General features: G+C 40.9%; 2 protein-coding genes across 5 annotated transcripts; both read left to right on the forward strand.

Annotated features, from left to right (window-relative positions):
* Positions 1 to 918: 918 nt before the first annotated feature.
* mical1 (microtubule associated monooxygenase, calponin and LIM domain containing 1) lies at positions 919 to 31,571 on the forward strand. Of its 4 annotated transcripts, none has more exons than XM_084068454.1 (25): positions 919 to 1,068; positions 1,917 to 2,039; positions 5,411 to 5,690; positions 6,448 to 6,655; positions 7,574 to 7,681; positions 8,624 to 8,719; positions 9,691 to 9,846; positions 11,294 to 11,394; positions 11,604 to 11,855; positions 13,461 to 13,576; positions 15,406 to 15,532; positions 16,538 to 16,607; positions 17,140 to 17,287; positions 18,159 to 18,355; positions 19,434 to 19,537; positions 19,866 to 19,928; positions 20,359 to 20,593; positions 22,716 to 22,798; positions 23,567 to 24,368; positions 24,572 to 24,696; positions 24,778 to 24,891; positions 25,604 to 25,697; positions 25,937 to 26,030; positions 26,778 to 26,851; positions 29,966 to 31,571. In XM_084068454.1, the coding sequence occupies exons 3-25, from the start codon at positions 5,433 to 5,435 to the stop codon at positions 30,166 to 30,168; spliced, it is 3,828 nt and encodes a 1,275-aa protein (XP_083924580.1). In that variant the 5' UTR covers positions 919 to 1,068; positions 1,917 to 2,039; positions 5,411 to 5,432; the 3' UTR covers positions 30,169 to 31,571. The 4 variants fall into 4 exon arrangements, with proteins under 4 accessions (XP_083924580.1, XP_083924579.1, XP_083924578.1 ...); XM_084068453.1 differs by having other exon boundaries at positions 1,951 to 2,039; XM_084068452.1 differs by having other exon boundaries at positions 1,951 to 2,038; positions 5,389 to 5,690.
* A 5,991-nt stretch (positions 31,572 to 37,562) lies between these two features.
* Positions 37,563 to 50,877, forward strand: LOC311053316 (calcium/calmodulin-dependent protein kinase type 1D-like). Its single transcript, XM_084068776.1, has 13 exons — positions 37,563 to 37,630; positions 39,533 to 39,635; positions 43,612 to 43,737; positions 44,036 to 44,110; positions 44,737 to 44,875; positions 45,072 to 45,204; positions 46,227 to 46,302; positions 46,554 to 46,666; positions 46,764 to 46,842; positions 46,980 to 47,067; positions 47,364 to 47,647; positions 47,748 to 47,836; positions 50,110 to 50,877. The coding sequence occupies exons 2-12, from the start codon at positions 39,553 to 39,555 to the stop codon at positions 47,794 to 47,796; spliced, it is 1,245 nt and encodes a 414-aa protein (XP_083924902.1). The 5' UTR covers positions 37,563 to 37,630; positions 39,533 to 39,552; the 3' UTR covers positions 47,797 to 47,836; positions 50,110 to 50,877.
* The last annotated feature ends 4,062 nt before the right edge of the window (positions 50,878 to 54,939 follow it).

Below are 54,939 nucleotides of genomic sequence, written 5' to 3' on the forward strand. Positions count from 1 at the left end.
ATGTACTGGTTTTGTAGCAATTTGTAGCAATTTTAGAAATATTATAATAGGCCTTAATTGTCGAATGTTTAAGCATGTTATACTCGTGTATATTTTACTTTAAAACATTTTCCAAATATTTTATTTTTCAACAATTTGGAAAAATGCTCTTCCTTGGTGCCCACCTATCCCGTTTTGATTGATTGATTGAATACTTTATTTAGAAGTTTAGCAGAAAAAAAAATAGTCATACTCAATTCATAGTGTTACCAAATATACATAGCCTACCCTTAAATAAACAGTTCACCCTATTCCAGGATGTGAAGTAATTTCCTCTTCAACGTTTTCAGGCCAAGGACCCCCTAGCTGAGAAAGAGATGAAGAAGGGACCCCCTCTATATTGTATAAAATTGTGTTTCAGATTTAACTTTTTTTTGTTTAGGTGGTCTGCTCTTTTTTCCCTCTACACCTATACCTCTTTGCCAAAAATATAGCAGATCTACAAGCTATACCTCCTATACCTCTTTGCCCAAAATATAGCAGATCTACAAACTCACAACGCCTCGCGGAGCTTGTAGATCTGCTATTTTTGGCAATTTTTTGGCGCATTTTTGGATAAAGTTCTCATCAGAAAAGGGATGCTAGGGTTGAAGTGGAAAAAGAAGATAAAAAAAAAAAAAAAAAAAATCATATCACACAAAGATTTGGCGGACCCCCTGTAGTAACTCTGAGGACCCCCTAGGGGTCCCGCACCCCCTGTTGAAGAACCCTGCTCTAAATGCTGTATCTTTCGCCCTCTGAGTCTATCTATGGTCTCATGGCTCATCACGTTAAGTGCTGTGTGGCTTCATCATCAACCTGCTGCTGCTCATCATCACGTGTGTTGTTGTTGGGCTGCTACCAGAAACCCCCGGAAGGGTTGTGCAGTGTGCATATGCCCTGTCTATGAGCCATGTCTATGAGCCATATGGACGCAGGTGAGGGAGCGTTCATTCTCACAGGGAAACTCCCCTCAGCCCGGTAAACAAAGAATGGAAATGGACACAGCGCAGATCGACCAATGTCACGTTCATCCTCACTTTAAAAAAGGTAACACATCAAATCTTTACAAACGATATAAGTACCCAAATGTAGATTATTATTGTTTTTACATCGCAGTGAATAAGTGCTCATGTTTGCAAATACGGACGGGTTACTGTAGGCTACTGTACTGTGCTGTAGTTTATCTTTAGCCATTAATATTGGAAAATTGTCGCTCAGGCTGTCAGCCAACAATCACTCCTTCGAAAGATAGAACCGCAAATGAGTTTACCTCTTATGTTCAGTGGTGTAAAGTAACTAAGTACATTTACTCAAGTACTGTACTTAAGTAAATGTTGAGGTATTTTTACTTTACTGGAGTATTTCCAGTTTTCTGTACTTTTACTTCTACTCCACTACATCTCAAAGCTCACAATGTGTCGCAAAAGATTTGTATACATTTGAAAAAATGTGAAATGGGACATTCTGCATAATGAGTACTTTCAGCTTTTGGTACTTGAAGTACATTTTGATACCAATACTTTTGTACTTTTACACAAGTACATTTTGAATTCTGGACTTTTACTTGTAACAGAGTATTTCTACATTGCAGTATTGATACTTTTACTTAAGTAAAAAAAATGGAGTACTTTTTCCATCACTGCTTATGTTGATGTAATGTAACCCTTGTAATAGACTGTAGTAGCCTTCTGACAACACTGCTGCTGTGTTGCATGGGTGTTAAAATTAAACTTTTCCTGTTTGTTCATTTATCTACTTCCTGTCATTGTAAGCGTCTATAGACTTAAATGTCTTTGCTGGTGGATTATTAGATGCCATAAATATCTGCTGGAGTGTGATAAAGTTATATTGCATGTTCTTTGCTCACTTTAATTTTTCTCATTATTTGCTCTCAGCCTTTGGTTAACCCACGCCCCCTTCATCTACCAGCCCACATGTCATTGTCAAGGTGATCCTGTATCCTGATACACACAGCTTTTCCAGGACCATTGTTATCAACTTCAGACACACACAACAAGGTAAGTGAATTTATTCACATGGTAAAGATACGTTTATGTATTTACAGACTTATTGGTTCATTCTAAAACACACAACACAAAACGGGTGCACACAAATCTAATCATTAAAGCCATTTGTACAATGTCTCCACAGGGATGACTGGTGTTGCACAATACTAAAACTACAGTTCGTACAGCAGCATAATAATAGTATTAGTGAGAATCAGTCCAGTCCTGCTCTTGGAGCAGGACTGGACCTGTTCTAAGGAATCCTGCTGATTCTTGTATGATATGAATTCTTTCATAACATTTTGCCAGTCAGATGATAGCTACGGTGTGTGTTTATCTCCTTCTTAGACGATGCATGTATTCTGAATTACTTTACTGACTTCCAATTATGATTAGCAAAGTCATATTTGAAGACATGTGAGACTACTTTCAGGCTTTCCACTTAGTCAAACTGTGAGTGTAATCTTAAAACTAAATTAGGTTAACAGTTTAAAGTCTCTTAGCTTGTTTCTTTTTGAGAAGAGTGGCTCCGCTTTCAGCATGGTATTGGACTTTCACCTTTCATACAAGCCTGATATGACTGGGCTAATCATTTTAGATAAATCTGGCATGTACTTTGGAGGTAATGGTGCACTGCTGGCTGTAGTATTGGTGATAATAATAAATTAGCTTGTGAGATTATTATCAGTAAGGCTGTGTGACCTGAACCCTTACCCTTCTTACTGTTGCTTGCTTGGAGTGATAGTGATGTGGTTGAAGCTCATTCTACTGCTTATTCTGCACTTGCAAAAGAAAATAGAGCCATGAACCTGGTAACCTTCCTTCAGGGTGTTTCCTGAAACGCTAACCTAAATGTCAGTGATGTGCAGGAATATGAATGCTGTCGGATAGGATCCTGTTGGTCATGTGACAGACAATAAATGAGCAGAACTCCTGACACCTTCATGCCAGATCACGTCTGGAGATTCTTATGTAAGTCAGTCCTGGGGATATTATATTTGTTACGATCCAAAAGGGAGAATGGCAAACAGTTCTTGAACTAGGTAGAAGAGCCTAAGGGCCCTATCTTGCGTGCCGCCTTACTCCTTTTCCCTAAACGTATTATCCGTATTCAACTATTTTTAAAAACATTTTAAAATAGTTCAACTAGCTGATCTACATCGACACGTTGTGAGCTTGTAGACTGGCTGTTTGAACTATTTTAAAATGTTTTTCAAAATAGTAAAAATGGCAAAGAAGTTTAGGGATAAGGGGTAAGACACGCAAGATACAGTAGGGCCCTTCCTGTAGTCGACATTTCCCCCAGGCCTCACTTTAAAAAGTCTCAGACACAGACACACACACGCATAAAAACGCATACACACACACACACACACACACACACACACACACACACGCACACACGCACATGCACAGGGCATTTTATTGTGTTAATTGTAGGGTCTGTGTCTCAGGTGCTGAGGGCAGAGGATGCAGAATAAGTCATAGCAGCAGGGAGTTTGGTGTGAGTTACATTTTAGCATCAGGAAGGAACGTGTGGCCATAAGTTATAGGAAATGCGGCGTTGCACACTTTAGAGTTTAGAATATAACAGTCACTTTGACAGACTCACGCACACTAAAGCCTGTGAGTTGTTGCTGATGTGGTTTCAGAATGTGTCAGAACGTGTCAGAAACTGCAGCGCGATGGTTTAGTAGCTGTATGGGTGGAATATTGTTTTGCTGATGAAGTTTGAATAAAATACACAACTGCTGGGTATGATATTTGCATAAGTAACGTTTTCTCAGCAATGCTTTTGAACTTTTTATTTTTGCACACAGCACAGCAGAACATCCACCAGTTTAGGATATCGCCTGAGTGTTCACCAATGCTTAATTAATTATAGGCAGATCTGGAAATAGCAGATACAGTATACAAGCTTGTAGATTTGCTATTTTTGTCGTGCAACATTGTCGTACAATGAAATCAGGCAGTGCACAGGAGACTTTGTTTTCTAAACTGACCCCACCTATTGCAAATGTGTTATTGCTAGCCCTTTGTATGCTAAATAATATTGCAAATATATGGTCTTAAATACGTTCTCATCAACAACTACCTTTTCCCCCTTCTCCGATACCATATCGACCATATTCAATATATCATACTTTCACAAGAAGCCAAAGTACTTTCTATCTTCACTGCCTCAGTGGGTGAAGTTTTGCTTGTTTGCTTTCGTTTGTATTTTCAGTGTGTGGCCGTGCAGCACAGCCATAATTTAAAATGGTTCATCTTGCACAATGTATAGTTTCAGCATTGACATCGCAATGTGCGATAATAAGGTCTGAGAAAGAGCCTGGTGGCTCCAAACATTACCTGAAAAGAAACTTGCAAGCGGGAGTGTATTGATGCACAGATTTCATTTATTTTGTTTACATGTTGAAGTTGCTAAGGCAAATTGGGTCAGTCAGTCACTATGTGCTAAAACAGTTTTACTTCTTGAAAGAAAACCAAAACTTGCAACTGCAAGGTTTGTATATTTCATGAATAATCTGGAAGAAAAACAGTAAAGTTAATCTGATAAATAACATAATGGTTTAATGACTTCATGGTAACTGGTCTTGCACGCACATTCTGCGTTCACAGAGGTGTCATGCTGAGTCAGACAGTATTGAGCAACTGCCTTATTTCACCCTCTTCTTTCCAAATGGAGCTACTGAACTTTAGATACCGTATATGCAGATCTGCATGTGTCTGATTAAATTATGTAACTCTTGATTTTATTATATTGCAATTCCCCCCCCCCCCCATGTGTGCTTTCAAGGAAACTTGAAAGCACACATGAAACACTGGTGTTTCATGTGTGCTTTCAAGTTTCCTTTACACATGCTCTACCACCTACTGCAAATAATGACAGACAAGTCCTGAGGCACAGCGTGAGTATGACACATAATCTGTAGGCGTGGTGTTGAGTGGTGATAAAGTAAAGATATATAGAAGGCCACAGGAACAACTGGGGAAGTTAGTGGTGACTCAAGGCAACCTGCAGGTACAGTAATGAGGAAGTTTTCCACTTTTAAAGCTCTGTGCTATAATTACGAGGGGCAGAATTTCCCCGCACTCCCTATTATCTAGTGCTTCGTCAGACTTGTGGACATCCCCCCCAGATAAAATGACACTCCAGTGACATACATTGAAGAGTCAGTTTGTGATTATCTAACCATCTAAACCTACTTTATCTACGTCTATCCAGGTTTTCTAAGGCTTTACCATACATACCAGTAGTAAAATCCTCCGTTAATTCATCCATTTTTAAAAGTATACAAATGTAACTACATGTGTATACTTTCAGAGATAACTTAACAGTGTATCCCCTTCCTCTGCCGTCAACCCTCCAAACCGAGCAGGCTCAGGTCGCCATTCTGCATCATGGCAAGCCATGACCCTACCAACCCATCCCATGCTGTCTTTGACCTCTTCGTCCAAGCTGCAACCTGTAAGGATGTTCAACGCCACTTTTCTGAGCTCTGCAAGCAACTGGATGTGGATGCCAAAGACTACAGGAACTTCTACACCAAGCTAAAAGAAAGGCTGAACTACTGGAAGGCCAAAGCACTGTTGGACAAGTTGGATAAGAGGGCATCCCACCAAGATTACAAGCAAGGAAAAGCTTGTGCCAAAAACAAGGTAGAAACATTTTTTTTTTAAACAAAGAGAAATAACAGAGTCTGTGATGAAAATCCACACCTGGTCTATTTCCTGTGGATATACTGAAAGTATTTCTTGTTCTCTGTTTGAGGGAAATCGAACAGGCTTTTATTTTTGATTTCTCTAGTTTTGAGAGCATTGCTAGAGAATAGAAGAACAAATCTGATTAGATATGGCTAGCGTTAGCGTGTGTTATAAAGCATCACATTGAATATGTTGTATTGTGTCTGTTATTTGAGTCATTAATAAAACGAAGTAATTTATTGGCACAACACCAGTGACATTTCGAGCAAATGCTCTGAGTCTTCACCAGACAAAAATAAACAAACAGTAGAGATACACCATCTTAAATACATATACATATGATACACTAGTAGCTGGTTCCTGCCGGACAGCAGAGATATACAGTACATGTGAAATGCAGGCCCGGCTTAATGCACAGGCTTTAGGGGCTGCAGCCCAGGGCACCAAGCTTAGGGGGTACCAAACACCAAAGAAAGACAGACAGGACTATTACACTATTATGCTGTCAAAATACTTTCTATTCCTGGGGCAGCTGAAATAGTGCTAAATTGGTGCACTTCTTTAAAAAAATATATATATTACTTTTATGTTTTATTACTGTCTTTTTTTGTGTATGTTTTGCACCTGCTTTAAAAGTTGTTTGAATGTGCACAACTACGTTGTATTGTTTAACAGTTCAGTCATTACCCTCATTCTTTGTCCTCCCCGTCAGTGTCTTGTGTTGGGTGCTGGACCATGTGGATTGAGGACAGCTATAGAACTGTCCCTGCTGGGTGCTCAGGTGGTGGTATTGGAGAAGAGGGAGACATTCTCCAGGAATAACGTCCTCCACCTCTGGCCCTACACCATATACGACCTCCGCGGGCTCGGGGCCAAAAAGTTCTATGGCAAATTCTGTACCGGAACTCTGGATCACATCTGTGAGTCATTAGTGTGATTTAGATAGATAGATAGATGTGTGTACTATATACAGTGTAGGTATATAGAGTTTATGTGTATAAGTCATAAGTCACTGGAAGCATATAGTATTTATGACAATGTTTCTTAAAGGGACACTTCACCCAAAAAAAAACTTTTTTCAATTGATTATTCACCCCATGGAGACTTGAATTCATGGATATTTTTTTAGTTTTTTGTCTCATTTCTAAGACAATAATTTGATGACCGGCAGCGGTTCCGGTAGGAGACACAACGAGTCTCCGCTGTGTCTCCTACCGGAACCGCTGCCTACCGGTCCGCTGGTCATCAAATTATTGTCTTAGGAATGAGACAAAAACTAAAAAATATCCATGAATTCAAGTTCAAGAAAATCAGGTCTAAAGTTCGTCAAAAACCATCCGCTTGCGTTGAGATAAATTCTTTCTGACACCAGCAGGGGTAAAACAGCTAAACTACAGGCCATTCATATGAACTGTCACTTGAACTCTCTTCCTTATTCAAGTCAATTTCAAAGCAGGAAGCTGGGCCCTTGGTATAAGTGCAGTATATATGAATGTTCATGTCAGTCTTGATCAGGTAGTTGTGGTGGTGCCACCGCAATGCTCCCACTTCCTGTGTGCAACGTCTTGCATCTTACAGATGATCTCGCACATTCACACGTGTTGTGCAATACCAGAGCTTGCCTTTGCAGCATATGTGTACTGAAATCACATAGTTCAACCTTGATATAGTCTAGGTTAGCGATTCCCAACCTGTGGTAGGCTGTGAGGATAATGCTATATCACTTTTTTAGGAGAATAGTGCATAAATAATATACATGTAAAAACAGCAAGAACAGTATAGTGTTCACTGTTCAACTATGAATGAATGAATGAATGAATAGTTTCTATTGTTTCCAGGCATTCGTCAGCTGCAGTTGATGCTACTGAAAGTATCTCTTCTCCTTGGAGTGGAGGTGCACACCGGACTGGAGTTCCAGGGCTTGATTGAACCATCTGAAAACAAAGGTGCTTGCCATATATTTTGTCACCAGCGATGATCGATCATTATTGATCACAATCACATGGCAGCCATTTTGCTCTTATGTCATACCCATGTATTTGAATGTTCACCTATTGTTGTGATTTAGTTTTAACAGTGGTGTAAGTGTATACATTTTTGTTTATTTGTGTAGCACATTTCAACACAAGGCAATTCAAAGGGCTTCGTACAAAACATCAAGAGCCTTAAGACATCAAGCCAGCAAAATTAAAACAGTAAAATAATCACATTATGAAAGGACATTTGAGTATAATAGAAGAAATAAAAGTATAACAACACTCTGACCCAACAACAGAATAATGAGAGAGTAAAATCACAGTGCTGAAGAATAATAAAAAAAATATCAATAATAGGATGCGGCAAACAAATGTTTTTTTGCTTTGATTTAAAAGAACTAAGACTTGTAGCGGACCTGTCCCAGGTCTGCATAGTTCATGATATAGCAAAAGATCAGAAATGCGTTTTGGCTGTAAACCATCCATTGCTTTAGAAACCAACAGTAGTATTTTCAAATCAATTCTTTGACAGACAGGGAGCCAAAAAGTCTATAATCCAAAGTGTTAGTAAACATATAAAAATATATTTTCAGGTCGAAATACCAATTTTATCCAATCAGCTTAAATTGTGTTCCAGTTCAATTTTGTCTGCTAATTTGTTTATTTCGTCACTTCCAGTTTCACTTATTTATCCTGTATTTATATACAGGATGATTGGATAAAATTGGAATCCTGACCTGAAAATGAATTTTCTGTTTACTAAAGAGCTGGAGAGAACAAGCACTCAACGCAATAATTGCAATATGAATATAGAGCCATTTAACAAATAAATCTAGCTTACTCCACCTTTTAAAATTGTGTGAACCATTGTTTTCAGTACTGGTTTTATATATCTGCGCTTTCCATTGCCAGGTTGGACAGCCAAGCTGCACCCTCCGTCTCATCCCGCAGCCTCCTTCCAGTTTGATGTCTTCATCTCTGCTGGAGGAGGGAAGTTTGTCCCTGATGGTGAGAAACACACGCAAGCGTGCAAATCTTTGTATGTGTGATCTGAAAACAAAACAACTTATTCAAGTATTCAACTTTATTAACAGTTAGCAAATAGTACAGCGGTACGATTATAGAATGGTGCTAAAAGGATAACACAAAAAGCCCTATGGGCTTATTTCCATTGTGGTCCTGTGTATTCAATTCATCGATTTGAATACAACAATAATATACAAGACATCATCAGCACTTGTAGCAATAAAACGTATACTGTATACAGTAAACGGTTGGAGGGACGGGGGGGGTCATTCCTGGTGTTAAGCTTAGGCTTTACTAATAGAACCATGTGAATGCTTGGATATCAGGTTTATAAGTACATTATTTTTGTTCATGGATTTTGTTTCTCTGATTATGGGTGAATCTGTCATCAAAAATATTTGTTTCTAAACTAAATGTAAGGTAAAGTGATTTTCTTTTGGCTTTTTGTATGCCTTTATTGATAGGATAGTACTGTAGGTTGACAGAAAATGGGGAGAGAGATGGGGAGTGACATGCAGCAAAGGCAGTCGGGATGGGGACTCACACCCGTGACCCACTGTCAGGCTGTCGGACTGCTACGCCAGCGCTCCGGCCATTGCAAGAGTTATATGCATATTTTGAAGATCATTGGCCATTTATTTGTATGTCTAATTTGAACGCTGTTTGCCTTGTAGGCTCTGTCTGCTCGTTGCATTCAAGTACGTCAGTTGCACAACATGCATGCAACAACTCAGTGGTGCAGTTGGTGTATCCAAGGCCCATGATGTGCACTGCGATGTTGTAATGCAACATCTATAAAAAATAATGCTACGGTTAACCACAGAGGACCAACAACATAACCAAGTGTATACTCGTTTACAAAAAAAGGTCCAAATGCGCATCCCTAATGTGGCGCGTGAATGATTTCCTGTCACTTCTCCTCTCTTTTTAACGTCTTCCCTCTTCTTTTCCAGGCTTCAAGCACAAGGAGATGAGAGGCAAGCTGGCTATCGGGATCACGGCCAACTTCATCAACAAAAACACGGCCGCCGAGGCCCGGGTGCCTGAGATCAGTGGTGTGGCTCGTATCTACAACCAGAAGTTCTTCCAGAGCCTACTGACTGAGACAGGTAGAGGTCCACATATCGTCCCCACACTGTAAAATCCCCAGCTGGATCAGATAGAGAGATAATGCCTCGATATCCTACTATAAATTCACAAAATCTGTCTGTGTGTGTGTCTCTAGTTCACGTATCTCAAGAACCGTCAGACTGATCAACTTCAAACTTGGCATGCATCGCATAGACGGGTACAACGGGTAACTGACATTGGGTACAACGGGTATTGCATAACCGGGTGGGGCATGCATTTAGAATTTGCATCGTTCTCAACTTGCAGTGTTCCCGAGTGGGCCCGGTGACCAACGGGCAACAGTCTAGTTTAGAGAAATGGAGGTAGTTGCCTATTTGGGCTTCAGTTTTGTCTCAGGCAGAAGACGCTCAAAACTGAAAAAGAATGCTCCCATTTTACCCCAGCCGCTCATTAACATTATTCAAGCAAAGGCACTGAACCAGGATATTTTTATATACCACAGATGTTTTCATACTCAGTAAAATCCTCAGTGTTAATTTATCCATTTGTATACTCTCAGAGTTAAATTAACACTTTTCGATTTTACAGTGTACCTCTGTTGCGCCTCATCGAGGCCAACCTCCAGGGTGTGAAATGAGTGTTCGCAAGCCTCAGCTGGGGACAGTTACAGTGTGAAAACAAATGAGGAACACAGACGTTTGTGGTCATGTCAATAAATACTCCTTGTCATTCAAAGCAAGTTTCTTGTAAATGGTGCAATTATATAGCACGTTTCTCCAAAGCGCTTTACAATGTGCATTACATTCACCCATTCACACACATTCACACAACGATGGAAGAGGCAACCATGCAAGGCAACAAGGGGTTCAGTGTCGCTCAAGGACACTTCGACAATAATCCAGGGGGAGCCTGGGATTTAACCCGAAAACTTCTGATTCCCAAGCGGCCGCTCTACCTCCTGAACATTGTCATAAATACTATATGCTTCCAGTCGCTAGTTTAAAGTCTCCTTTCAATCATCTTGATAATGGATGGTCCCATTTATTTTAAAATTGACGATAAAGTAGGCTATGCTCTAGGAGGGGCGGAATGATTTGATTGACAAGCTACACAACCAATAGCATTCTTTAGGGATTGATTTCCGGTTCCTATTCCCGGTCGCTTTTTGGCATATATTAAAGATGGTGGATTTCAAATTCCTGAACAATCGGCTTCATTTTCGGTCTGTAGAAACCAGAGGTGTGGCTTAGTCCATTCTTTTTATACAGTCTATGACAATAGCATTGGAGACACAGCATTACAGGATATATGTGAATCTAGCCCCTAATTTATATGTTCCAAACAATCCCACAACAGATTTATCCATTTAGCATTTTCATTTAATATTCACAAATATGTTTACTCCTTAATTTGAACCTCTTTGAACCATCTCACGCAGCTCTCTCTCAGCACCCATCATGCTCTTGTCTCTTTCTCCCGATGCAGGTATTGATCTGGAGAACATTGTCTACTACAAAGATGACACCCACTATTTTGTCATGACTGCTAAAAAGAAGAGCCTGCTGAACAAGGGGGTCATCAAACAGGTGAGCGATCTTTTTCCGGAGACAGCTGGGAAGACTTCAGCTGAGATGGCCTATGATTGGCTGAGACGAGGAGAGGGGAGCGGTGGTTTTGCTTCACCTAATAACCTGTTCCGTCCACCACGGCTTGCCAAACTCAGACTTGCTTTTCTGCAAGCAGGTGAGATTTCCGTTGGCTCACCCTCCCTTCTGCTTTTTCTGGGTCTTGCCAGGACTGCAGTGACGCAGCGGAGCTTCTGGCTGCAGCCAATGTGGATCAAGACGCCCTGCGCTGTTACGCCCAAGACGCCGCCCGCTTCTCCACGACGCTGCCCCACCTGGAGTTTGCTCAGAACTATAAGGGACAGCCAGACGTGGCGATGTTTGACTTCACCTGCATGTACCGTGCTGAGAACGCCTCGCTGGTGAGGGAGCGGAAGGGCAAGAAACTGTTGATGGGCCTCGTTGGAGACTGCCTGGTGGAGGTAGGTGACCTACCGTAAACACTTAAGCCCTATCCTATGTTACAATTACCTTGTGGGTGGACGGGACGCTGGTTTGACGTTGGATGGACGTTGGATTGACGGACATCACAAATTTCATGTCATGAAAGGTGCTATACAAATATAGTTAAAAACTAGAAAATGTGCTCCTCGGAGCACAGGTCTCCGCCAGTACTGTTCCTGATTAATCCTGTCTTACCTCACGTCAAAAGATGTAAATCATCTTTTGACGTGACACACCTATTTATAGGATTTTATTTCGTCATGTGTCTCGCTAGCCAATCAAAAGTATTGGTGACAACATATTGTCACGTGAAGCTTGACCAATGTTAGCTTGGCTAGGGGGGGGGGACACACAGCGTGACGGGAACGAAAACATACTCTCCACCTCTGGCGGAGACAAAAATAATAATAATACAAATTATTATTATTTTTGGGGCGGTGTAGCCGCCCCCTATAAGTGATTTTTGGACACCGACCAAAACATTTGTGTACCCCCTAACCCTTCCATTGTTAATGCAAATCGATACTTTTTTCATATCAGCCAATCACATTACAGCTAGTGTCATCACCACTAACTGTAATGTGATTGGCTGACTTTGCAAATTCAGGACTGTGATTGGCTAGCGAAACACATGACACATGTGCAGCCCTATGAATAGCAGTATGGACTTTAAAAAAAGTCATTTATCCTTTTTTTAAAGTGAGTCATGTTGTGATGACCACACACCGCCCACTTCACACTGGGTGTGATTTTTTATTATTACACAAACATAACATGCACTGATGTCAGACGCAACAGAAACCGAATGCAGATTTGTGCATGTGGCCCCTTGGGGACCCTGATGCCCCTATATGGGCATATTGATTCAGATCGGCACTATGACTAGATCAGTCTAGTTTTCTAATTTTTTTGCCAGACCCAAGGGGTCGGGCTTACATGAGGCTTTGTACCTGTTTCGTCCATACATGGGCATGGTCACTTTGTCCTCCGGCCTCAGACAAAAAAAAGTCTGTCACTTTGTCCTCCGGCCCCAGCCAAAAAAAGTCTGTCCCCAAAAAAAGTCTGTCCATACATGGGCATAGAAGGGACACATGTCATGCGAAGCCCGGCCATTCAGATTTCAACCACTAGGGGTCTGGCAGTACCAGGTCTCCTGGTTCCCTTGTTTTAAAATAGCAATCTACAACAATGTGGGATATGTTTTAGTCCTGCTTTTAGTCAGACTGAATGAAATGCATGTATTTTCTTTTGGAACTGTCTGATATGTTTGATATTTATTTTTGATATCACAATTTAATAAATAATTTACTGTATGTTAACCACATTAACACTGGCATCCCTATTTTCAGCAGATTTTTCAAGTTATTTAAAAAAAATATATAGAATGGCTGATCTAAAAGGTCACGTGTTGCATTGCGATGCGTTTTGAGCTTGTAGATTGACTATTTTCGCTATTTGTTGTACAACAAAGTATATGTAGGGCTTACGTGGTTAAGAAAATCCACCCCTCTTATTTGTATTTTATTTTACAAACCAAGCCCTGCTTGTTTTAATGCTGCCATTCATTTGCTTTTTGTTTGCAGCCTTTCTGGCCTCTTGGGACCGGTATCGCCCGTGGGTTCCTTGCCTGTTTCGATGTGGCATGGATGGTGAGGAGCTGGGGCATGGGGGATCCACATCTCAAGGTCCTGGCTGAAAGGTGAGCCAGGTCGATATTGGAAGCATACAGAGATTATTTGAGTCATTGGACCTGTACTTTCCCTAATTTGACAAAACCGACCAGTACAGGTTTCATAAGACTCGCCATTTCATTCACTTCCCCTGATAAATAGATGTCATGTTCTTTTTACTTTGAATATAACAGGTAGTGATATTAACATCATTATACTTCTGTATCGTCATCTGCCATTTTAGTTTATCTCCCTGTTAGCTGTTCTGTGACTATGCTTGAATTCCTCTGATTCATTACAGAGTACATGGTTGGTTAAATGTGCATAAGTAAAATTGGTCTGATCATAGGCCTTTGACACCGTTAATTACCCAATTATGATCGATAAGCTCAAAGCAATAGGTTTTGATGATACTTCGGTGAGCTGGATGAGATCCTACCTGGAAGGGAGGGAGCAAGTGGTGGAAGCAAACGGCACCCAGTCCCCTCCCCTCCCAGTGACTTGTGGTGTTTCGCAAGGAAGTATACTTGGACCTTTACTGTTCCTGATATATGTGAACGATATGTCTTCAGCTTGCGACTGCAAACTGTTCCTGTTCGCAGATGACTCTGCTCTGCTGGTCTAGGACAGGAACAGGCTGCAGGTTGAGAAAACTCTCAGCTCTGAACTCAACAAGATCTGCATCTGGCTCTCCGACAACAAACTTTCATTACACCTGGGTAAAACTGAATCCATCCTCTTTGGGTCCAGTCCTAACCTTAGCAAGGCTGAGAGCTTCACGATCAAAGTGGGTGATGATATTATCACAAGAAAGGAGGAAATTACCTACCTGGGTTCCATCTTGGAGGCAAACCTCTCCGGTAACAAAAACGTTGAAAGAGTGATCAAAAAGGTTAACCAAAGAACACGCTTTTTGAATAGGATTGGACATCTAGTCAGTAAGAATACTCTGAAGATTCTTGCAGGGCCCCTCATACAAGGTTATTATGATTATGCATGCACTTCATGGTATCACAACACCTCCAAGGCCTTAAAAACAAGGCTCCAAACATCCCAAAACAAACTAGTAAGGCTACTTCTTGGCCTCAATCACAAAACCCATCTAACCCCTGCTCATTTTGCTAGGATTGGATGGCTTAGGGTTGAGGACAGAGTACAGCAACTTGCTATGGGCCTGGTCTTCAAGATACACCACAACATTGGGATCCCCCTGTATTTGTCTAAATACTTCCTAAATGTTAATGAAGGCCACGATCATAACACCAGAGGCAGCTCCACAAATCATGTGCAACCCAGATTTGGCTCAACAAAGGGAATGAACTCGTTCTCATGCTATTCATCAAAAATGTGGAATGCCCTACGTAAAGGAGTGTAAAACCCTACTCACTTTCAAAACTGCCCTAAAGATACACCTTCAGGAGGCTGCAATTCGAAAATGGCCCCTGTCTAAGTCTTAACCTACCCCCCCCATTTCTTTTTCTTCTCCTGTACATTTTTTTCACTCTTCATACCAGTAACCTGTAAGCTGATTGTATGACATTCTGTATAGTAGTGTGTATATCTGTCTGTCTCTTATATGTCATCATGATTTGTGTGCATGGGGATCTCATCTTAAACAAGCTCAGTGCTTAATGAGTCTCCCAGTTTAGTAGACCTTGTATTGTGAATTTGTACTTCCATGTACTGATGTGCTCATGTCTTACTAAATACAGTACATCAATCAATCAATCATCATGTTTCCACTACCGAGCTTGAAGCACAGACATGAATCATTTCGATCTGGTTGCATCTCCTTGCTAAAGTTCCTATTGGACTTGTCTTTCCTCTCTGTGTCTCATTTTATGAATGCAATGGACAGAGAGAGTTTATACCAGCTACTGTCTCAGACCACCCCAGAAAACACCAGCAAGAACTACACCAACTACAGCATTGACCCCTCAACCCGCTATCGGCACGTCAACCTCTCGTCCATAAAGACCAGCCAGGTTGGGATAGTTTTTCTTTTGTATTATTATTATTATTATTATTACTACTACTACTAAGGCGATGTCCGTTGATGACCTCCCACTCGGCACTGCACTCTACTCGGGTCAACCCATTAAAACCTGAGGCCGATTCCACAAATGCCTTCTAAATCAGTAGCTCTCAAACTTTTTTTGTAATTTAAAATTATTTGACATTTTTCAAACACTTTCAAGATTCAAATGTTCAAAAATAGCAGATGTAAAAGGTCGCTTGAAGATATACTTGCTGAGCTTGTATCCAGATGCTTGTACACAGGTTCTTTCCCGGTTTTAATGGGTTAAATACCCAGAAGGTTAATTGTTCCACAAAAGTGACTTTAATGTACTGTAATTGTACTAATTTAAAATATATATAACTTGTTCTCTACTTAAAACTTAGCATTTTGCATGAGATTGATATCAGCAAGAAGAGGCTTAAATTGTATCACTTTTGGAGATATTTTAGGTATTTGCTGTCTATCATGGATGTCCTATTGTTGTTTGTTTTGTAGTGTATGTTTGGCAAAGACGTGTCATTTTATTCTGCCTCTTGGCCAGTTCACACTTAAAAAAGAGACTTTGTCTCGATGTGTTTTTTACTGGTTAAATAAAGGTTAAATAAAGTAAAATAACTACATTTGCCATGGGTGAAAATTATACCAAATTCCTCCAGCGCCCCATGGATCATTCCAGCAGTACAGTATTTCACATAGTGTGGATATGTTGCCAGGAAACTGCAATGTAAGGTCTATTGAGTTGGCAGGGCAGAGGGACTGGCTTTAATATAGGAGAGCTTATTGATTATTGGTCTTTAGAGAGTTTTCACAAAATACCACCTAAATTGCACTGCATAAAGACGTATTGGAATTACAACACAGTGTTGTGTTGTGTTCTGTTCTGTTTTATTCCTGTTTTATTCCAGTTCATACAAGGATAATGCACGACTACAGTTTGTGAATGTAACTTTTCTCTTCATCTCTCATACAGGTGCAGAACCTATATGATGCTGAGAAGTCTAATACGTCCAGCAAGAAGCAGAAGAACTGGATGCGCCAAGGTCAGCTGTTCCTTCATATCAGTTTGGTGGTCACTACTGTAGTTGTTCTTAACACATATTAGCGACAGCTGAAGCCTAGAAGCCAAATATCTCCTCTGGCCAGTGTGAGCAGTAGATGTTTAGTTTCCCATGCGGGAGACACCGGTTCAAATCCAGAAGGTTACTTATCAAAAATAGCAGATCTTCAAGGCAAGCTCGAACTTGTAAATCTGCTACTTTTGCAATTTTAAAGAAATGTTTGAAAGTGATTTGATTATTTTTTTTAATTTTGATTAAGTCTGTCTGTGGGTTTCATAAATATTGAACAAATGCAAAGTATTAGCAAGAGCTTGTGACTAAATACTGTAATAACTACATTGGTTCCTTTGGACACAGCTTCTGTTTTTCCATTTTCTGAAAAGAAACCGTCTTGGACATACAAGGTTTCCACTCGACAGCGACGATATGCAACATACAAAGGAGATAATTCACACACAAGATCACATCCACTAATATAACCACTGAAAATCGTCATTGACGTTTTCCTCCACAGATTCGTCTGGAGGTTTTGAGGAGTTGTTGAGGTGGTGTCAGCACAACACTGCAGGCTATGAGAGTCTAAAGGTCCTCGACCTCACCCAGTCCTGGAGGTCCGGTCTGGCTCTGTGTGCCCTCATCCACCGCTTCAGACCGCAGCTCATGTGAGTCCGCCTGTTGGCTTGCTCTCTGTTGACCTTTCATCTACCATAAACCAGTGATTCTCTTTCATTTCAAGGACCCCCAGTTTGACCCCCATTTGAAACTATTTTTTTATCTCTGTCACCCTAATTTACACTGTAAAATCCTCAGTGTTAACTTTGAGAGGAACCAAATTGACCTTTACATTTTGGTTCCATTTGTACACTCAGAGTTACAGACCCATTTAGGTCCGTGGACTAAGGGTGAGGGTCCTAACTATCATCATTTACCCTGATGGATGGTAAATGGACCCCACGTTGAGAACCAGTGCCATGAACAGCACAGATAATGAGTTGTTTTGGCCCACTTCTTGACAGCAATTTACATCCGATGTTTTCTGTTTTCCTCTTAAGGGATTTTAACCCATTAAAACCGGTAAAGCATCTGTGTCGTTTTAGATTGTAGCTATATATATGAGTGTGTGTGTCACGATAAAAAATAAATGCGTCACTGCTTTGAATATATATTTTACATTTTAACTTAAATCTTTGCTTCTGGAAGTCCCTGGGACACAATATTTTGAGATGGGGGGTCCGCGGCCAAATACATATAGGCTAATTTTGGGGATCCTTAACATGAAAAGGTTTGAGCACCACTGATATAGCAACATAGTTTTTTTCAGAAAACTGTAAGGATTTAGAAGACATTTGTAGAAACGGCCTCAGGTCTTAATGGGTTAATAGGGGCCAAGCAGTGGAAATGCACAGAGCTACCCAATGGACACAAAAAATCAATCTGTGAACGATGCAAATGATTTGTATTCTATGAATAGGCCTCCTGCATCCGGTTACTACAGTATGGCCGTGAATCCCTGCTCTCATTCTGCCTCCACAGTGACATGTCCTCGTTGGATGAGTCCAATGGCATCCACAACAACCAACTGGCATTCGGCATCCTGCAGAGGGAGTTTGGGATCTCACCCATCATGTCTGCCAACGATATGGCCAACAGTGGTCAAATAGACAAGCTGTCCATGTTCCTGTACCTCACACAGGTCCATGATGCCTTCAATGTGCCTAGCAGTAGCAAAGGTAACCTACTTCAAACATGACCCACAATCTTGTTACTGCAGTGTGAACCTCAACTTAAAGTATCCATATACAACGTGATTGAGATGGACCACGTTTTGTGCTTTGATGTAATAGTTGCGTTGTCTTTGAAATAATTGCCATCGCCTACAGTAAAACTTGTTCCTAAAAATGCTTCTTTGGAGACAACGCTATAAATACTGTTACATAAGTGGCTCGCTGAGACACTGACTGCACCGTGCTCTAATCACCTATTTCTAAAAGAGTGAGGCTGGTTTGTCCTCACACTGAAATGTGTTTGGTGATGATAAGCCATCACACTGCCTCTGTCCCTTTAAGAGCATGTTACCCAGAATTCCTCAGGTTTGAGTGGCTAGGGCTGTGCTCAAAGCCAGATCTCCTGCACTACTAAGCCACGGCAGACAGAGCAAACAGCAAGGGGTGAGGACATGTCTTATCAGGGCTTGGGTGGGACTAGCCTCGCTTAAAAGAGATCAACTATTCCTGTTCCCGAAGGAGGAGCTGTTGTTTTTTTAACATAAGATATTTGGGCATTCTTGTGGATCTGTGGAGCGAGGGGAATTCTTGCAGCGTAGATGCGAGTGCAGTGTTTGGAGGTACTGTACTACAGTCTGTGCTGAAGTGGGTGTGACATACACTCTGCTGGTCTGTGATGCTGTGCTGCTCTGCTAGGAATACGCTGACAGATGCGCAGCAGACTGGGGGGAGCTGTCAGTCTCCAGTTACCTTATCTGACTGGTGACAGTGGGACAGCTGGAGTATAGGAGTTTGTTTTTAGATTGACTAATTCGGCTCAATTGCAGATGCGGGGCAGATATGAGACAAATAGGATTGCTAACATTTCAGCAGCAGAGTAAATGCAGTAATTGGCTGGGAATCACTTTATTAGTTTGAAAATCTGTATTTAAAACCTTCGAAATGTTCTATGTTAGAGGGAAACTGAAGTGTGTGTGTGTGTGTGTGTGTGTGTGTGTGTGTGTGTGTGTGTGTGTGTGTGTGTGTGTGTGTGTGTGTGTGTGTGTGTGTGTGTGTGTGTGTGTGTGTGTTTGTGTTTCTGAAGAACCTACAGACCTATTGGCACCATCCAGGCCCTTAACTCTTTCCCGGCAGTCAGCTGTCTTTTTCATCAGCAAGCTGAAGCACAACTCTCTGCAGAGACGCAAGGTGAGCCCATAGAAATCAGTGCTCTGACTGGACTCCATTGTTGACACAGCACAGTAGATTCCTTGATAAAGACATTTTCAAATAACACTGAATGTTTGGCTGGAGTTGGCATTACCCACACCAAGTTCATTTTTCAAGCCACTACGCTGTTCTGTTGCATTTCATTTCTCAGAGGCACTTGTACTGTAGCTAATGTAATGTTTTCTTTATCTGTTGATCATATTTTAAGCAATAAAGATATACAAAAGCAGTTTTTTTGTTGTACCAAATCCACTCATGAGTGACCGTTTACATAATTGGATAACATAATTTGTTTCTGTTTGTGCAGGATAAAATAGCAGCTGAAAAACAAGCTAAAGAAACAGCGACCAGGATGGGTGACGAGGACAATGTGAGTTCAGTTTGACTTCAATGAAATCCACTTAAACACTGAAGCCCTATTTATTATTTTTTTAATAGTGAAAATAGCTGATCTATATGCTCACAACGCATCGCATTTAGCTTTTGTTATGTTTAATCTTTTGGATAAATTACAAGCCCAAAATAGGGATTCCAGTTTAGAACCTTCCAAACCTTTTTTTTAAGTGTACAACCATGTGTGAAGTTGTTGTTAGCTGATATTGTGTGTGTGTGTGTGTGTGTGTGTGTGTGTGTGTGTGTGTGTGTGTGTGTGTGTGTGTGTTCAATGATAATTTCTTAATGCGAGTCTAGTCTATATTACTGTAGCTCACACCATCACACAAATCTGCATCATGCATGTATCAACTGTCAAACTAAGTCAATTTAATTTATGTTTGCCCCCATCTCTCCTCCTCCCGTAGCCGGTTGCCCCCCTTGTGGCCCTGCCAGTAGCCCCTGAGGAACCCCACCCACAATCTGACTGTGGCATGGGGATGCCTGCAAGCAGTAGTACAGAGTGCTACTTCTGTAGCCAGAGGGTGTACGTGCTGGAACGCATCAGTGCTGAGGGCAAGTTCTTCCACAGGAGTTGCTTCACCTGCCATCACTGTAGTATCACACTCAGACTGGGTGGATACACCTTTCACCAGAGTACAGGTGGGTTCCACGTCTAGCACTTTAAAGCCTGATATATACTTTGAGTGTCATGCAACGAAAATAGCCGTTCTACGTTGTGAGCATGTACTGTAGATCAGCTATTTGGGGTTTACAACTGTAGCAAGCATAGAGCAAGTGTTTTGAGCCGTCGTTTCTCATCTTGTTTGAAACACTGACAATAAGGAAAGTATTTTCTATTATTATAGTCCATTTTAAGATAAATGTCCCCCCACTCTGGTGGTGCAGCAGAGAATCTCCTGTCTGCCTTTTCTGTTTAACAACTCTCTTACCAGTCAAATGTATTCTGTAGCACTAAGCCAGTTACTGTAGAACCAAAGGGGAACATGAGTTTTGGAATTGCTACATCAACTCATTTCATCCATACAAGACAAGAAAGGAGAGCACACATTAGCCTAGCTGAAATAACCAAACATTGATATCTCATGGTTGTGTTAACGTCAGGTCATAAATGATTTGATGTGCTCATCTCCAAAAGCTGAACTATTTTCTACCTGAAGCGCCAATGGGGCTCTGCCAAAAACTCTGGACGCCGAGAGCGCTGTAACGCGAAGCACGGTGCTGGAAAGTGGAGCACTCCAATGCGTCTTTAACATAGAAATGTTTGGCAGCTCAGAAAACACTTTCTGTGTACACCGCCTCTTACACTCCTGCTCCAGTCATAGGTTAGCCCCTGCAAAGGCAATACAGAAGTCATTTGAGCCATCCAAAATTGCATAGAAGGAACCGCATCAGTGTACATTACCATAAAGTTGCATTTCTGCATTTCTTCGGCAATAATGTAAACGTATCCATTTTTCCTTGAGATGGACTTGAATTAGCATTAGGAAAAATCATGTAAACTTATAACAGAAATTTCTGAATATTAAATATACACAGTAAAATCCTCTGTGTTCATTTATCCCTCAGACATTTTAATATGATGTAAAGGAATTAGACAAATCTTATAGATCAAATCTGGGGGAAATTGAGGAAGGACTGACTTCCTTACAATTTTGCTTAGGATTGAAGCTGAGAATCCTGTAGGTCTGGGATGTTATTTCAATAAAAGGTTGGAAATTAAAAGTGTATTTGTATTGTTACTTACAGTCATCTTGTTTGAATCACTCCCAATAATTAATATATATATATATATATATATATATATATATATATATATATATATATATATATATATATATATATTTTTTAGTGGCTCTAGCCGGTCTATACCTTTAGGTATAGAGCGGATCCTGCTCTATACCTGACTTCGTCCGTGTTCACCATCAACGCTCTGATTGGTCAGACCCGTCAACGTTCTGATTGGTCAGACCCGTCAACGTTCTGATTGGTCAGACCCGTCAACAAAGTGATTGGTCAGACCCGTCAACAAAGTGATTGGTCAAGCTTCACGTGACACATGCTATAAACACATTATAAACACATATCGATGACATAATGTATCAAAGGCGCCGCTACCTTCACACAGGGTGTGATTTTTTTTTTGTGTCGAGGTTGCTCAGTCGGTAGAGTTCTCGCCTTTGGACCACAAGGTCATGTGTTCGACCACGGCCATACGATGCTACTCAGCATATGAGTAGCATGGCTTGGGTGCGGCAAGTCGTGCGATAAGTATTGGGAGCTGATAGTAGGTGTTGCGCTCCATCTGAGCTATTCATCTCCCAGTGGTTTAGCACATTGAAACAGGGATAGACTCCTGCGTTCTTGGCTGATGCCAACAATAAGACACTCCGACCTACTTAATTACTTATTTATTTTTATTATTAGATAAAGCCTCTGGTGCAGTAGTAGAATAGCTGCCTGCATTTATGTTCCAACAGCTGTCATACCTGTAGTCTAATGTAAAGAAGACACAACATGATTTCTCCTAGGATAAATAGAGCAACGCTTGATTTATTCATCCGTATTATGAATAATTTGTGGCAAGGCCTTTTTTAAAGGGGTTTGTAGTTCAGCCAGGAAAAAAGAAAGAAAAAGAAAACATTGAAGAAGGAGAAAAAATACTTTGTTGTTGTTGACTGTTATTTTCTTCGCATCACAACATTATGCTTGTCTAAGACCATGAACTGCTTTTCATTGTTCCCTCTGTGATGTTTCCCCCCAGGGAGATTCTACTGTGAGCTCCACTCTGAGGATGTGGGAACAGGGAACGGGACGGGAACATCCTCCAGTCAGGTGCGATTCACTGTGCACACAAGCCTGAAACCTCACACCCTTCTGGTGTCTGCTGACGGTGACTCAGGGCCCATCTTTGCTCTGTGTCTCTGCGGCCCAGTGTTACGCAACCTTCTGTCACATGATGCAATATTTTTCTGGTGTCTGGTCCAATTGGCAGCCTTGTGAGGCATGTATCGCTCACGCCAGATGAGGACAACTGCAGAAAACATTTGGCTCTCTGCTTATTTTATTTATATTTATAATTAGTTTTTCACTTGGAAAATATTTAAAAGTTATGGAAGCCAATTTCCACCTCTGAATAAAAATAAAAGAGCCAGAATTTTTTTCTCACAATTCCAAGTTCATAAATGTATTAGTTTTTTCTTCACAATTGGGAGCAAGAACAGAATATACAATAATAATAATTGTTTCCCCTTTAGTTGTTGTTGGGGTATTTGCCAAGTACATTTGCACATACCTAAGCTTCATCCTTTGCATTTACCCATTCTAACTACTTAGCAGCAGTGGGTGCAAATAATACAGCGCCCTGTCCGTGGTTGGGATCAGGGAAACTTAAACACTACGCCTGGTGGGATCGAACTTCCGATTAACCTGGCTGTATCTACTGAGCTACATGCCGTCCAAAGAGAGATATAAAGTTGCAATTGTGAGAAAATTCCCTTAGAATTTTGGGAGAAAGTCACAATTGTGAGAAACGAATCGCACCTTTTAATTTTATTCAGTGGCTTCCATAGTCCATGCAGTCACTTACAGTACATGCCTTTTCTCTCTGTTCAGGATGGCACAAGAAAGCATAAAGAGAACGACCCCACTCCGTCTCCCTCAGATGATGATGATGATGATGATGAGTACACTCTGGACTGTGGTCCCTGTAAACATACTCAGCCACATCAACCTGAGGGCAAGCAATACCACAACAGACTTGACTCTAAGGACGAGCCCCTTGAGCCACCGCCAACAAAGCCCCTCGCAGACCCTCCACCTAAAGGTGGGCTAGCGGCTCCCGCTAATGAGGAGCCAGAGGAAAACCCACCCTCCATGCCTACCCCAGTCCCAAGGCCCCGCCTCTCGAGGCAGAACACACCCACACTCTCTCCCCCTGTACCCAAACCTCGCACCGTCCACCTAGTGAATCCCTCTCCCCCTGAAAAGCGCTCCTCACCGCCGGTCCCCCAGCGGGACAACGGGCCCGACTCGCGGCCCAAGCAGTCGCTGCGGAAGCTCCAGCTAAGCGACGCAGAGAAGAGCCAGTTAGTCAACCTCCAGAGCTTCAGCCTAGACTCTGACTCGGAGACCCCAGGCGGGTCTTCCTCTTGCTCCTCTTCCTCAGCCACGGCGGGCAGGTCGAGCCCTCCCAAGCCGGCGGGCACAGACGGGCAGGAAGAGGAGGGCTACTGGAGTGGCAGCACCACGGTACATGTCCGGGACAAGAAGAACCGACGCTGCTTCAGGAGGAAAGAGGAGCCCGGCGGGCAGCAAACCAAGGTCCGATCAAAGTTCTCCCCCTGGAACCTCTCGTCCCCCAGGCTCAGCAGAGAACACCGGCTCAGTGTTCTTAATAACCACCCAGGCACAGTCGGTAAGGAAATGCCTTAAGCTCTGCCTTAAAAAATGAAATGCCATCTTCTTATCTTTGAAGAAATGTCGAATGGTGAGCTTAGCCTAGTTTAGCTCAAAACTGGCAACATTTAACACTAGGCTAATGAGTACAAAGACTGAAACCCTCAGCTTTGGAGGAGGATTTTAAACATTAAGTTGACCGTTTCTCTTCTTTTACCACAGAAACATCTTTCAGTCATGGCCACAGCACGTCCGAAGATGGTATTGATGGAGACGACGACGATGATGATGACGATGACGACGAGGAGATGTTTGGAAGAGACGACAGTGATTTATTCGATGAGAAGGTAAGGATCCATTAGGTCTTTATAAAGACTGTTCCTGTCAGGTTTTACCAGCCATTCACAAACACATGCTTGGGCCATCAGTTTCAGACGATGCCCTCTGACCCTGTGGAGGCCGAGAAGATGGAGCTGATGAAGATGAGGACGTTGGAGCGGCGAGCCAAGATGAGCGAAATGCAGCGTTTCCATAAAGCCCAGGTCAGTACAATTTCACGGTACTTTTACTTCGCTGGAGTATTTCAACTTCTTGATATTTTTTGCTTCTACTCCATTACATTTCAGAATAAATGTTGTAGTTTTAACTCCACTACATTTATTTGACAGCTTTAGTTACTAGTAACTTTGCAAATTTAAGTTATTAATAATGAATAACTAAATTATTCATTAAAACAACAATTAATAGCAGATCTACCTTGCGACGCCTTGTGTGTAGATCGGCTATTGTATCGAATAGCCTAAGTATAGTGCTTCATGATCGATAATTATAGTCCAACATGACAGGATATGTATGATTCTGAAATGGACATTTTTACTTTTGCTACTTTAATTAAATTCTGATGCCAATACCTTTGTACTTTTACTAGTGTCTACATTGTGGTATTGCTACTTTTACTTAAGTAAATAATTCAGAGTACTCTCCTTCCACCACTGCTTTCTCCCATTGCCACAGAGCTCATCCAGGTGTGTTCTTCTTCGTCGACATGTCCGATTTCACCCAAAAGTCACTGTTGTAGCATAGAAGAAGAATATGAAGAAACTTTAAGTTTCTGAATGTGGATGATCTACAAGCTCACAACGCATCGCATGCAATGCATTGTGAGCTTGTAGATATGCTATTTTTAGTTTATAGTCGGGCATTACTTTCCCAACTTGTAACTTAAACACCAGCGCTTCTCTCTGTGATCCACAGTCCATCCAGAGGCGACTGGAGGAGATAGAAGTCGATTTCAAGGAGCTGGAAGACAAAGGGGTGGTGCTGGAGAGGGCTCTCCGACAGGAAACCGGTAAGAACATAGAACGGCTATTAGGTCTGTGGTTCATGATGATTAATACATTACATAAAATTACACCATCTGAGCAAACAATTTAATTGGCTTAATGGCTTTGCAAAAATGAATATTGAAAAAAAAACAAAGTTTTGTAAGTGGGTTGAATGTCCGATGAGGTTTCAGTATCTCATAGGACACACATACACAAGACCACACAAGTTCAAGTCAACCCCCCTGTTCTTGTCCTATCCCAGGCAATGGAGGTTCCCCTGTAATGATAGACCAGTGGATCGAGCTGGTCCACCAGAAAAACGACTTGGTGTCAGAGGAATCAGACCTCATGGTGGCGTAAGTATAGTACTGTACTGTATGCACCTATGGAGTCTCGCATGCTTCCATATTCCAAATGTGCGTCGCTGTCAGGCGGAAACCTTGTACATCCAAAACCATTACTTTTCAGAAAATGTAAATAAGAACATGTGTACTGTACCAATGGATCCAATGTAGTTATTAGTCACAAGCTCTTGTTTATTGATATTTTGGGCAAGATTTTCAAAAGTGCTTGTATATCAGCTATTTTCACTGCTTTTGTGCAAAGCTTTCATATGACAAAGTATTAAAAAGGGGCAATAGTTTAAAAAATCACACCTGTGTGAAGGTAGCGGCGCCTTTGATACATTTTGTCATCAATAAGAGTTTATAATGTGTTTATAGCCACGTGTCACGTGAAGCTTGACCAATCACTTTGTTGACGTGTCTGACCAATCAGAACGTTGACGCAAAAGCCAGGTATAGAGGGCTAGTAATCCGCTCTATACCTAAAGGTATAGAGCGGATAGCGCCGCTAAAAAAAACGACAGCAACGATAAACAGTATTAACACAGCACTTAGCTGTGTAGTCACACACAACACAGATTCTGTTCTGAGAGAAAATGACACAAAGGACACAGGAGGGCCAGAGCAGCAGACCCCCCACCCATAACACTGTGGTTACTGTTCCTGCTCACTGAGTGAGGTAGCCAGTGACCTTCTCCACATTCAAGGTGGGTTAGTGCTGGTGTGATTCACACTGATTCTGTTTGTCAAATCTCTCAGGTCTCGCCAGCTTGAGCTTGAAGACAAGCAGAGCATGCTGGAGTTGGAGCTCAGGAAATACATGGAACTGAGTGGTGTGTATATAACGTACTTTGTGTTTGTGTGAAGACGGATAGATAGGTTGGATGGATGGATAGATAGATAGATGACACTCTGGGTAACTTCACATTGAAAGGACTCTGGAGCATAGAGATCTTCTTTTAAAATATTCAATATAATCAGCAAACATGACCGTAAAGTTACTCTGGGTGTATTTGTTGTTCTGTCCATTACTGAGAGCCCTGGGTTTCTGATGTGTGTATATATACAGTATATTTGTGCACACTTCTGCCACACCGGACTACATTATTTAGTTTTTCCTCCGTTTCAGATATTTTTGATATAGTGTTAATGAGAGCACTGTCTTTCTTATCTAACTATATAAATGGCGACCGACTTCCGCACCCTCGGTGTCCACACCCCACAGCTCTGTTATCGAATAAACAACGCACCGCCAGACCACATGTCGCCAACTGACTCGCCACGGCGGCCGCGCTGAATTTACGCCTCGCGTAGGGGACATCTCACTGTTCACTACACCTTTTCCACCGCGCAACATAATTAATTCTACTCACCAAATGTCGGACAAAACGGAAGGGGAGGCAGCTTCGTACCGTTTACCGTGCGCACGACCTCATCACCACAACAGCAGGCAGCCGCTGCGGGGGTTTTTTCCTTTTTTTCCAAACTTTTTTTTTGGTCACCATTTTCTCCAGGCACCATTTCTGGTGTAACGTCGGGTGTTTCTTTTCACCAGCCAATCACCTTTCACGTTGCCACGTCCGTTGCCACGTCGCGCTGACGTACGCTAAACAAGCGCTGCCGTGCGCACAATGCAAACGAGCCCAAAGGCGCGCAAAAATAAGCCGACCATTGCTTAGACACAAAGTCAGACCTGGCAACGCAGCCTACGCCAATCATGTGTGAGAGATCTACAAGCTATGGGGCAGAGACGCCACCGTATCTTAGCAACAACTACAGCGCTCACTCTCATTGGTCGTGTCACGCTAAGAGCAGTCTCCAGACAATGGCATCTTAGACAGCTTGCTGTTACTGCTGTAGCCATCACAGGCAGTTGCAGCACGACGGACAGGGCGCTGTGATAGCTGCCATGTCGCTAACGCTAACCTGGTTGTCATGCCTGCAGCGGCTGTGCAATCACTTTGTCAACAATGCACGTTCGTGTGGTGAATGTCTATATTGCTGCTCAGTTCGTCCATTGTAGATGGTGTATGTTTGTGTGTGTCTTCTGGAGAACTATGTAGCTCCACAGCAACTACAGTAACTAACGTAATGGCAGGACCGCCCCCTGCAACGCATGTTAGGCTGCATTATGGTCATGTACTAATTTCAGATAATTTCGCTCCGATTAGAGCAGTGTTTATCAACCCTTTCACGCCGCCACCCCCCCCCCCCCCCCCCCCCCCCCCCCCCCAAATACACGTACTTGATCTGGGACCCCCCCATTCTGTTTGACTCCGTTCCACAAGTACATATTATGAAAATAGCCGATCTACAAGCTCGAAACGCCTCACGTTGACAGGCTTTGTAAGCTTGGAGATCGGCTATTTTCTACATGATTGCCTCTTTCTAACATTCTTTGCCAATGTGGCCCATGTTTTCATAGCATAGTTTATTGACTACTTCTGTTGCAGAAATGGCCATTTCCTTTACTTTCGGTTTTTTATTGTCTCCGCCAGGCCGAAAGGCATGGCGCAACACTATGTTTCACCCCCTGTCCGTCCGTCTGTGATAGCTAATCTCTCACATCGTTGACTTGATCGCAGCAAAATAACAGCCCGATGTGGAGAGTCACTGAGAGCTGGATAAACGACGTTAAATGTGTCAAAAGGAGTCTGTACGGCTGTCGATACATGAACACATGACGTCGGTGGGAGAGGAGATATTGTGTCTTTTGGACAAACAGCAGCGTGGTGCTGATGTTTGTTGTGTGAAGCAGCTTAATGTCACAGTGTTTGTGTTGGAGCGCCTCAGTGCGGCTGCAGAGTTCATGTGCAACCTCTTCCAGAGAGACACAGAGACACTAGAAACTCTGCTGGGGAAAAAAAACACTGCTGGGCATTGACTTTCCTATGGACATTGATCTACACACTGCAGGTATATCTGCTACACACACAACATCAAACTACACACTGCAGGTATGATGCAGCGTTTGCATTACAGCCAGCATGCCAGCGTAGTTCCCATATGGTTTCAAGGTGGGCTAAACCATATGGACCCCATGTCAGCAATGTCAGCGGCATCCACTTCAGTCCCAACTGCGATGCCCATGCAGGCTATAAGTAGCTTCTACCTGGCCCTTAGGTGGGCCCCAACTAGCCATGTTTATGTGGGACCAAGGCGGGTCCTAACTGGGTTTGCCCATGCAGGCTTTCACTGGGTTCTACCTGGGCCCTAGGTGTACCCTAACCAACCACAGTGCAGTGCCCATCGCTCCAATTGTTGTGACGTCAGGGCTCTCAATACTGCACATTGGTGGAGGAGGAGGGGCCGCAGGGCGACCGCACACATAGCTGAACCAATGGTAGCCCACGGATGTTTCCTCTGTCGATTTACAATCTGCCCCTCTATGCCACATATCATCCGCACTACAGGGTCTTCACTGACCGAGCCACGGCCCCACTGACCCTCATGACGCTACGCCACTTAAACGTGCGGCAGCATGCGCTGGGTTGCCAGGTTTGCACAGCCTGCGCCAGAAACAAGCAACCACCTTCATGAAAAAAAAAAAAACACCGAAATGGTCCGCAATGTTCCAGGGGTGTCCCCGCGCGTCCCAACACTCCACAGGGGGTCAGTGGACCATCAGGGGGTCCGCGGACCCCCTGTGGACCCCCTGAAACATAACAAATACTATTTCTTCACATTTTTTCCTTTTTCAAAAACACTTTTCCACAGTTTCACTCCGGCCATTTGGGTCCCCCAATATACACACGGCCACGCTGGGCCCCGTGCGCGGCTGGGGTTGAGGGGGGCGTAGCCCCCCGAAACTCTAGTATATATATATATATATATATATATATATATATATATATATATGATTTATATACTGTACGGTGTGTGTGTGTGTGTATATAGTATATTCAAAATTTTATATAGCATTTTTTGTTTTGTTTTGTCTTTTCCAGAGTCCGAGAAGACAACGGAGCAGCGAGCGGAGGAGGATCACTTCCTGCAGCAGATGATCGAGGTGGTGGACATGAGGGATTCTCTGGTTTCCTTCCTTGACGAGAAGAGACTAAAAGAGATCAGTGAGGAGCAAGCAGCCTTTTCCATCATGGAGGCCAAAAGACATTCCACATCAGCGGGAGCTCAGGTTCACTGGGCATAAGGCTTGTTGCACATGCAAGAGGTGCAGTCAATGAACGCGTGCATAGATACTGTTCTCGTACGCTATACTGTACATGTATATATTTCTCTTTTTTATATTTGCAAAAGCCAAAGACCCTACTGGTTCTCAACGTCGGGTCCGGGGACCACCAGGGCTCCGAATGGACCGTTACGGGTCAATAACTTAGTTAAATTAACACTCTGAATTTTACAGCGTAGATTGGGGTCCCAGGCCTGTAAAGGTACATTTGGACCTCTGGTGGTCCCCGGACCAGATGTTGAGAACCAGTGCTATAAACAGCATTGTGGAAGGAGGGCTCGGTGGTATCTGAGCGGATAGAATAAAGCACACTGCAAAATCCCGAGTGTTAATTTAATTGTTAACTCAAAACTCTGCCGTTTCACAGTGCACATGAGACCTGACAGCCACGCTGACTGGAAGACTTTTCCATCCCCTAAGGGGAGACAGACACTCACTTTGAGGTTTGAGTCTTTTGGTCTGAAAGCTCTCCGGTTAATTTCTGCCTGGCCCACAGATGGAAGAGGAACCCTGCTGTGCGCTGCTCTCCCAGAACCCGGTTTAAACTGGCCACCATATGACTCAAAAGACTTCCACCACTTTGAATTTATCATGGACACTGACATGATGAGGGATGGAGCCAAGATTGAACTGCATAAAGCTGAGGTCAGTTGCAAATTGACAAATGGACAACACTGAGGATTTTTACTGCGTAACAAACAAGGTTGTGTTCTGAAAATACTTTCATGGTGACTTGTCTTGTGTCACCATAACTCGTACACACAAATGTAATGTACATATGGCAGGCCTACAGTATGATATGTTTGATATTTGTATACTGAATAAGTTCTAGAAATTAGAAGTAAAACAAACATGGTTGTGGATTATAAAAAAAAGAAATATATATGACAGAAGTTATTTAAATTAAGATTAGTTGAATGCAGCAACTATTATTGATAATTTGTTATGATTATTACTCCCCATATCATTACCGTAGCATAGTACTTCAAGACATTCACCATGTGCTTTTGTAAATTAATTGCATGTCTGATAGTTGATCTCAGGGGTTGACTGTTTGGTCCTCCAACATTAGTGTTCTGTTATTTCACTAGTGGCCTTCAGTGAATGGTGCACTACAGGAACACAGATGGGGGCGTAGAGAATGAATAGCAAACATTCAGAAATGTATAAATTGAAGCCATCATCTATCCTTTGCCGATTTACCACTCGGTGTTGGCAAAGTAGAAGGTTCAAGGTGAGGAAAATATACTGTTAAGTGAAAAATGAGCCTTATACTGTTCATTCATTGTTCCAATGCTGCCATTTTGTCCAAAGTTGGACAGCATTTCACGGTATAATTATCAAATAAAGATCATGCACTTTGATGTTTTTTTTGTTATGTGAATAGATTATATGATTCATCATACTGTAAATTAGAATTTGGCTGATTCAGGCCAGTGAGACCTTGTATCATTTGACATATTGATTCAAACTTTGTTATGTAATTTCCTTGTTTCCCCTGCTATTTTCAATACTTGCCACTGGGGCGCGTACTTATCCCTTTAGATTGTATTGTGTTATCAATTTGGTCAGATGTTATACAAGGTTCTGCATTTTGTATCCTGATCCCCTGATAAGTGTAATACACAGACAGTGGCTTTCAGGCAGCTCAGGGACAGACATGACACTGTGAGTGCATGAATATGTACTTCTCCAACCCTATAGGTTACTTGGTTGACCAGAGTTCCTCAGGAACCTTTCTGTTTTTTGCTCTACATTAAATATCTTTGCTGAAAATGGCTGATCTACATGAGTTGTGAACTTGTAGATCGGCTATTTTCTGCTAAAGTTATCCCCAGAGAATATAGCTGCTGGGGTTTAGGTGGTTATGAAAGTGCATGACAACCGCTGTATAGCATGAAAGATTATATTGAAAAAGGATGAAAAAGTTCAACAAGTTAGGTTGCCTGCATGGTGAGAGTTTTTAGGTTAAAGTGCCATAGTTTATATAGGTAATATTGACTGGTTCCAGTAGAACGCTTGGGATAAAACGGATTGGTCAGTCATTGTACAATATACAGGACATCAATTCATTCTGTACTGTACATTGCTAGTACTGCATAATTATGTCAAATTGCTACTTTTCCCCCCCATAAATTAATGCTCTATGCTCTGTCATCATACTACAGTGCCTTACAAAAATAGCAACCTACAAACTCACAAGGCGTAGAGAGCTTGTAGATCTGCAATTTATTTTTATATTTTTTCAAGTGAATATCAAAGTGGTTAAGAGTGTCAGTGGGTTTTATAAAATGGTGAACCAATTCCATTAACTGAAAAGTAACGGTTTTGGACATACAAGGTAATACAGCCACGAAATGGATTTTCATTGGATTCTCAGTAATACTAAAAAAAGTGACTCTTTGTACATACATACATACATGCTAACAATTAGTAGTAGCTACACAGCTGGAGAAAGGCCTTCATTGAAGAAGTAGCACTTTTACAGATGAAATCCTCCTTTTTCAGGGTAAACAACAGACCTTGAATGGACGTAATTGAATTGTGGGGAAGAACTTTTAAAATGCAAAGCAAAGCTTTCCCTGGGGACACTAGAAAAAACAGGACTGAAAACAACTATTCTTAGAGCCTCACACAAACCACTTGATTTTGCAAATGCATGCGTGTTGATGAAATGTGAATATTTATCATACCTTTTGATCTCATCGGGGAAGCTTATTTTTCCATATTCATAAATCAAGGGTAAAGGCCATTAATTAGATAATTTGAGACTGCCCACCTGCTTTTAAAAATATCATCATTGTATAACACTGCAGTTATCACAAATGGAAATTAAAATAACGTTGACAGTTTAATAGTTTAACACATGGGAACCAATTTATTACATTAACATATTTCTCATCAGAAGGTCATATTCATGGTGAACTATTTAATTAATTACTATTGACCCATGTAATGTCACTTTTTTAAAACACTTCCACCTCATTCCGTTGATTTAGATTTGTAGGGAATGTCTAAAGCCAAATATATGGAAACTTGACTTGCATTTCCTATTTTCTTTCTACACAGTAAAATCTTGTGTTCATTTAAGTCTGAGAGTGCACTGTACAAATGAAATTAACTCAAGATTTTACACTGTAGTACAGTATATAGGTACAGTTGCTTCTTCTGCATCCCAATCCCAGGCATTAAGGGTTAAGTTTTAAGTTACACTTTTTTATGCAAAAAGAGATAATACAGTACAATATCTTTGTAATACTCTGTATCATGTACTGTTTTGACTCAATTCAGTTCTTATTGAGGAACTCAGACATCTGGTATTAGGCCTATGCAGATATTTTCATGAAGGAAATAGTATACCAATATGTTATACATTAACTTAATAATAATATTAAAAATATTAAAAGCCAGGACTTTTTTGTTTTAAGCAATAAAGGTTGCTGAGAACCTGTGGAGTTTCAGATGCTGATTTACCTTAACAGACAAGCTCACCTTTTTCTTTTTTGATGTAAAATCCTATTAAGCACAAAAAGAGCACATCTAGGCTACATCCTGTTTTACATCAAAGTCTATTGTCTGAATTTACCATCAATTTTGCCATTAAAAGCATGGTGATTTATTTAATTATTCGAATAATTTAGTTATTTCATTGTGCCTTTTCTGTTCATGAATTGAGCAGAAGCGCTTCAGCGCACTCCTTTATAACAATATTATGAACCAGCCAGCAGTATCCATGACAACGTGAAGAACTGGTCCAGCTATTGATATTCATTTGCTGCATCCTTGCAGGTAGACTGCATATTGTAGCAGACTACAGTTAAGCTGTAGAACATTTCACTTTACTGTCTGTGGTGATGTATATATAATCTAATGTGTTAAAACAGATTTACATAGTTGAATGTCCGACATGTAGTAGGACTATTGGAACACAAAAGCAAGGTTGCTGCATGGCATCATTGGCATGGCGCCACGACGATGATGATGATGATGATCACCTAATGCGGATTAGGTGATGATTAATGCAATTCATATGCAAGAAAGACCCATATTGGCCTGTGTGAGGCTGGCAGCTTAGTGATGGTGTTGGCGAATGTGTAATTGTGTATGCCTATCTTTAGGTTATTTTGCTCCTATATGGTGTTGCTGTGTATAGGCTATAATAAGCTACCCGGATCGGTAAGCAGTTTGTAACATTGTTTTGGAGAAGTCAGAAGTGCTATAAAGTTACTATAGCCTATTATTTAGACTAGTCTGTAGACTAGATGTAGCATATGCAGGGCCGTGCTTTGCTGTAGGCAAGCCTCGGCAGCCGCCTGGGCCACATCACAGGCAGGGGGCCCCATGAAAAAAAAAAAATCTTTTTTTTTTTTTTTTTTTTAATACATAGAAATAAACAGCTTTCCAATCCATTCCAGGCCTTTAAAAAACAGACAACATGGGCCCCCAAATAGTCAGGAGGGGGCCCCATGAGATCTCCTCAAATTATTATTTAAAATATATATAAATAAACAGCTTTCCAATCCATTCCAGGCCTTTAAAAAACAGACAGCATGGGCCCCCAAACAGTCAAACTTTCAAAAGTAGGGGGCCCTGGTGAAGCACTGTTGTCGTGGCATTTTTTTAAAATGGGGTCAGTCATGGGGCCCCCTCCTGACTGTATGTTCTCTCTTGCCTTATTGGCAAGAAAGAACATATTGTAATGTCCCTGTATTTTCCCGCAACTTCCTTCTTTGAGGAAGGTAGGCTATTTGGTGCAGGGGGTTGTTAACTGGACTGGTGATCCATGGGTCTTGAGTTCAATTCCTGCTTGCTGCAGTTCTGTTTGGGGAGATCTCATGAGGGGGCCCCATGAGATCTCCTCAAATTATTATTTAAAATATATATAAATAAACAGCTTTCCAATCCATTCCAGGCCTTTAAAAAACATCAAACATGGCCCCCCAAACACCCAAGAGATCTCAACACTAGGGCCTCCCTCAATCCAGAGTAGATTTATACCATAGCAAATAGAAGCACCATTTGACACACCACTCTCGAGCACTGCATTTACATTTGAATCAGCACAATCTACTTTGCATGAGAAAGTGAAGTTGAGACACTCTCTCTCTCTGTCTGTCTGTCTCTCTCTGTCTCTCTGTCTCTCTCTCTCTCTCTCTCTCTCTCTCCCTCTCTCTGTCTCTCTCTGTGTGTGTGAGGAGTGAATGTGTTATGTGCGTGTGTGTCAATTCAAAGGAGCTTAATTGGCGAAGAGAAAACATGTTTACACTGCCAAAGTAAAAGTGGAACAATCAAAACAAAACAAAACAAAACAATGAATGTACAAATAAATGTTAACTTTGTGGATGGTTTTTAGCATGTAGCTAATTACAATGTGAAAATATTTGGTCTCTCAAGTGATCTGTATCTGAAATCTGAGAACAGCCTAGCCACAGAAACCACCACACATGTTGGCTTTGACATGGTAATGTGTGTTTCACTTCAAATTGAATTGTTCTACTTCAATGGTTTGTTTTTAATGTCAATAATGAAAGTAGCTATTCTTCTTCATAATAACATTTTTTAAGTGCTATACTGTAGTTATAGCAGTGACTGAGACAACAGACTGAAAACAATGCTTTATAACTGAATACCCAATGCCACAATTGGATAGAAAGAAAGAGAGAGAGACAGCAATATTATGTGATATTATTTAATTTCATAACAATTCACTATGAATATAACTAGGGTTGTCCGATATTGGCTTTTTTACCGATAACCGATATACCGATATTGTCCAACTCTTAATTACCGATACCGATATCAACCGATACCGATATATGCGGGGATTATTGTGATTAGGGTAAGCTCAAATTTCATATCACACACACCATATACAGTAAGAACTCCTGTAACTTATTTATAAAGCAAAAAAAAAAAAAAAAAAAAAAAAAAATTTTTTTTTTTTCAAAAACCGATACCGATATTTTCCCGATATCAATTTTTATGCTAATATCGGCCGATAATATCGGGAGGCCGATAAAATCGGACATCCCTAAATATAACTTGTAATTAAGTAGTGAGATTATTAGAATATAATTATCAGACAGATAGACATCTGTCTGTCTGTCTTGGTGTATTTTTAAAAGTTTGCAAATCTCTTTGGCTTTAACCTCCCTGTCTTCATGCAGTTCTGTGGTAGCCATAGCTGAGTGGTTAGTGTGCCCGCCTGGGGAGCCAAAAGCCCTGATAGTCACAGGTTTGATTCCAGGCTGGGCCAGCAATGTGTGTCCCTGAGCAAGAGTTTTAATTCCTAATTGTGCTCCACAATGTTTACAATCATACATTTCCCAAACAAATTTGGGAAAATAACTTTATAGCTCGATCTGCTATTTTCATTACTTTCTTTTTTTAAATAAAATTATTTTGAAAAAGGTTGAGTTTTACAATTTTTGTAAAACATTTTTTCATCTTTTTAAATCATTACAAACAAAAAAAATGTAGGAAACAAAAAAATAAAGGGGTATTTTACCCATGACCCTTAAAAATTGGTCCGCGACCCACATATGGGTCCCGACCCAGGGGCCTCATACTGGGGTTTGCCTAGGGCCTCCTTATCCCTAAGCACGGCCCTGAGCATATGCCCGCGCTCGTGCGTGTAAGGCCTATAGGCTATGTTATGAATCAGTCTTTCGAAAGTTAGTTATGTATAAAATGTATTTATTGCATCGGTGTTCATTTTCATGTTCCCTGCAGTTACCGACACGTGGAATAGCCTATAATCTGGATGACTGATTTTGACGATCCTGTGTAATGAAAGGGCAGCACCTGTTGTCAGTCAGCCCCGCCCCTCGGCGCTCTATCCATGTTCTCCCACAGATCCTCCTGCGTCGTTCACACGGTCCTGACGCTGTCCAGCCAGGGTTGCCATGTCCGCTTATTATAAGTGACCTTGGGCTTCTTTTTCTGTTAAGTTCTGGTAAATATTGATAGTTGCCGCTTGCGTGTTGCGTTTTTTTGGGCTTGTTTCCTAATGTTGTTTAAACCAGTGGTTCTCAAACGTCAAGGACGCCCTAAGTAATATGTTTGTCTGCGGACCCCCATCTGAAATATTGTATGCCGAGGGACCCCCAAACAAGAGGTGTGTTGATAAAATATTTCAAACATTTCAAAAATTCCAAATATTCCACATTTTATTTAAAAAAAAATTTAAATAGCAGATCTACAAGCTCACAACGCGTGGCATGTGAGCTTGTAACGTATTATGTTTAAATGGCGAAGGGCTTGCTTCTCTTGGGCTTGTTTTCATAGACCTGGTTGCTTGTTTCTCTCGCAAAACCTGGCAACGCTGCTCAATCGTGTTGGTCAGTCCTCGAGTCCAGACTGATCGATGGTCCACACCTCCACGCGTTTGGCAGGAGTCAGCACACACCTCATACAGCGCAAGGTAAGATATCTTTACAGTACTGTATACCTAGCCTACTAGAACAATGGATTATGTCATTCAGAACTACACCAGCCTGTGATTAATACAACATTTTACTTTTTCAGTGTAGTAACTTGTAGAACTGCTGTTTGGACAATTTTTTTTTCATAATTTGGTCCAAATTACTTTCGGATTATTCGGATATCCCGGGTGCATGCACGTCAGCATTCAGCATCCCACCAGTTTATCTACATTTTGATATTATTCAATTCGGAGATTGTTGTCTAAAATGATAGCTGCATGTAGAATAGGCTGATCTGTGTGAACATTTGCATTCTTGCCGCAGTGGTTTTTCCAAGGATGCTGCCTGCAACCAACCAACAAACTTAATTAGGCCTACTTTATTTTTATTTTTTATTTTGGTTCATTTGTATTATTTTGCCCTACTTTCACTTGCTCTTCTAGCTTTCACTATACTCTTTAGTTAGGTTTCTGTTTACCAATTGTGTTTTTTCCAGCATCCTATTATTTATTATTTTAATGTGAAGCACTTCTTATGTATGACAGGTGCTATACAAATAAAGTTATTATTATTACTTACTTACTTACTTACTTTGTTAATTGCTTGCTTGCCTCAATGTGCATTTTCATGTTCCCTGCAGTTATCACCACTTCAAATAGCCTAATGGATAATACTGACTTGTCAAGCCTGGCTACTGTGATGTAAAGAAAGGCACAGCAGCTGAGAGTGCCAGCCCCTCTTGACAATAAACATTCTAAATTAGTCTAAGTTTATTGTGGTGTTTGTGAATCAGTAGCTGACAAGAAATCAAAGCTGAACATTGCCTAGCAATGCAATTCCACAGACAAAGTCTATTGTTCTCAAGGGTCTGTTGTCAGATCCAATGATAACTGTAGTCTGCATTGTTGACACCTGCCACCTGTCATCCCTCCCCTGGTGAGTCGGATATCTTCACTTGGGGTGCACACTTTGGGGTGCACAGCACAGAGAGGGCTTATTGCAGGTTGTAGCTACAGTATATTATTATTATTATTATTCTGTCAGTAAGCAGAACCTACAGCTTGTGTTCAAGTAATTGAATTGCTTGTGGTTTTACTCACTATCTAGCTGGATTTGCTTGGCTTGTGTCTCTTGGCTATGCAGCTTTCCCGCTGAATGTTTCTGTTGATATGGATATGTTTGGAATGCACCTCATTAAAAGACAGCACGGCAGATTAAACTGATCAGTTCCAAAGGGATTATGTTCTGTTCTTTTTCTCATTGAGTTGTTTGTCTAGGAGGCTATAGCACAAAAAGTGATGTTTAAAGACTAACCGGAAGCTGATTGATTTATAGCTGATTCTTTTACGGTATTAGTCGTCAGGCTATTTACTCTTCAAGATCAGGTCTCCAGATCAAAAGTTACAAATCCCTTATATAAGGACAAAACAGGTTAGGAAACTATAGGCTTTCACATACTGAGTGTAATTCGAATCCCTCAAACCCATTTAGCTGATGGGACCTTCAGTTTTTTGCCTAGCAGCAAATTATTTTACAGTAGGCTATGCATTGCTGCGGTTACATGAAACAGCTCTTGTTTGCACATTTGGTACAGATTTTATTTATATTTTTCAGCTATGACTTAAGCATTGGCTATTGCTGCATACTAATCAGAACAGTGCTTTACAGTATTTTTGCTATATATCCAAGATGCACATGTAATATATATAACTATAATTTAATAACAGAACATTATCCTCTTAGGAAGAGAGGAGAACAAAGGCACTTTCATTTATTTTCATTTTATCTTCTACAACTATGTTTAGATTATCTTTAAGGTTAGTATTAGATAAACGTTAGCAAGGCCAGTTTCCTATCTGACACAATGTTGTGACGGGTCATCTGTTCTCTCCTTGTGACAGAAATCCCTGTTGAAGCAGACATGGGTCGTAAGGAAGCTGACTGTGTGTGGAAGAACACTGTGAACATCCAGGAAGTATTTGACTTCATGGAGGAGTTGGGATCGTAAGTATTCAGCCTCATCTTGCTCAAAGAACTGCACAGCCACCGTTGTGCTTGGAATCTGTCATACAGTGGTACACTAGTATTGACATGGCCTGATTGTACTGTTGCACATGGCTGAGTTAGAGTACAGATTATTGGTTTGATTGGATTGACATGTGGAGATGTACTTTGCTGAAGCCTTAAGACACAAGATACCCTGATCGGTCTCATTTGTCCTGATGGTGTCTGGTGGGACGAACAGCTTAAGCTGATCGTTTACAAAAAGATCAGCTGTAGCTGATAATGAAATTCCAACTCAGAGTATTTTGCACTGCTCTCTTATTATCAAATAGAAGACTAAAGCGCAATACATGCTCATTCCAATGTCCAAATTTATTTTTTCCGGAAAGGGAGGTGACAACTAATCAACTTCTGATAACTTCTGATTCACCCTCAGATGACCTAACTGTCTGTCATTCAGAACTTCTGATAACCTTTTTTCACCCTCAGATGACCTAGTTCAGAAAGCCTGTCCGAAAAGGACGTATTTTTTCTGACATCGGAAGGAGCATGCCTTAAGGGTATCAGGGACAAGATACACATACAAAATCCTTAACCACTTTCAAAAGGTTGAAAAATGTCACCTATGATAACATGCCCAAAATAGTGACGCCAGGGCTAATGTGGTTAAACAACAGACCCAAATGGACTCTCTGCACTGGCCTATTACATCATAATGAGTTGTGAATGTTTTTCAACCATTCTTGAGCTAGATCTTAGAGAGCCTGTGTAAGGGCATTAGAATAGGAGATGATAGATACAAATGTTAGATAAAAATCACACCCAGTGTGAAGAGAGTGGTGCCTTTGAAAGTGTAACTGGTTGCATCCGCAACAATCAGCAACAATATGTGGTCACGTGACACGTGACAACATATTGTCACGTGTCACGTGAAGCTTGACCAATCAGCCGTGCTCAAACATACGGACGGACGGACGGACGGACGGACATACGGACACACGGACAAAGTCAAATGTAGGAGTGGTTGGCACCACTCAAAAAATATGGAATCACTGCTATAGTACATAATATGGTTGCGAGTCTGGACTGAAATTATAGTAATCACAATAAATTCAAACCATCATTGTCTTTAATTTGTTGAGCAGTGTTCTCCCAGATGTTTTGAGTTGCTTGGGTGATGGTGGAGCTACTGTACAGTGTTCACATACAGCTGGAGGCAGATTACTCACAAAGGATCATTTAGCAGACAGAACAGCTAAGTGGATAGAAAGTGGATAGATGGGTCTTTAAAGGGAAGGAGCACACATATATATGGGACCGACCGACTTCAAACTCGACGCGCGCATTGGCAAGGACTCAAGGTGGTGCGTGTATATATATATATAGAGTATATATATGGTGCGTGTGTATATGGAGATCCGGTTGTCAAGAACTGCCGATCCAACCGATATGCCCATATATGGGTATGCCAATATATGTGGATATACTGATGACATCAGGGATCTCTATATATGGGCATAAAAGGGACAAGGTCTGACAGATACAGACATCTCCATATGTGGGCATTTAAGGGACACAGGTAGACAGACAGATACAGACATCTCCATATATGGGCACAAAAGGGACACAGACAAACGGGTACTCTGACAATGCCCCTGTAACTATGACTCAAACATATCGGTCAGATCAGCTGTGCAACGTAGGTACGCCGCCCAAAACCTCTAGTTGGATAAAATTGGTATCAACCTGAAAAGGTATTTCCTATTTACTAAAGAGCTGGAGAGATGGGGAGACCACTGTTACTGAACAACCACTCTATAGTAATGATTACTATCTCAACATAAAGCTATTAACACTTATGTGTTACTTATACTAAAACAAATATCACTTACTATACGCCACCTGAGAAGTGATCTCTAGAATGCAACAGTTTTTTTTCTCACTCCCCAATGTACAGTTTATTTATATGTTTCCTCTTATGCAGTATGTTCCATTACTGTGATCCAGAGAGGCTGGAGAGGACTGTGCATAGAAGCCAAAATACAGCTGTTCCCACAGGGCTTCATCAACTGCAACATCGTCCAAAATGTTTCCCCCGCAATGGTGGCTACATTTATTCCCTAGCCGTCTCCGTTAACCATTTAAGCCCTCTATTCTCTATTCATGTATGTGATACGATATGTCATACGATGAAACTAGCTCATCTACAAGCAATGCAGTGCAATATGAGCATGTACAGTAGATCTGCTATTTTTGAGAATACAGGTTATTATTATAATGTATTTATTTATTTTATGTTTGAGAATGTTTGAAGAATTTAGCCTATTATGACATGCCCAAAATAGGGCCACCAGATTGAAAGAGGTTGGATGTAGGTTTATGCCATCCACTATTATCCTCTTTCTTTGTTTTTTCCTATGCTGTTGGAAAGTTATTCACACATCGTAGCACATCCATGATTTATGAGGCCTCGTCTCTCCTTCAATTCCCTGTCGTTGTTTGATTGCTCATTTGAATTTCTCTTGAGAATCTCAATTAATATCAAGGAGAGCCTCCGAAGGAAATGCATTTTAGTAACCATGGAGACATCAGTTGAGCAAGGAGATGAAGTGCCGTGATGTTGCTTTTGGGGGGCTGCTTTTTCTTCATCGACTCATCAAAATGTATCTTGGACATGCTTGGCAACGTGTGACAAGCTTTAACGTTACCTTCAGCATCCTGAATGACATCCACTTAAGCCCTTTACTCATTAGCATGAAGGCAGAACTATGACAATTGGGAAATAAAACAGATCAAACAAGTTCACACTGCCTTTGTTTCAAGATTAAAACGCGTTCCAGTGGCACTAGAATCAATCAGCCAACGTTAAATAGCATTGTTAATTTCTTTAAGTTAGGAAAGTCTACCTCAGCATTCTTTTGCCTAGTTCACACTTTGCATCTACTGGTATGTGTCTATCTATGTACAGTGGTCTACAGTAGGACAGACTACAGTACTTCATATCAGTCTCTGAATCCTTGACTCCTGTCTGTGACCAAGCCTAAAGATTAGGGGCTTGGTCTTTCACCTGCTCTGCACCTAAGCTTCATACCTGGAGCCCGCTGCTTGTCACAGTTTCCAGTGCATAAGGGATTAAGGGCCTAATCCACCTGGTGGAACAACTATTCCCAGACAGAGCTGAAGATAGCAGCAAGTGGACATGACAGAGCAATAATAAGCTCCAGGTATTGGGAGCTGACTTGTGAGATCTTATACGATTCATAAAAGAGCAGAACTTTTGCACACCTAACAGATCAACCTGTGCATCAGAGATGGCCATGGGTTGACTAATGCAGAAGAAAAGACTCCCGCACACTATCTTGTTCACTTGCAAATAAAAACATTTATTGGGTCCGATAAATGTTTTATTTGCAAGTGAAGATGATATTGTGCAGGAGTCTTTTCTTCTGCATCTCTGTTATTTGATTTTACTAGACCATATGCTCATAATGACTAATTATTCATTTGAAACTTACACAGAAACACATATAGCTACTTATCTCTGTTGCTTAACAACAACAACAAAAAATCATTGAGCGACAGAGATAAGCAACAGGGTTAAGCGTTATTTCATGAGGAAATAACAAGTAAACTCTGGGCTTAATAGACCACATGTACTGAAATATTAATGGCACACCGGAATACTCAGTTTAGTAAAATATCACGTATTGTATTCAACATGTTCATATCCTAATGCATAATTTATATTCACTCATATAATGGTGTCGTGCTTAGGAAATCTACAAGACCACTGTGAGCTTGTAGATCGTCTATTTCCAGCACACGCCACTGTCATGTGGTAAAAATGTGGTAAAAAAAATAAGTGGTAAAAATGTCTCATTCCTTTTTTTGTATGAGACAAGACCTGTTATCTCTTTCTGTGATGTGGCATTAAACACACTGGTGCCAATAACTCATTCTTTGTAATAATTAACAGGGGGGCCTTTTCTGAAGTTTACCTGGTGAAGGAGAGGAAGACAGGGAAGATGTTTGCCATGAAATGTATGAAGAGGAAGCAGAAGACGGACTTCAATCTGGAGAATGAGATTGCTGTGTTAAGAAAGTAATGATTCCTCCATTTGTGATGAGCCTATCATTCAGCTTCATTTCATATTCTGTGTTCACTAACAGTACAAATTATGAAGACATGAGATAATTCCCTGAAAATATGTTAATTCTGTATTGTCTTTATATATATATATATATATATAGTATATATATATATATATATATATATATATATATATATATATATATATATATATATATATATATATATATATATATATATATATATATATATATATATATATATATATATATATAAATGATGAAAGCTAACATACTATTCTTTCCAACAGGATCAACCACGAGAATGTGGTGGGACTGGAGGACTTTTATGAAAGTCGGACTCATTATTACCTTGTCATGCAGCTGTGAGTTTGCAACTTTTGACCTCTCTTTAATGTAAAGGTAAAATGGCAGTGCTTCATAACCCTCAAAGGGAATCTTCCAAATGTATAAATTCATGTCATATGAACTCAGGTTAACTACTTAAAGCTGCACTCTGTAACTTTCATGTCTTACCCAAGATTCAAACCAGGTCCCCTATACAAGTGCTGACATTTTTACCACTGAGCTAATAGAGCACACTCTCAGAGAAGACATTTTATTTTACCCTTCAGACAGTACCACTTGTCAACCAGTAGGCCTAGTTGTCAGACCCTACGACAGGATCTAAATGTATCAGTGGAAAAGCAGGGAGACCAAATAACAACCGCCCCATTTGTGCTGAGCTTGTATTAACATACTCTACCATAAAAATGTATTCACTAAAAAAGTCACATAGTAGCTTTAAGCCCTATAATTTTTGTCATACAATGAATTGCGAAAACAGCTGACCTACAAGCTTACAACACGTCTCGAAAAAAAGAAGAAAATTGAATCGCCTGCAATGACATGCCCAAAATAGGGAAGCCAGGGTTAATGTGGCTAAAGTGCATTAATGTTATTAACTTGTCTGTGACATGTTTTGATGTTGTTCGGCGTTGGATACCGGCAGTGTTACAGGTGGTGAGCTGTTTGATCGCATTCTGGAACGTGGGACTTACTCAGAGAAGGATGCGAGCAGGGTCATTGAACAGGTACTGCAGGCTGTCAACTACCTGCACCAAATGGGAATAGTGCACCGTGACCTCAAGGTAGGACATGGTCAAAATAATATAAAGTAAAATCCTCATGTCAGTGTTTATTTAATCTGAGAGTAGAGCCATGGAATTAAATTTGGTTAAATGTGTAAACTTGGGTTTAACACATGTAAAACCCAAGAAGTCACACATTGATAGCTTTTTGGGAGGAAAGTATCAACACCTAGACTATCTCGTTGTCTCTGTGCAGCCAGAGAACCTCCTTTACTACAACCAGGACGAGAACTCCAAGATCATGATCAGTGACTTTGGCCTGTCCAAGATACTAGAAAACGGTGAACATCATGTCATGTCAACAGCCTGCGGCACGCCAGGATATGTGGGTAAGAAAATATGGCCAGTGTCAATATGAATGATGTATGGCTGGATATGGGGGACGTAAAATGGGTCAAGGACACCTAAGACACATGGAGGGGGGACACAGTAAGATAATACAGACTAAAGCACAGAAAACATCATTTATTATGCATTGTGCTCTGTGATACTCGACCGGTGTGCAAGGTTATTATAGTTTTGCATTTTTCATTATTTGTATTTTGTTTTTTTTTGTTTACTTTTTATTAGTTAAACATTTATAGTGTATTCATTTAAATTAGTTCTTTATTGTCAGCGGAAAGACGTACAAAAAGTATTGTGTAATAAAAACTCAACAAAACATCAAGCCATAATTATTAACAGATAAAACTGGCACAGCAAAGAAATTACAAGATAGATTTCACTTCCAACCAAAATAGTATTCGTACATATGAAATAAATTGACAAAGACGAAAACTAAGGACATTTTCTCTATGATTTTAGTTTGTTTATTAGTTTTGTGAACACACAATACAATTTCAATTTGTTATTTGTATTTTATTTTATTACATTTAGTTCATTATTTAATTTGCTTAAGTTAAAGCGGCACAACGTAACTTTTTTTAATAAACAAATGTAATTTTGTCCAATCTGTATGGTAGAGTATGTTAATACAATATAACTTATTCAATTGGAGTGGTTGTCATTTTGTCTCCCTGCCCTTCTATTGAGACATTTAGATCGTGTCAAAGGTCATGTCTCACGGTGACTCCGAGACCACCTGACACGAATTTTGACCTGATGGTCAAGATTGAGCATGCAGGCAGGCTCTTTTAGCTCAATGGTAAACAATTCAGGACTTGCGCAGGAAACCAAGTTGAAATCAGGGGTAGAAGAGGAAAGTTACACAGTGCAGCTTTAGTAAGCTATAGCTATAATAACCTTGCCACAGTAGCTTTGACATCATCAGAGGACATGGGTGGATGTTGAAATGATTGAAATTGTATTTGCAAATATGTTGCTGCTTACAAGAGTGTCTTCTAACTTTCAGCCCCTGAGGTGTTGGCACAGAAACCCTACAGCAAGTCAGTAGACTGCTGGTCTATTGGAGTTATCACCTATATTCTGTAAGTATCCTTCTGTTGTGCAAACCATGCTTTGTCTTTATATACAGATGTAATGTTGTGAAATTAAAGGCTAATATAAGTCATGTTCAATGTGATGGTAACGTTTTGATTGAGTTGTAGCACCATCTAGTGAGCATTTAGCATACAGTATAAGTTAAGCCATTTGAATCCAGGTTACTTACTTCTAGACTCTTAGGTGATTTTTACAATTGCACTATTGCTCCAAAACTCACACACCATGTTGTTTGCAGGCTCTGTGGATATCCTCCCTTTTACGAGGAAGCAGAGTCTCAGCTCTTTGCAAGGATCATGAAGGCGCAGTATGAGTTTGATTCTCCCTTCTGGGATGACATCTCAGTATCTGGTAAACACAACAGACACTGAACATACTAGACAAATGGGTTCTTCTTTACAGAGCACTGTCCTGACCATGATGGCTGTTTCTTTTTTCCTGCATGTAGCTAAAGATTTCATACGGAACATGATGCAGAAGAATCCCCTCATGCGCTACACCACTGAGCAGGCACTCAGACACCCTTGGTGAGAGTCTGTTATCAGATATTTTTGTATTATTCTGTGTTATGCCAGAAATGCTTAAGACGACATGTGGGACTGATTAAAGATATGTCTACCTGGAATTCTAAATACCATGTTCCTTTCTCTTTTTCTTTTTTCAGGATCATGGGAAAGACAGCAAGGAGCCAGGATATTTATCATTCTGTCAGTGTTCAGATCCAGAAGAACTTTGCCAAGTCAAAGTGGAAGGTTAGTCTTAAAGGCAGGTGCCCTGGTTGCCCTTTTGAGGTGCTGCACAATAGCAGAATAATTGGATGACTGCCCAAATCCTTCCTGATTAAGGACCATTTAATACACATAATTACTCCTTCAAGGTCTCTGAGGAATGATGCAGGGCACTTACAGTCAAGGAGAAAAAATAAATCATGATCACATTTGGGTAATTTAGTTTTTATCAAATATGAGGCTCTCTGTACAGAATACACAATTACATAAATCACCCCGTTATCACTTCATCAAAGACTAAACGTCTGTGTGTTTCCCAGCAAGCCTTCCATGCCACTGTGGCTATTAACCACATGAAGAAACTGCAGCTGGCGCATTCAGTAGGCCCTTCCAAACCCAGGTTTGACACAGAGGCAGAGGAAATCAATGGGAACGTGCCAGAGACAAATCATGTATCCCTGGCCCTGCCCCCCAGCTCTCCTGACCTGAAGAGCCACTTCCATCCCCTGAAGACCAGTCACAGTCAGGTTGAGCCACACCATGTGCCTACTAAAACTGAGCAGGTCAAGCACAACTACCACTCTGAGCCAGCTAACCTCAACGGGTTCGTATCATCTCACAGGTTCTTCTAACGTTTGTCCTCTCACCACTCTGACTACAGAACGAGTGATGGAAGACATAATCTTTCTCTCCGTTGTTTTCAGCTATGGCAAAAAGATGGAGACCAAGATTGGTGTGTGCGCTGTTATGTGAAAGCTCGACACGGCTCACATGGAAAGAATCGTTTTACTAGGTACAGTGTGAATTTCTGCTTCCACGTATCGCACATAATGACATACTGTAATAATAATAATAATAATAACTTTATTTATATAGCACTTTTCAAAACATAAGTTACAAAGTGCTGAACAACAGTAAAAACATAGCATACACGATTAAAAAGTCTTATGGACTTGACATAAAAGCATTCAGTTCAGATAAGCAGTAAAAACATATCTGGTAATTAAAATAAGTCAAGGAGCATGGATAAGGAAGAAATAATATAACATAAAATAGGTACTAGATAGAAAGACAGCACACACAAAACAGTTATGGCTGATAGGGGGATCTAGGGGAAGGCTTTCCTGAATAAGTGTGTTTTTAGAAGTGTTTTAAAAGATGTCAGGGAATTTGCTTTCCTAATTTCCACAGGTAGGGCATTCCATAGTGTAGGTGCTCGGGCAGAAAAAGCCCGATCACCTTTTGTGACTAAATTTGTTTTGGGGACTATTAGGAGGGCCTCCTCAGAGGATCTTAGGCTACGGGGTGGGTCATAGGGAGGCACCATATCTGTGATGTATTTAGGGGCAAGACCATTTGGGCCTTAAAAGCTAATAAAAGTATCTTAAAATCAATTCTAAAAACAACAGGAAACCAGTGGAGAGTTGCTAAAACAGGGGTGATATGGGCACGTTTTCTTGTATTAGTCAGAAGCCTGGCAGCTGCATTTTGCACCAGCTGCAGGCGAGAAATTGTTTTGTGGTTTAAACAGGTGTATAGACCATTGCAGTAGTCCAGACGGGAGGTTATAAATGCATGTATGAGTTTCTCTAGATCTACAGATGACAGGACAGACTTAATTTTTGCAATTGTTCTGAGTTGGTAAAAGCATGATTGTACAGTTTTTTTGACTTGGATATTGAATGAGAGATCCGAGTCGAAGAAGACACCTAGGCTCTTGGCGACCGGTTTTACAGCACTGGACAGGCTGCCCAGGTCGTCTTTTAAAAGGCTAGTGAGATGTGGGGGACCAAAGAGCACAATCTCAGTCTTATCTGAGTTCAACTGGAGGAAGTTTTGTGACATCCATGAGTTTATGTCAGCGAGACAGGCCCTTAGACCATCTAAGCTTCCTTTGGTTGGGGATTTGACCGGGACATAAATTTGCGAGTCATCCGCATAACAGTGGAAGCAAAGCTTGTGCCTGCGGATGATGTGACCTAGCTCCAGCATGTAGATGGAGAACAGGAGAGGTCCAAGAACAGACCCCTGTGGGACACCACACGTGAGAGGGGCTGAGGGGGAGGAGGTGTCACCAGAGACAACGGAAATAGTTCTGTCACTGAGATAGGAACGCAGTAGTTCAAGGGCGATTCCCTGCACGCCAACCCATCTTTTCAGGCATGTCAACAGGATGGAGTGGTCGACCGTGTCAAAGGCCGCACTCAGGTCGAGTAGTACCAGTATGGCACAGTCACCATCATCGACTGAGCGTAATAGGTCATTAGTTACCTTAATAAGGGCAGTCTCTGTGCTATGGAGAGCCCTAAATCCAGACTGAAATTGCTCAAAAATGTCATTATTGTTCATGAAAGTGATTAATTGAGAGGAGATGATTTTCTCCTGTAGGCCTGCATCGTCGCTGTCGTGCGGAAACCTTGTTGTATGTAACTTTTCAGGAATAACAATGAATGTATTATTTAGTCACAAGCTCTTGTTAATACTTTTTATTGTTTAAATAGTTATAAAACCACATAGAGACTTAACCACTTTCAACCTGGCATCCCTATTTTGGACATGCCATTATAGGTGAACATAAAAAAATAAACATTCTGATTACATAAATTATATATATATATATACAACTATATATATATAACTATATATATATATATCACAATATAACTATATATATATATACTAGTCCATACCCGGTGAAGTGCGCAGGCGAAAGTAGTTGCAAACATGGGGTTATCCCACGTCCCGTCGCGGTCCGTCGAGGAACCCTGCGCGTCCCGTCGCGGCACCCCTCCCATCCAGAGGCTCAGAGCCTGTTTTTCTCTCTCTCTTTCTTTCAAAAACATCCAAAATAAATTACTCAGAAATATCCAAATTAAATGACTGACAACGTGCTGTGAGCTTGTAGATCAGCTATTGATGCTACCAAAAAAAAAAGTATTTGGACATACTATATATAATAGTATAAGTTATAGTATAATATATAAGTTTATGCCTGACAGTGACAACATCTATTTTTTTGTTATTAGTTACAAATATTGTTTCATGTGTATTTCTGCCCCCCAACAGGTCAGTATCGCTGTATGGACTCAGCAGAGTCAGCATGTAGCTGATTGATATCAGCCGACCCATGAGAGTGAAAAGCAGGCTCTGAGAATGACCCAAGAGGTCAGCAAGTTCCTGAATTTGCAATACACAGCCAAGTCCAGAACTCTGACAGTGTAGAAATTGACCCACATGGGTCCATTTTGCTGTGTTGTTGCTATGTACATTTTTGAGAGAGTGCCTATGAGTCTTCTCCCTGAACTTTACTTTACCTTACTTTACTTTGTTTATTTATTTCCGGGACAGTGCATATTAATGAACATTTCAGTCAATACACATGATTTCATGTAAATATGCTGGATGTAGCTAGAAGCTAATTTATATCCGTAGTCCCACATACAAATACACAACTGCCTACAAATGAAGAATACAAATACCAAACCTAATTTAAGCCTAACTAACAACCTAAATACCTACTGTATAGTCTAATGCCTAGCAAATAGAAAAACAAAACACACAGAACACACCAAAAGGAAACATAGAAATACACCAAAAGACACTGTTGAACACAGAAGGGCCTCACAGGGCGGGATCGATTTTCACTGTTCCACATAGTATTATTATTAAGGATCTCGGTTTCCTTCAGAAGGGAATATTATAATCTCCCTTGATGTTGGGCTGCACTTGAAGAGCCAACTCACAAATGGATAAAACAGTCTTTCATGTTCGATATAATCTAAACTTTGTATTATAGATTTGTTAAATTTGAACATTTAACGGTTTATATGAATGTGTTAAATGTTGTTATATTTAAGTAAATGCACAGCTATAGAGAGGTACAATAAGGCAGCTTTATTTATTCTTCCTTCATTTATTTAGTCCACCTGGATATTTAAGCATAATAGCATGATAGCAAAACTGCATGTCTGCTTCTAAAAAAAAAAGCTATTATACTATATATAACAGATTCTGGTCAAATTTACTGTTGCTGTCAATTGTCGTTTTATTTTTCTGTCTGTACTGATTGAGTTTTTTGGTTCTTTGTTTTATTTTGTATTTTTCTAAAATATTCACTACCTTTTCTACAAAAAAGAAAGAAAGAAAGAAAACAACGCACACAGGAGTTTGGATGCAAACAATCAGCATAAATATATACACACACACTGTCTCACACACACACACACACACACACACACACACACACACACACACACACACACACACACCACACCACACCACACACACACACGCACGCACGCACGCACGCACGCACGCACGCACGCGCGCACACACACACACACACACACACACACACACACACACACACACGTAAATACCACAAATACATCTAGGACTTGACAACCAAAAGCACTACAAACTACCAACTGTGAGAATGTCATTTATAAACACCAGGCATATATCCTCAATGTTTACACAAGATATAATAGTAATGTTGGGAATGTTCCTTCACCTCTTTTTCTGCGCACTTTGTGTGTTTTTGAGCTGTTTTGTGGATTTGTGTTCTACAGTATCATACGATGCTTTCCTGTATGCACATCAATAAAGCCTGTGTGCAGTCCCCACTTTTGGTACCATTCGTTTTATTAACCATGAACCTTTCTCTCCAACAAGACATGTTTCTTCTAATGTTTAACTGATTCTGTGACTATCTAGCTCAGTGGTTCCCAAACTTTTTAGATCTACACAATGCGTTGCTTCGCACCCCGTTGTGAGCTTGTAGATCTGCTATTTTCACTACTTCTTAAACTTTTCTTTTATTTATTTATGGAAATTATTAGATTTTTTTCATTTTATTTATGAAATACTTTTGGAATATGTTGGAATTGTTTTTAATTGGTGAAAAGTTGTGATTTTTTTGTTCAAATTAAAATAATATATATATATTTTTTTTAAATGTAGCAAACAGAAAAAAGGCGATATTTACTCGCGACCCATAAAAATGTGTCCGTGACCCAAAGATGGGGCCCGACCCACTGTTTGGGAAACAGTGATCTAGCTGCTATGCCTGATTAATCTGGCCTCCAAATGAATGATCATGCTGTCTAGTCTTCAACAGATAACACATTGGTTATATAAGCACCACCAGGATTAGGCTACCCACAGCATGAACATGGCCTAATTATATCTATAGTAATCATGTACAATATACTATAAAACATGCCCTTTCCAGCCAGTTCAAAAAGAAAGATTTCATTGCATGTCTTCAGTTTAAGATGAAGAGCTATAATGCCATCGCAAGCATGTGATCCAGCCTGTTCTTCTTTTCTCCTCTATATATCTCATATAAGAGGTTCTCAAAGGTCCAGGGACCCCAAGGGGTCCTTGAGGAGGTCCCCAGTTAATATAGCATAAAATCAGTTGAACTATTTTAATCCTATACATCGGTTGTTTGAAAATAGCCGATCTACAAGCTCACAATCTGCTATTTTCAAAACGTCTGGGAACAAAAAAATCTTGAAATCTTGTATGGGGTCCCTGGCACAAAATGTTTTCAGATGGGGGTTCGTGGCCAAATACATTTTGGCCAGGTTTGAGAACCACTGTCTTACAAAACTCATTCCCTGCTCCTTTTAAGTAGCAGGTCCTCTAATGTGGGTGTACTTTCACTTAACCCCTTCTCCCCAGAGCTCCCATTGATAGAGCCTTCACTGTAAAAAAATGTTTTGCCGTTGCCAGATTGTATCTCACCTAGACACAGGATCTGACATGAATTTTGACCTGATGGTCAAGATTCAATTTATCCCCTGAGCAAGCAGGTAGGCTCTTTTAGAGCAGCTCAAAGCTAAAACTTTCAGCAATTGGGCAGGAAACCGGGTTTAATAACTTCTATAACACATTCCAATCAATTTAACTTTATTTTAACCAATCTGTATGGTAGAGTATGTTAATATAATATAACTAGCACATAATTGCAGTGGTTGGAGGTGGTCTCCCTTGAGAAATTTAGACCCTGGTGTCCCTATTGATTGGTTACTTGGTACAAGTAGGTCTTTCTACTGCCAGAAGATCATAAGCCCAATATCACCTCTGGACAAGCAGGTATTCCCTCTTGGCCAGAGAGGTAGAACTTTGTTCACCCTCATAGGAGACGTGGGTTTGAATCCTGTGTAGGACATGAAACTTAGGGATTGTACTGTAGCTTTAAAGTCAAATTCAGGGTTTTGCTGTGTGCACACATCTCCCCCTCTCTCCCCCACTCCAGCCTTCATCTTCCAACCACAACACGGGTCACTTACTGTACAGAGACAGACTGGCCATTCAAGCAAAATTTGTCCCAGAGAGAGAACCCAGCAATATGGGGCAAAGGTCCCCAAACGCCTCACTGTATAATAAGTCATACTTTTGTTGACACCTCTGGCGGCTACGTGGTCATTACAACATCCATTCATAGCTTGTTTTGTTTTGTTAGTTTGTTTGTTGGGGCGGGCGGGGTACATTTCCAGTTCCAAAGTTACTCCTGTGTCATTTTAATGTGTAGGGGGCAGACACTAGCAGACATCACAACTAAAAAGTGTATTTAGAGAAGTGGTCAAACAACACATTTAAGTGGAATGGTTATGGTCGAAAAGTATTTCAAATCTAAAGGACCCATAAGAATTTTACAATAATTGCACTAACACAACGACCCGGTGAAAGAGGAGCATTGATATTCTCTCTTTTTACGTAAAATGTCTTATTTTTGGGTGGCCGTACTTCAGTGAGTAGAGAGGCCATCTGGTAATCTGAAGGTAACCGGTTCCCCTCCCGGCCTGCCCGCGTCTATTTGTCAAAGTGTCCCTGAGCAAGACACACCCCTAACTTGTCCCTCTCCAATCATGACTGAGCAGCCACCAGCTGGGTGAAGCTGAAACTGAAGATCTCAGAAACAATAAAGTACGCACATCCACTCACTAAAAACCAGGTGCTGGGCTGAGGTCAGAATGCAAAAAGAATAAAGTCTGCACGCTGGGTCATGCACTAAAGTTTAAAATGGTCTTTGGTTCCTTAAAGGCAGCTCTCCATCATTGGACGTGACGTTTCGAGCCTACCGGCTCTTCATCAGACGGTAGGCCTCAAAATGTCACGTCCAATGATGGTGTAAAAGAAACCAATTTTGAATCGTGACCCTTGACCCAGTGTGCAGACTTTATTCTTTTGGGGAACTGAAGTTCTCCCCTTCACCTGATAGCATGCATAGTGGTCATTTAAGTATAGCTGAGCGGTTAGTGAGCTTGCCTGGGGAGCCAGAGCCCCTGCTTGTCACAGGTATGATTCCAGGCCAGGCCAACAATGTGTCAATGTGTGTTCCTGAGCAAGACTCTTGACCCCAATTGCTCCCAGAGCGCCATAGAATGATTGCTCACTGCTCCTATAGACGGGTTTCATGTTTGTAAACATTGAGAGGATATGACCGCGCAGAGGAGGGGGAAGCCTATAGAGGGCGCCATTACCCGCAGCAGCTCTGGTCAAATGTCCATTCATAAAAGAAATGATCTTCACCGGGTTTAATGAAAGTAGATTAAATTATGCAGTTTGTAATACCTTGTTTACTCAATAAAAATGATTTGTCGAAAGTTGGATCTGTTTGTATATAATAGCAGCATTATGCCTATTATGCCTATAATAGCAGAATTATGGCTATCTAACTCCCGAACACAACAACAGAGTGAACGGCGCTCGTTTTCGTTTCCCCCGAGCATGCGCAGATTGCGCATTCTGCTCTGTGATGACGTCGCCCGGAAATCCGTCTATAGCGGTTATAGGATGGACAAATGTTATGTGCAAATAATATACAGTGACAAAAAAACACCCCAAGGAGTGGGTACCAAATGTATAATTATTAAGTATGAACCC

Source organism: Gymnoscopelus microlampas (assembly GCF_963454915.1).
Source record: "Gymnoscopelus microlampas genome assembly, chromosome: 10".
In the NCBI taxonomy this organism is placed as follows: domain Eukaryota; kingdom Metazoa; phylum Chordata; class Actinopteri; order Myctophiformes; family Myctophidae; genus Gymnoscopelus; species Gymnoscopelus microlampas.

Bases quoted from the DNA above. Each gene is read 5' to 3' on its own strand.
- mical1 (XM_084068454.1), top strand. From the start codon at position 5,433: ATGGCAAGCCATGACCCTACCAACCCATCCCATGCTGTCTTTGACCTC. The intron at 16,608-17,139 runs GTCAGCTGTTCC...TTTCCTCCACAG, and splicing joins GAAGAACTGGATGCGCCAAG to ATTCGTCTGGAGGTTTTGAG. The intron at 26,852-29,965 runs GTGTGTATATAA...TGTCTTTTCCAG, and splicing joins GAAATACATGGAACTGAGTG to AGTCCGAGAAGACAACGGAG.
- LOC311053316 (XM_084068776.1), top strand. From the start codon at position 39,553: ATGGGTCGTAAGGAAGCTGACTGTGTGTGGAAGAACACTGTGAACATC. The intron at 44,111-44,736 runs GTGAGTTTGCAA...GGATACCGGCAG, and splicing joins TATTACCTTGTCATGCAGCT to TGTTACAGGTGGTGAGCTGT. The intron at 44,876-45,071 runs GTAGGACATGGT...GTCTCTGTGCAG, and splicing joins TAGTGCACCGTGACCTCAAG to CCAGAGAACCTCCTTTACTA.